The sequence below is a fragment of the Anolis sagrei genome, chromosome 4 (assembly GCF_037176765.1).
Source record: "Anolis sagrei isolate rAnoSag1 chromosome 4, rAnoSag1.mat, whole genome shotgun sequence".
Classification (NCBI taxonomy): Eukaryota; Metazoa; Chordata; class Lepidosauria; order Squamata; family Dactyloidae; genus Anolis; species Anolis sagrei.
The window spans coordinates 43,444,328-43,516,416 of NC_090024.1; positions in this window are offsets into that span (position 1 = coordinate 43,444,328).

The following is a 72,089-nucleotide window of genomic DNA, read 5'->3' on the forward strand; positions in this document are numbered from 1 at the left end:
CCTTGGAGGGGTGGATGTTATTATATATACTCTGGATCTAAGTCATATCATTTCCTTTACCATATTCATTTTTTAAAGGAATGCTTTCTTATTTTCTTATAGCCAGGTTGGAATAAGTTTTACCTGATCCAAAGTTGCAATTGGCACCTCCAAAGATAAGGTTCATGATACAAAACCTCAGAAGCACTACATCTTCTACACTTTTTTGACAGTAAAATACTAAAATATAGAGTTAATATTTTGCCATCACTCTTTTTCATGACACTCAAAACAACTGCCTGAAGAGGCCACCTCCCTTAGAATTTGGATGTTGAGGGCCATCACCACCAGGCAACTGAAAAGTCATGTAAAGTTTACCATACATGCCCACTAAAATTTTGTTTTTATGTATTACATCTTTCCTCCTTATTTTTCATTTCTATCCCATCCATAAGGAGGTTTGTGGATCCAGATAGATTTCTGATGCTTGTTGGGAAGTTTCTTGCTGCCTTGACATACAATCCTGTGGAAGTTCTAGGGGAAATAAAGGTGTATTTTTTTTCTCTGCCTTTGTTAGGCCTGCAAGGAGCTGACCAGCAGATCTGTTTCAAGTGGCCAGAGATCTTTTATACATGAGAAGAAAATCTGCATCATTCAATAGCCCGTTGTGAACAACTTTTCCTACACTTTGTAGATAAAATTCTTGGCACCACTATGATTTGGGCACTCTAATTGGTGCAGATCTAGTGGATATAACTTTTTCTCCTGCTTGGCCACTGATAAGACCCTTGCTCTTCCTGACTTATTAAAAAAAATATAGAAGGGACTGGCTTAGTTTCTGCTTGCCTGAAGGTGGCTGTTATGAAAACATTACTAAAAAAGCCATCCTTGGAGCCCAAAATTCTTAATTTCTGGATGAAATGAATTATCTAGATCAATTTCACTCTGGCTTCAGACCTCATTTAGAATACAGAGGTGGCTTTGGTCTCCTCGGTGGATAACTTATGCCAGGAGCTAGGCAGGGAAAGTGTATCTCCATTAGTTCTGCTAGATCTCTTGGTGGCTTTTGATACCATCAACCATGGTATCCTTCTGGATCACCTTTCTGGGATAGGGATTGAGGGCTGTGTTTTATAGTGGTTCTGTAGCTTTCTGGAGAGGTCAATGTAGACAGTAGTTCTGGGGAACCCCTTTTCAGTTTTGTGGCTATTGGCTTGTGCGTCCCTTGAGGTTTCTCTCTGACTGTTTTTAATATATACAGCAAACTTTTAAGAATGGGCTACCTAGAAGCAAAAAAAAGTATGCATATGGAAAGTATGCGTATGGGGAGGCAGAAAACAGGAATGAGATTTCTGAGGTGTTGCTTCTAAGATCCTAAGAAGGGGAAAATGTTGAAAACAAGAGAAGGTTAGGACATCTTAAGATTTCTTAAGATTTCTATGGCTATAAAACAAGAAGAAAAAAGAGTGTTATTTGAGCCGTTGCTAGGTTTGTTCCTAAGCTAATAAGAAAAGGCGGGAGACAGGGCAAACAAGACTTCCCACATATCTTTCTAAAGATATTAGATATTGGCTTATTCTCCACTTGGTATTCTGCATCTAGTAGTCAATAATATAGTTAATTTGACTGAACAGAAATAATAATTATCATCAACAATCATATTAATTAATTTCAAATCTACTTAAAATTATTTCATCTACATATAAGTCTAATAACTGTCATGTGCAAAAGAGATCATTTTAGGCCATATAAGTTTTAACTTCAAACTCCCCCCCCCCCCCTTTAAACAACATAAGGAAAAAGGATTGATTACCTCAAGTAGTTGGCCATCCTGATAAATAAACCCAGCTTTCTGATAGTTACCCATCCATGGTCTATGTGAAGTCAAGTAGCTATCAGAGTTTGGAAATGCCATATTCTTAAACTATGTGGCCACTGGCCATGTTATTGGAGAATTCTGAAATTCTAGTCCAAAAGGAATATTTTTCCCAGCCATAATTTAATATAAAAATCCAGTGTCAAGAGAAACCTGTCATATTTTCCCTCAGTTGAATGATGGTTCTCTTTTAGATGGTGATTCTGATTCTGATAATAAAGATTATTATAATGGTTAATAATAACATATTTAATATCTTAAAGCCACCTAATTTCCCTTTCACTTATTAGTATGATAGGTAAATTAGAAGATATCCAAGAAGACAAGGCTTTAGATACCAAGAACCACAGAGAATTATGTTTTTGTTGTCAGGATTTCTGGAGCCCTTAACAATTCATTCATGATTACTGTAGCACTCAATTATAAAAGGAAAAATTGGGGCTACAGTGCATTTCTCTTGCAGCATTCCTGAACATTTTCTCATAATTTGTGTTAACCATGGGAAATCACACAAAGTATAAGGATGTTGGTTCTGTATACATTAATATACTATGATGATGACATCAACAACTCAGACCTCTGAAAAAATATTTATGGACTAAAATGCCCAGAATCCAAGCAACTTGGCAGTATAAATTGTTTCATAGGAAATGTTCATATGGAGTGTAACACCAAAAGTAGCAGCACAAAAAATTAAGAAGTTATTTTTGAACAAACTTAATTAGACTGAAATTCAATGTTCAGATTTATCAGGGCAGAAAGACATTGCATCTGTAATGACAGACTTCCAATAGTGACAGAATCAAAAAGGGAATAGATTTGAAAGATACCCAAGATCCAAAGATCTTTGGGGGGTCCTATAGATGTTTGTATCCCATGTATTCCTCCATCAAAACCCTGATATGGTACAGCAACTTTGTTCTGGAGCTGCTGTATATAATTTCCTCTTGGGGCAAAGAGAAGAAAACTTTAAATAGGAAACAAAAGCCTGAGATTTGAAAAGAAGATAAATGCTGCTTATCTCACTCTTTTACATTATCAGCATCTTCTCTTCTGCCTTTGGATTAAATATTTCTTCAACTTTGGATAAAAAACTTTAGAGAATACTATTCATTTTTAAATTTTCTTTCCACAACATCCTTAGGATGGCCTCTTTTTTGATTCAGTGGGGGCTCCAGCTCTATATTCATTAATGACTCTTCAGAAGAGTAAAAACACAGAAATGTATTTTTCCTTCTACAATACATTCAAACAGAAGATTCTTAATTATTTTAAGTTTTTACATTTATTGATCGGTTTTTACCTACATATCGTCTTTATCAGAAGAGAGCAGCCTTTATATAAAAAAGTTCCAGTTTTTCCTTGACTTTGATACAAACAGTGAAAGACAAAACAAGTATTGTTCTCAGGTGAATTTTTAAAAAACTTCCGAAGAGAGCAAAATCTGGGTTTTGGCAACCAAAAATAGCAATGCTTTAGTTCAAATGCAATTATTGTTTCTGGTTACGACCCAAAGAATTAAATACTTCATGAAAGAAAGAAAGAAAGAAAGAAAGAAAGAAAGAAAGAAAGAAAGAAACTTACTCCTTAGTTCTGCATGCCATAACGTCAGCTGAAGATCAGACTTTTTAATAACCTTAAAGCATGCCCTCTTACAATTATTTTATCTTCTCCTTTATACCACAAGAGGGCACATTCCACAACACCTTGCTTTCCCCTGTGTCATGTCTTGCTATATTTAAATGCTTCAATTACAATATGAGTGTTTTTATAGAATGTTTCTTTTCCCTTTGAATCCTCTTCTAAGACAATATAAGTTCTGGTATAAAACACTTTCTTCATCCTAAATGGAAACAAAGCCATAATTTGGGTCCTGCTACTTTATTTGTGATCTTTTCTGTCCAGTTCTAGTTGGAAGCATCTTGATTTTGCAAACCCTATTTGGAAAGTCCAGAGAAGACAAAGGTTTTGCTAAAAATATATCTTTAACTTTGGCATTTCACAAAAATTTGTGAACAAAAGTACTGGTAAGAAAAACACTTAAGGCACAAGAAATGAAAGTCTAGTATGTTTACCTTAGAGTAGAAGGAATAAGGAGGGAAGAAAGAATAAAAGAAGAGTTTGTTGCCTTAAGATTTACATTGCAATTTCTGGCACCACAAATCTGAATTCCAATTCAGAAATGTGCAGTAATTTAATAATAATAATAATAATAATAATAATAATAACAACAACAACAACAACAACAACAATAATAAGAACTTTATTTTTATACCCCAGCACCATCTCCCCACGGAGACTCGGGGCGTCTTAAAAGCCCAAAAATCACAGATATAAACAACAACATTAAAATCAGTCAAATAAAGACATAACACAATCATAACAACAACATCAAAAAAACAACAACAATATCATGGCTCAAAATAGAATCTTTCTTTCTTTGGATTCTGATCCTCAGATAATTAAGGATCATCATCGGGGGTACTTTGAAGGCAATTTTCCTGGTTATTGGCAGGGGATTGGACTGGAAGACCCATGAGGTCTCTTCCAACTCTATGATTCTATGAAAGGGAATTCTATTAAATACTTTTGTCTTATAGTTGCATCATGGGACTTGTTACTATAGAACAGAGCTTTCCAAACATTTCGTGTTGGTGACACACTTTTTAGACATGCACCATATTGTGACACAATATTTCAGTTTTTCTAGCCAATTGGAGGTTAAACCAACAAACCCTGAAAAGAGATGCAGACACATACCTTAATTCTCATAATGACATATTTCATGAAAACCTTTCACATACCATGCGGAGATGTGAGAGAAACCTCCCACAGGATGGTAAAATATCCGGGCGTCCCCTGGGCAACGTTCTTGCAGATAGCCAATTCTCTCACACCAGAAGTGACATGCAGTTTCTCAAGTTGCTCCTGACATGAAAAAAAAGTGTCATGTAAATATTGTCATTAATTCTTGTATTCTTAAAATCCAATTTATTTCATAGATGATTAATAATAATAATAATAATAATCATCATCATCATCATCATCTTTATTTAGACCCCACCACCATCTCCCCAATGGGGACTCGGAACGGCTTACATGAGGCCAAGCCCAAACAACAAATTACAATAAGATAAAACCAAAACACAACCAAAAACGCAAACAATAAAAGCAACATCATAATAAAATAAAACATGTAAATACATAACAATATAAAGTTATAATAAACACAATCACAATGACAGTGGGCAGTCTGCATGTAATGACTAAAAAGGAGGCTAATTAAACTAATTTAAAACTAATTTAAAACTCGGGTGAGATAAAAAGAGACAGATTATTTGCGGAGGAGAACTCAGACAGATTATTTGCGGGAAAAGGAGACCTCAAATTCGGCCTAATTCAGACCGCTTATCCATATTAACAACCCCCAACCGGTCTCCTAAGGTAAATTGGTGTAACCGGGTGAGCGGGCCCTCTGGCTTGAAGGTGGTGTTGTTGAACGCCAGATCTGTCAACGGAAAAACGACCTGGATCCAGGACTTAATCCTGGAAGAGCGGGCAGATCTGGCGTGCATTACGGAGACCTGGTTGGATGAAGCGGGGGGCGTAAACCTCTCCCAGCTTTGTCCTCCAGGTTTCTCCGTGCAACACCAACCAAGAGCCGGAGGACGGGGAGGCGGGGTCGCAGTGGTCTATAGAGATTCCATCCATCTGACCAGGAGTCCCATCCCGCAGACCACAAATTTCGAATGCGTCCACCTGAGGGTGGGTGACCGGGACAGAATAGGGATTCTTGTAGTGTACCGTCCACCCCGCTGCACTACAGTCTCCCTGCCTGAGCTAGCGGGGGTGGTCTCGAGCCTGGTGGTGGAGTCCCAACGGCTTCTTGTGCTGGGGGACTTCAACATCCATGCCGAGGCAACCCTCACAGGAGCGGCTCAGGACTTCATGTCTGCCATGGCAACCATGGGGCTGTCCCAGCAAATAACTGGCCCCACCCACTGTGCTGGACACACATTGGACTTGGTTTTCTGTCAGGGATGGGAGCAGGGTGGCGGTGTGGAGGAGTTGTCTATCTCTCCGTTGCCATGGACCGACCACTTCCTGATCAGATTCAGGCTCACTGCGCCCCCTAACCTCCGCAAGGGTGGAGGACCCATTAAGATGGTCCGCCCCAGGAGGCTTATGGATCCGAACGGATTCCTGACGGCTCTTGGGGATTTTCCCGCCACCTCGGTAGGTGACCATGTCGAGGCCTTGGTCGCTCTCTGGAATGGGGAGATGACCAGGGCAATTGACAGGATCGCTCCGGAACGTCCCCTCTCAAGTAACCGAGCTAAACCAGCTCCTTGGTTCACTGAGGAGCTGGCAGCGATGAAGCGAAGGAAGAGGGAACTAGAGAGCGTGTGGCGCTCGGACCCAAGCGAGCCAAATCGAGCACGGTTTGTGTCCTTTTTAAGGGCATATGCCGCGGCAATAAAAGCCGCAAAGAAAACTTTCTTTGCGGCTACTATTGCGTCTGCAAAAAACCGTCCGGCGGAGTTGTTTCGGATTGTCAGAGGTCTTTTAACTCCCCCTATTTTAGGTGGGAGCCCTGACAACTCGGCCACGCGCTGTGAAGCATTTGCTCGGTTCTTTGCAGACAAAGTCACTTTGATCCGCTCTGGGCTGGACGCCACATTAAATGCAGTCTCTGTGGATGTGACACAAGCACCTGCTTGTCCTATTTTGATGGATTCTTTTCAGTTTGTGAAACCCGAGGATGTGGACAAGATACTTGGAGGAATGAGGCCTACCACGTCCATCCTAGACCCCTGCCCATCCTGGCTTCTGAAAGAGGCCAGAGGGGGATTGGCTGAGTGGGTAACGGTGGTGGTTAATGCCTCCCTTCGGGAAGGCACGATTCCAGCGAGCCTAAAACAGGCTATTATAAAGCCGCTGTTGAAGAAATCATCACTGGACCCCACTAAATTTGACAACTTTCGGCCTGTTTCCAATCTTCCCTTTTTGGGCAAAGTCATGGAAAGCGTGGTGGCCTCACAACTCCAGGTATTCTTGAGAGACACGGATTATCTGGATCCGGCACAGTCTGGCTTCAGACCGGGACATGGTACCGAGACGGTCTTGGTCGCCTTAGTGGATGATCTCCGCCGGGAGCTAGACAGGGGGAGTGTGTCCCTGTTGGTGCTTCTGGACCTCTCAGCGGCCTTCGATACCGTCGACCACGGTATTCTTCTGGGACGCCTTGCAGAGATGGGTCTTGGGGGCACCGCTTTGCGGTGGCTCCAGTCATTTCTGGAGGGTCGTACCCAGAAGGTGTTATTGGGGGACTCCTGTTCAACACCACAGCCTTTGACCTGTGGTGTTCCTCAGGGCTCCATACTGTCCCCCATGCTGTTTAACATCTACATGAAGCCGCTGGGTGAGATCATCCGGAGTTTCGGGGTGCGGTGTCACCTGTACGCAGATGACGTCCAACTCTGTCACTCCTTCCCACCTGCTACTAAGGAGGCTGTCGAAGTCCTGAACCGGTGCCTGGCCGCTGTGACGGTCTGGATGAGGGCGAACAAACTGAAATTAAATCCAGACAAGACAGAGGTACTCCTGGTCAGTCGCAAGGCCGAACAGGGTATAGGGTTACAGCCTGTGCTGGACGGGGTCGCACTCCCCTTGAAGGCGCAGGTTCGCAGCTTGGGTGTGACCCTGGACTCATCGTTGAGCCTGGATCCCCAGGTTTCAGCGGTGACCAGGGGAGCATTTGCACAGCTTCGGCTCGTGCGCCAGCTGCGCCCGTATCTTGGGAAGTCTGACTTGGCCACGGTGGTACATGCTTTGGTCACATCCCGCCTCGACTACTGCAACGCTCTCTACGTGGGGCTGCCCTTGAAGACGGCCCGGAAGCTCCAGCTAGTCCAGCGCGCGGCAGCCATGTTGTTAACCGGAGCGGGACGCAGGGAGCGCACAACGCCCTTGCTGTCCCAGCTCCACTGGCTGCCGATCAGCTACCGGGCCCAATTTAAGGTGCTGGTGCTAACCTACAAAGCCCTAAACGGTTCCGGCCCAAAATACCTTGAGTACCGCATCTCGGCCTACGAGCCCACGAGGACCTTGAGATCGTCCGGGGAGGCCCTTCTCTCGGTCCCGCCTGCCTCACAGGCACGCCTGGCGGGGACTAGAGAACGGGCCTTCTCGGTGGTGGCCCCCCGGCTGTGGAACTCCCTCCCTGCTGCAATCAGACAGGCGCCTTCCCTCATGGCCTTCCGTAGAGACCTGAAGACCTGGCTCTTCGATAAGGCCTTCAATTAAGTGCTCTGTTTTCTTGGAATGACCACCGGAATGGACTATGACTACGAGACTGATTATGATTCAAACAAGACGAAGCGGATTTTTAGCTTAATTAGCTGTGTGTTAGTAAGATGTATGTTATAGTCCTAATCTATTGTAATTGTTGTCTTTATGTTCTATGTTCTGTACACCGCCACGAGTCGCCTTCGGGCTGAGAGTGGCGGTCAACAAATGCAAATAATAAATAAATAAATAATAAATTATAGTGGAGGTTGTGGAATCAAGCTTTCCCACAGCGGGGGATGACATATACTCCAATGACAGAACATTGAGGCTAAGCAGTAGTGTGTGATTGCAATCCTACTCTCCAAAGGTGCAGCGGAAGAGCCAGGTTTTAAGGTCCTTTTTAAAGATTTCTAGGGTAGGGGCTTTCCTAATTTCTCCTGGTAGTGAGTTCCAAAGTCGGGGCCACAGAGGAGAAAGCTCTCTCCCTTGTGCTTACCAGGTGAGCTTGTGAAGCTGGCAGGGGTGAAAGAAGGGCCTCCCCAGATGAACGAAGGGCCCGAGATGGTACATGGAGTGAGATACGGTCATGAAGGTAGGCTGGTCCCAAACCATTTAGGGCTTTGTAGGTGATAACCTGCACCTTGAATTGGGACCGGATTCATTGCTTTTTAAATACTGTGGTGTTTATACCTCATGAAATAAGACTGTAGCTCTAAGAGCAAATTTCGAATACTTGAACAAATTTGATTAGGCACAAAATTTACTGTAATTCACAAACAGGAGAATGTAGGATGCAATGCGACTGTGGCCTTTTAGGATTCCTAATGTCCATCTGAAAAAAAATCTGCTTTTTTCATAGCTCTGTTTGGTAGGCATTAAATTCCTGAGTCAAACAATATCTAATCAGTCTTCTTGTAAAGCATCCAGGTAACAGCTCTACATTGAATTATTAGAATGTTCTTCTCTAAAGTGTGTGCTGATGTGCTGTAAGGATTCATTTGTCAGAAAGTAAATTTCATTTAGCTCACACTACATGGCTTTCAAAGTTTTATATTAAAGAGTTTATTATCTCAGGAAGGGCCAGCCACATGCCACAGAAGGTTTCTCGGCTTCCCAAACAGCAATTCCAGTACAAATCCTTATTGCATACACACACTCACTTTGCCTGCCATGTTAGTGGGGCTAGTTTGGGTTGTTGTCACAAAAGCATCCTTGTTTTGCAGATTTGTAGTACGAAATCCCTGCACATAAATTCTGTCATGTGTGAAGGCTGATGGAAGTCTTTGAGTATTAAACTCTTTCCACAAACACACAGGGTCTGTTGACAGAAATATTGTAAATAGACTGCTATTTTCCCCTATTCACCCATCATATTACTGTGTACACTATTTCAGAGGGTCCCTGTCCCCTTAACATCTGGGGGAGGGGGAGTGCAAGTGGAAGGACTCACAATGATAAAAATACACATATCATGAGAGAAATTTGCCAACTCATGGCTCTTGTGGACACAATATTCTATTGCAAGACATGAAAATATGCTGAGATCTTCAACAAATTGTTAGTTTCAATGTTTATATGTTTATTGTTTATGCTTATTTATCTTATATTGCTCTTCAATCATATTCCCAGGCTAGCATTACCAAAACCATGCAGCAAGTAATCTGTAAACACAGAACCTACATCCCACAAAATACAAAAGCAGCATCAGGCGTTACTGAAATTGCATTAAAAAAACCCAAGTCTTTTAGTTCAATAAAGAATCAATAAAGCAGATACCAGAAAAAATTTTCTGGGGAGGGCATTCTACAGCCAAGAAGTTGCTACAGACTAAACAGAGGCTGGACGGTCATCTATTGAGGGTGTTTTGAATGCAATTTTCCTGTTTCTCGGCAGGGGGTTTGGATTAGATGGCCCCTGAGGTTTCTTTCAACTCTATGATTCTATGATTCTATTACTATCAGCTCCATAGATTCCTAAGGCAGGAGCACCCTCAGGAGCATTCTCCTTGCTAAATTTCATCATTTATGGGTAGCTAAATATGGACACATGTGGTCTTTCATGGGTCCTAAATCCAAACCATGAAAGAACCAAGGGTCAAAACCAGCATTTTAAATTAGATCTGGAAGAGGATTGAGCCCAGTGCCGTTGCCTCCACATAGGGGTGTTGTATAGTTTCCGGGCTGTATGGCCGTGTCCTAGCAGCATTTTCTCCTGATGTTTCGACTCCATCTGTGGCTGGCAACTTCAGAGAATCTGAAGATGCCAGCCACAAATGTAGGGAAAACATCAGGAGAAAATGCTGCTAGGGCATGGCCACACAGTCCAGTAGCCATACAACAGCCCAGTGATTCCGGTTGTGAAAGCTTAGACAATACATACCGCCACATAGATGCAATGTTTTTATAATATCCTGTCACAAGTCCCTAGACTGGTGTAACCTAGGGGGATACTAACATGCCTACTTTATAAGATGTTGTGCAAGGATATCCATTATGTCCTTGGGCAATGAGGCCCCAGCATAATGGCAATTGGAAGCCACGTACCTAAGTGGCTATAGAATCATAGACTCATAGAGTTGGAAGAGACCTCGTGGGCCATCCAGTCCAACCCCCCGCCAAGAAGCAGGAAACCTATAGCTGTATATCAGGGAGAAATGAACAATTGCCTCTCTTCTAAGCTTTGCCCAGTGATTCCTGTCCTTTTTTAAAATTTCCTAGCAGTTACAGCAAGTGGTAATGAAATGAGTCACTACCATCTAAATTTTACTGCTAAAATGAAGAAGCTTGGAGAATCAGGAATAGATTTTTGTATGGAAAATTCCATTCTTTCCAGGTAGTTAAAAACATTTCATGGGTTTAAAATTCTCTTGGCATAGGTGTTTTTTCTTTCTTTCACCAGGCTTCAGTTGGTGAATATTGAGGCTCTAGGGCAATATAACATAGATTCCTTGTGTCTAAAACTTGTGTAGTCTTAGCATATAAGTTATACAAATAGTAAATATGTGTTAAAAAGGACAAGGGAGTACATGTTGGTGTTGAGTATGCTGGTTGAATTTCCCAGTAATTACACCCCTTTAAAAAAACCCTTCTATCTGGAAACAATTGTATAGCCTTTTATTGATAAAATTCAATAGTGGACAAAGCATACTGGAGGCCGCGTTTGAGATCATAGGATCCTAGAAAGCAGAGAAGCTCACTCAGTGGCTGAAATTTATTGGCAATCATAAAGCTATAGCAGTTGTGAAATTCAATCAAGCATTCCTGCAGTACAGATCCAAATAGCAAAAACATGATGAATAAAGCAAAACAAACCACTGAATTGCAAACCAAGGTGCTATTTGTGTAATTTAACAAGGGGCTATATAGAATGGAAACATTAAAATGAATATTTTCCAAAAAATAGTGTTGGCAAGTTTACATAATAGGCTTTGGATACGTTTGTTTAGTCATGTTTGTATAATGTGGGTGGAAAATAGTCAAAACTAGGTTGACTATTCGACAAAACTTTGACAATACATTAAGTCAAAACTAGGTCCCATTCTTCTATGTGTGTGGGTGTATAGTTCGGAAAACTGTAATCTACTTCCAGTCACTAGTTTTCAACTGGAGTCGATCTATTGGGTCACTTGCTGAATGGCAAGTCAAAATTTACATATAGCCCAAATATTAAAAGTATTTATTGTATCTGACATTGCCATTTGGATTTCAGCAGCTATACACATACATACAAAATGTTGCCTTCAACATTGTTAATTGTGTTATTTTAGGCTTTCATGGCTGAAATCATGGGGTAGGTGTGACTTTTCCAGGCTGTATGACCATGTTCCATACAGCCTGGAGAAGACAATGATGCTGGGGAAAATTGAAGGAAAAAGGAAGAGGGTCCAACCAAGGGCAAGACAGATGGATGGTATCCTTGAAGTGACTGGTTTGACTTTGAAGGAACTGGGGGTGGTCATGGCTGACAGGGGGTTCTGGTATGGGCTGGTATATAAGGTCACTAAGAATCAGAAGTGACTGAATGAATAAACAGCAACATGGCCATGTTCCAGAAGCATTCTCTCCTGACATTTTGCCCACATTTATGGCAAGCAACTTCTGAAGTTATCATAATTCACCACCTCTGAGTATGCCTGTCATAGAAGTGGGTGAAACATCAGAAGATAATGCTTCTCGAACATGACCATACAGCCTGGAAAACTCACAGAAACCCATTGTTAATTGTCTTTTTAGATTTGTTCTCCCCCCCCCCCCCCCCAGCAAAAGTTGTGCCATAGAATAACCACATGCAAAATACTGTATGACAATGGAATTGATATAAAGACATTTTTTAAAAAGCTATTTTAGTAGAAATTACTTGATGTGAGTTTATCTTCCTGTGTTAAGGTCTTTTGGGGTCTTTGGTGCTTACTTCTTAATAGACATACTTACAACCAGATTGTAAGGCTTACTGATTTGAGCATCACTTTTCTCTTTCCATTAATGCACCGACTCAAGGAGTGTGATCCTTCCCCTTGCATCTCAAAAGTCTGAATGTTCCAATTTAAAATCTCAGAGGCTTTCCCATGCCAGTGACAATCTTAATAGAGTCCAATTAGTTCCACAAGGCACTTTCTGATGCTCAGGCCTCTGGCTTGATTGCGGTGACTGGTGGGTATTTCCTGTGTTTAAGCCCACATATGGATCGAGTAAAGCAGTGGCAGAGAGACTACTGTTTTTCCTTCACTACATCTTCATTTCTTCTCTTTTTTTCACAAGCTAAGCCTCTCTTGTTTTTCCTGGCTCTGTTGTGAAAATACTGACCAGAGTCTTGGCTTGTGCTACAGGGACGCTTGGCCAAAACAATCCCCTGAAAACCAGTGTGGCAAAATGTATTTTAATCTATACATTCACCACTGAACCATGTGAATAACCACACCCACTGACCCATTTTGTGGTTTTAAAATAACACGGGTTTGCCCCCAGAACGGTTTGATTTATTTGACAAGGTTTTGCGAACTGGGTCTATCAACATTGGAAATGTTCTGAGGCTTGGCTTCTGGCTCTTCGTGTTCAGCTACCATGAGAAGTTAAAACACACTCTAGTCACCCTCTGCCTCGATTAAACTCGACAAGGTGGGTGCATTGTGCCTTCGCGGAGACTTCTTTAAATAAACCATTTCATAAAATAAACAGATGCTACTTTGAAACAGATTCTCTGCAACAAAAAATATAATATTAATGTAGAGAGAGGATATTTGATGATCGCAGCATATTTCGTTAAGCATCCTGGACACAATTATTGAAAGTATCTAGAACTTTAAAACAGCTTTGAATAGAATGCATGTTTATACCAAACTGTACACAGCTTCTGTATGTTAAATGATATGCCTGCCCCAACTCCCAAAACTATAGCTGTTGCTGCAGTTTTACCCGAAGCAATATGTTTAGATCAGTGCAGTTACATTTGTCTAGAAAGTTGAGGATTGAAGATTGTTTAGATGCTTTTTACATAGCTTCCTGAAGTACGCTCCCTTATTGGAAATTGCAGGTCTGGTCATGTGAATATGTACTCAAGCTCATACCTGGACTACTCTTGACATGCACTTGACACAGTATCTTTGAAAAGTGTAAGATGCAAAAACCAGGGACAGTACTGTTCAGAAGCATGTGGGAACTGCACTGACGTTTGACATTCTTCCAAATCCAGTTCAAAGTGGTAAAAAGATGGCCTTTATAACTCTCAACAATTTTTAACCAAGGATGATTCTCCTGTAGAAGCCTGCTCATTCTTCATTCTTTATTTGAAGTCATTTTGCATGTCCACACTCACAGAAATATGTTTGGCTGGGACTGGGGAACAGACCTTCAGGTTCTCAACACTCTTTGACCCTGGAATCATAGAATGATAGAGCTGGAAGGGACCTTGTGAGCCATCCAATCCAACCCCCTGCCAAGAAGCAGGAAAATCACATTCAAGGCACCCCTGACAGATGGCCATCCAGCCTCTGTTTAAAAGCCTCCAAAGAAGGAGCCTTCAAAAGAAACATCCTTTTGAAGATCGTGCTGCTCAATTGAAGTCTTCCTTTTTAAAAAGGTGTGAGAGATGAATGTTTTTCAGAGATTTTAAAGAATTCTGCTGGTTAAAAACTGTTTTAACCAGTTTTCTTGAGTTGCCTCCGTTTTATTCTATTGCTCTTAATTTTTCTCCTTTTTTCCATTCTTATTTTTTAACATGTTTATTCTTACATACAAAAATGCTATCTGATGCTTCCATTCTATGGACTTTTCCATAAAGGAAACAGCTAACCCACAAAGTGCCATTTTTGAGAATTCTTGAGGAAACAAAGGACTGGGTCATAAAGCATGTGGTGCCAGCTACATATAGAAAACTTGTCACTTTTCTTTTAGATTTTGTTTCTCCATTTCCCAAGGTGATTCTTGTCCAGTTATAGGTCTATATCAAGTTGCATGAATATCCCCCTTCCTTTTGAAATGAAAATGTAAACTTTGGTACATATTTTCCAAAGCTATACATCAGTGCACACACTTCCCACATATTTCCCTTAATATGTACCATGGTTTTTTTTTCTCATGGTACATTTATTTTAGTTTAGTTGCACACTTAGTTTTGTATGCCACTTTTTCTTGGAAATGTATAGAGTGCTAGCCTCATCGACATTCAGAACTTGATATTTTTAAAGAGAAATATGATCCCAACTGATTGTTTTTTCACTCCTAATGCCATACATAATTGCTTTAATATGAGGTGTATATATTGTCCAGAAGAACATCAAACAACATGACATCCATAATATATTTCTGCTGTAATGGGCAGATGGTTCTGGTGCAAGCATTTAGGATTGGAACACCAATTAAAATGCATATTATATTATATCTTAAGTGATGCATTGTGATAATATAACTTACACAAATATTTATACTTATGAGTGTAGATATACTCCAGGTTACAAGACAAATGTGTAAAATGTTGCAAGCCATTTTGAGATATAGATTAGGTATACAAAAGATGAATAAATAGGTGAACTAAAATAAATATGTAAGTAAGTGGGGGGAAATTAACAGTAAATTATTACTGATGACTGGAGCCATCCATTTATTTTCTAGATGAAATAGGGAAAATACAGGGAACATGTTTTGATGTCCCCTAAATTTTCACTTTGTTCTGGAACCACTCTCTGATTCTAATTTCAATGATGAATACAGCAAGTGGTGGCAGCCCCAAAGCTTCAGAACTTCAATGGCATCATTGAGGATGCACAGAATTCTGTAATATGTACAGACATCGTGATACTGTGGTTCTCTGTGTAGGCATGACAAGTCTGATGGGTCAAACTGAAATCTTATGAAGTCAGAGCTTCGCCCATACTAATAGCTCTTTGATTTGTTCGGACATGTTACCATCATAAATATTTGGCATTTAAAATTCTGTCAGAAGTGGAATTGCTGCATATCTGGCACTACTTTGCAGCAGATCACTTCATATGGTCAAAGTCCAATATCCTTTTAGTCTGGTCCTATGATCACACTATAAGACAGGCAGGCAGTTATCACAGTCCTATCACTTGCCACCAAGTACCAGGCTAACAGACCAAATTTTAGTTATTTATTCGTACTATTATAGTCTTCATTTTATTTTGTCTCCATACTTGCCATGCTAAGATACCATTGCCCTCCTCCCCCCCACCCCCACTATGTTATCCTAGGGTATCTCATGTCTCCTGTAACTTCACCTCTCTCTTGAAGCTATGAGGTAGGAACCTGTTATATAGTTTCACACATCTAATATATTGGTGTCACCACAGCCACATTTATATTTGAGTCTAGGCCACTAGTGAAGCCAAGAAAATGTGTTTGTGAACAATAACTATTACAAGGACAGTTGGAATACAAGGTATTAAGATTATTTAGTGCACAGAAATATAATGGTTGCAGATGAGTGCTTTTGGTACATGTCACTATAATTCCAATACTCACTGTTTATCTTAGGATCTTTAATTCAAAATCCACCTTCACTAGATAAATAAGAATAAGAATAAGAATAAGAATACTTTATTTATACCCCACCACCAATTCCCCAAAGGGACTCGGGGTAGCTCACAAAAGCACTGTATAGTGCAACAACACACAGATCATAACCAAGATCAAATCCAAGATCTCTAGTCATTAACATATCTGCTTGGTTATTGCTATGGCTTTCTTAACTGATCTCATTCATGTGTAGTGCGGTCTCTTCTTTTCTACTGCCTTCCCAACTTTATCTTTTTGAATGAGCCACACCATCTCATGAAACATCCAAAGTACGACATCCTCAGTTTTGTCATCTTCACTTCTAACAGGAGTCCAACACAACATTTCAACTGAGTTGATTATTTTGTGGCAGCTTTCTTCACTGCCCAGCTTTCACAAACATCAAAGGCAGGCTTATCAGACATTCAGTCCACTTCATCCTTTTCTGTTTTTCCCAAATGTAGACATTTTACAAGATTTATTTTTACTGGATTGTGGCCTGAATCTTATTAGTAGCTAAAACTAAAGTAAAGTCCATTGAATTAAAGTGCAGAATAATGAATCAACATTTATATAAATCATATTGAATTGATGGGTCAACTCTAGCTGGGACTGCAGATACGGTTTAGACTTCTGTTTTTCCATAACTTTCCAATGTTTCTGAAACTTGCACAAAACTGTGGATGAGGTCTCGCTTCAGTGGCATTAGCTTTAGAGGGAAGCCTCTTTTTCTGTAGTAACACCAGATTAGTCTGATGGGACCCAATTTGACGTGGGTTTTGGGTTTAATCTAAGTATTATGAAGAGCTCAATGCTGGAGTTACCTTGTCCACTTACTGAGTGAATTCCCAAAATCCCTCCAATGCATTTGCTGTCTCTTGTCACTCTGTCCCCTACAAAGGCTTTGTAATCACTGTTCTAGACTTGCCATACTAGAAGAAAGAAGCACAAAATAATAAATAGATGCAAATAGTAACAGGTCTCCTACCAATCCTTTGAAGTTAATATATTTTTTCTCAGTTGATGCCATTGACTTTTGATTGGTCTCTATTGAAACTGTAACAGCATGGTCCACTTAAATAGTATTTCATAAATCTAAATATCCCTCTGTTCATATTTTTCCCTAATCCAGTTTGCACTGCAGTGTATTTTTGAATTCAGCCAAATGTCTTCAATTTAGCCAGCATTGACCTTGAATTTGAACGCAAATGTATTTTTGTTTGGAGAAAATAACTGTTTCTGTTATATGCTGCCTAGCTTTCAATAAAATGAACAGACTGTATTATGCTTGGACTGCATTTAAATATCCAACCTGGAATTACCACCCAAACACATAGCATATGCAAAATGGCTTCTGATATTAAATAAACCATAAAGACTTTAGACCAATACAATCTGGCAGCAGATAGTATAAGATAGAAAACTATTTGTAAATATAATATGGATATACCTTTCTGCCTCTATGACACCATTTTCTATAGCTGACTATATTTTCTTATCGTTTAGTGGTTTCATACATAAAGCTTAAATACTTCCCTTATTTCCTTCCTTCAGTTTTCTTATATCAAAACCACTTCTTAGCAAAAATATACAACTTATTTCAGGTGGCATAGACATTCAAGTCTCAAACATCTTTCTTCTGTATCTTAGTTCATGTCAGCACACCAATATTAATGGTATCACAGATATCACAGATAGTGGCAAAAATGTGCATTGCTTAAAAAGGAACTGCATCACTCCTCAAAGGAAAATATATATGTGCATTACTTTGGGATGCATTGATTTGTAAGTGTAGAAGTGAACTGAGAACTGCTTTTAAGACCCCTTCCACATTGTGCTATATCCCAGGATCCAATCCAAAATTATTTGTTTTAAACTGGATTATATGAGTCCCCATTTCCAGATAACCTGGGATAAACAGATAATCTGGGATCAGATTCTGGGATATAGGGGCAGTGTGGAAGGGCCCTAAGTTACGTTAGGGGTAGGATTTGTGTTACCAGAGGTCCACTCTACCGAATAACCATGGTGCAACTGGCCATTTAAAGGCCATAATCCTCCAGGAGTTTATTTTAAAGCTAAAATATCTTTTAATCTAAACTTCCTGGGTTTAAATGAGGGATGGCATACCCCACCTAAGTTTGAAAATAATGGGGCAGGTGTCATTCCAGGAAGCTTGTCACCTTTCCTTCCCTCATTTATGTAGAAATCTGAGCTTGTTTCCATTGTAGGGGGAACCAAGCTGTTGATGACTTCTGAAATGCCACTCAAATGCTCGATTTGCACACAAATCTGTAAGTAGACATACGTGTGTTGCATTCATGGTACCTAACATGGTTCCTCTGGGAGGATGAAAGGGTTACCACTTAGGTGGACAATAAGATGGGCTAAAGGTCAGGCGCACACCCTGACCCGGGCCTCAAACTGCCAACCTTTTGATAGGTGTGATCTATTGCTACTGGTGATTAACCAGCTGTGCTAAAGCCCGGATGAATACAGGGGGGATGTCTCTTAGGAGGAGGTCAGTTTAGAGCTACACAATCCAGTTCAGCAACAGGGATAGTTTTCAGGAGATTTGCAGAACACCTTACAGGAAAGGGACCATGTCAGTCCTCAAAGGAGATGGTTGTTGGTCATAGGCAACCTCCTCCTGAGAAGAACAGAAGTGGTTATTTGCAAACCTGATAGGATGTCTAGAGAAATATGTTGCCTTCCTGGGGCAAAAATCCACCACATGACACAGCAGCTGATAAGGCTTATCAAGCTCACTGACCCTCCACCTTTCATGTTGGTTTGTGGAGGAACCAATGATACTGGAAGGCATAGTCTTCAAAATATCAGAAATTATTTTGAAGCTCTCAGAAAAAATCTAAAAGATCTTAATGTACAGATGGTCTTTTCATCTCTCCTCCCTGTTGTATGACATGGCCCAGGAAAAGCAAGAAAAATAGTAGAGGTGAATAACTGGCTCTGCAGATGGTGTCAAGAAGAACAATTCGGTTTCCTGTACCATAGTCTGCTCTTCCAGGAAAATGGCCTACTGGCACAGGATAGGCTGCATCTCACAGAAGTAGGAAGGAATGTATTTGCTCAGAGACTGGCAATCCTGATCAGGCAGACTTTAAATTAGGTTGTGTGGTGGAGGATGACATTATCCTTAGGAACAGTAGTTTATCAAGGCATGAAGTGAATGGCCAAAATGCTAAAGAGAGGGTTGGACAAACACAACAAGTATCAAGCAGCGAGGGGACAATAATTTCAAACAAACAGCTAAGGGGAATGTCCCACAGGCATAGATGCTAATGGCCATAACATGAGAAATAAACAAGATGAACTGGAACTCTTGGCACAACAAAACAGTTACGATGTAATAGGCATAACTGAAACGTGGTGGGACTAGTCCTATAATTGGAATGTAGCAATTGGGGGAGGGGGGTATAACCAAACAGGAGAGGGGGTGGAGTAGCAGTATATGTCAAAATATTTACATATGTGAAGAGATGCAAGACTTTAATCCTGAAAGCCAGGTTGAGAACATCTGGATAAGAATAAAGGTAACAAGTACTGTAAAAGAGGTAGAAAACACACTTTCATTTGTTTATATATAGCTAAAGTTTTTTGGTGCTTCCAGAATCTAGTGTTAATCTGTTCAGTATTTATAGAAACAAATATGATCCAGTAATGGCATGTCTGCTGTTCATGTCTGTAATTCACATGTACTTTTTTGTTTGTTTCCTAATTCTGTTAATTTTATTTAGGTATAGTCACAGTAGAAGTTGCAGTAGTATTTGTGTTTCTTAAAAAAGCCAGATATTTAAAGGCCTTTAGGTATGCACAAGTATATGTGTGCATGTTTATATTTATCTGTTCATTACTTCACTCTGCCTTGACAATCAAATCCTCCCTTGTTGGAAATAAACTCCAGACATGGTTGTGTGACTCCATTTCTCTATTCTCGTTTCCTAGCACTGGCACCAGGAGGAATAAATATATCCATAGTATCTGTTCCAATTCCGATTCACTTTTGCTTTACAAATTCCTTTTGCAATTAGAAAAAATACAAACTTGTGACAAGTGGCTCATGGTGCCATGTACTCAGGGCTGGAGAATGTCAAACTTTTAACAACAGCCAAAAAAGCTTTCCCCCAAGTGACCCTTGTTCTACTTAACCCTGTTTTCATGTTCAACAAATTGTGATGCTAGTATTACACAGTTTTTAAATAGAAGAAACCATAAACATGGATGGAGCTTTTATGTGTGCGCGCATTGCTGGATTGTTTTTTGTTTTGTTTTATGCAAGTTCTATCATTTCCTCGAACTCTTGAAGCAACTTGGGGAGAAACTCTTTGAATGTATAAATGTAAATAGCTATTTTTTGTCCTCCAGACAGCACGCATAACCTGCTTTACGACTAGTGTTGCGTGTAAAGATTTGTCTTGGAAGTGCTGCCTATAGGGTTACAAAATATTACATTAATTTCATTATGCCATAATGACCATGAAGTCCTGAAATGAAGGGGGTAATACTTTATTTTCATTTAAGGAGTGGTGACAGGTTTAAAAGAGCTACCACTAATCTGTTTATTTACATCTATGAGCATTTGGCTTTAATTAATTTCTAAATAATAAAATGCCTGATTGCTTGTTGTTCTGATCTATTCAATTGATAAATATGGTGAAAATACAGTTAAGATATATAATGGCCACGACTGAAGAATAATTGAGACCTTCTTAATTTGAGTGAAATTAGTGGGTTAAATCAGGCTTAACTCTTTTGCTGAATTGTGGACAGCAAATGAAACTGAAAGATACCAGTGGCCGCATAACATCTGCCAGTCTAGAATATGGGGAAATTTCTTTTTGGATGCCTCAACCAGTGTGACCAGTGGAATTTTAAGTGTTGTAGTGCAACAAGTAACCTTTCCAAGGTCTGTGCCAGTGTGTGCTATATTTGAGTTTAGTTCAGAGACTACAAACAGGCACTAATACATGCATCTGCAAATAATCCACAGCATAACTTGAAAAGACACAGCAAACCAGTGGTTAGTCCAGATGGAAATGGAGAAAAACCTGTTTAAAAAATCTGTTTTAGGAGGCATACAGCTGGCCACATTTTATTTCCTACAAGGGAAAGTATTGTAACTGAATCACTTAACGTTGTTGAGAATATGAAAACATGAAACAAAAGTATTGATCCAAGAATTCACTGAAGAAAAGAATCAAGATATCCACTGCTGTGTCTGATTTTTTTTAAAAAAAATGGACATGAACTGTTTCTCGGGGAAAGGCAAAACGTAATGCTTTGGCCCTGGTGTGCACTGTTCAAGCATACATGAAAGCAAGTGTTATTTGTGTTGTTAATCTTACATTATGCTCACCTTAATTGTATTAGCTGCTAAACAGAGCCAGGAATAATGGCATTTAAAAAAAGAAAATTGCAATAATCTTCAGAAAGCTGCTCCATAATGGAGGAGTGTAATTAATTTAACCATGCAGCCATCCATAATGGCAGCACTTTATCATTTCCACAGATGGAGGCTGAAGGAATTAACAGAGGTTTCCTCCCTCCCTTTCCCTCAATAGTCATCTCTTGTTGTGTTTAGCCAATGAACATTTGCCTTTTAAAGATGCATTGCCTTGCCAATGTAAGCATTTGCAAAGCATGCAAAGAACTGCCTGCTTATACGCTACTCAAAAGAACTGAATGCACCATACTCCTGATTGAAGAATTGTGGAATTCTTCAGACAAAGGGTTAAACTAATGAACTTTCTCGTTTCCTTGAGCCCGATTTTTTTTCTGCCACACATTATATTTCAATCTCTGGCACCAATCTCCCCATCCTAGTAATATTTTTTCTTTTGTGAAAAGCATCAAGGTCATCTTTTCACTTTGCTCACCTTTATTAACCATTTGGTTCTTGTATCTTCTGGAAAACTTTTCGTGGGTGAAGTGACATGTCTCCAATAGATGCATAACCTGCATCAATAGTGTAAGTTTTTTTTTTTGGCTTGGATTTTATGTCTGAACTGGAAAGTTTTGCTATTGTCTTGGAATCAATGCATTGAGTTTTCATTTATTATTGTCTAATACTGTGGAATACACATTCCATAAGATATAAATATTTCTAATAAATAAGTAAAATGTGACAAAATATTATTCAATCTATACATAGCAAGGACTGGGTTGTAGATCAGGACCTTTCCCACAAGCGTTTCCAACCTGAAGCAAAAATGTCACCAACACCCCACAAAAACAGTGAGAAGGCAGAGGGAGGTTGAAAAGGTTTAATGGATGCTTAAATTCTGATTCCATTCCAATTTCTGTCCAGCTGTGAGGTTCTTTGCTATAATCTGAATCACTGAATAGGGCCTAAATTGAATTGTGGAAAAATATAGATAGATTCCTGAACATTCGTGCAGAGGGAGAAATTATTCCCAGTACTATAACATCATGGGTAAGGCTATTGTTGAGTTTTACAACTTGAAGGACCCCAGAGAACCATTTGGGAAAACTGTAGTTTCAGTGTGTCACTCACAGAGGATGCTACTGCTAGTGTGTAGGGAAGAGTAAAAAAAAAAAAAAAGCCAAGCTAATGGGAATTATGTCAGGCTAATGGGAAGCAGCTGGTTTTTGTGAATTAGGTAGTAGGTTAGTATTTGCTTTTCAGCGTAGCCAGATGGAGCAGGGACAATGTCTGTTGCTGGAGCAGCATCTGGGAAATTCCTAAGGAAACAGACATAAGGAAGCCAGACCTCCCCATCTTCCAGTATTTGCCTCCATAGCAGAGATGGCCAGGATCCAAAAGGGATGACAAGCGGCCTTAGCAAAGACTTAAGCCAGCTCTGTCCATCCTTACAGTTAAAGCTTCACTGGGATTCATTTGAGATCAAAATCTTTCCAGGCAAGTTGGCACAGTGACTATGTCCTTCTGCAGCTGTCAGCCACACTCCACTAGATTTCATGCCAGTAAGCATTATTCAATGCAGTGCTGTTAAAGTAGAAACGTTGCCTTTCAAATGGCTGCATCTCAGAATCAATGGCAATGTCATTTTCCAACATGGAAGAATAGAAAAGAAATGCGAGATATTTATATATTTTAAATCCAGTCATTTATGTTAAATTTATAAACTCATTCCTAAAGGAATGAATGTTTGGGATCTCCCATGACAATTAATAGTCATAAAAAAGAAGCCCTTGACAAGTCATAACAACTGATTTTGATCTACTGTATTATGCTCATTATTCACCTAACTAGACCGCCCACTTCCCCCCCATGTCTGACTTTATGTAGTTTATAAAAGCCACAGGCATTTTGGCATCCCCTCTTTTTCTTATTCCAATATATCCATGGATTGGCAAGAGACTGACTGACTCCAGAACTTTTTAAAAGCCTGTTTTGAGGACTTAGCTTTGAAACAAATTTTATAGCATGCCAGATTTGAACATTCAGCTAAATCTACACTTTACTCTTAGGGTGTGTGTATACACACAAAATGCCTTTTAGACTTATTCATAGATATGGATACAAACCCTATTTGTAGTAGTGGAAAACAGTTTTGAGTTTTGGACCTTTGGGGAATATGGGCTCTTCCAGGTTTATGCAGAAACTTTCTAAACTTTCCTGAGAACAGAATGATATGATAGCAACATTTTATTTAAACAAGGAAAGTGTAAGAGTTTATGTAATCTCTAATCATTATCACTACACATAGCAATGGATATGTCATATTCATACTATTGATAGGAGGTAGATGACCCCACCACACCTTATTATTTTACCTGTTAGCTCATGGGTATTGGACTTTGGCTTCCTCTAGCCTTAACCCCTATGATCAATGGTTAGCAATTGGAGGAATTTTAGTCTAACAGTAATTGGGACCCTTTCATACAACAAACATACTGTATAGCACTCCAATACCACTTTAACTGCCATCCCTGTAAGCAATAGAATTCTGAGAGTTGTAGTTTGATGTGGCACTAGAGTTATCTGGCTAAGAATTCTAAATTCTCTCTATACTGCAAATCCCAATATTCCAAAAGATGTTGTCATGGCAACTAAAATGAAATTGAAACATTATAATAATATAGTGTAAAAGGGCCCTAAATTTATTTATTATTTATTTATTACAAGTTCTTATACCCCGCCCTTCTCACCCCGGGGGGGGGGGGGGGGACTCAGGGCGGCTTACAAAAGCGAGGCACCATTTGATGCCCGCGTCACAAAACAATCAATACAAAATTATTACAATTCATAGTTAACAACATTTCATACATAATACCAATAAAATCAATAAAATCAGTAAAAGCCCCATACAAACCCAAATCATCCCCCCACATGGTCAGCGTTCATTAACTCATATATCTCATTCTCCATTCCACTTCTTCAATCCTGCTGGTCTTGTTCATCTGATTTAATTGCCAGATTGCCCGAAAGCCTGATCCCAAAGCCACGTCTTCACCCTCCTCCTAAAGGAGAGGAGGGATGATGATGTCCTGATTTCCCCCGGGAGAGAGTTCCACAGGTGAGGGGCCACCACTGAGAAAGCCCTGCTCCTCGTCCCCACCAGCCTCACTTGTGACAGTGGTGGGGTCGAGAGCAGTGCCTCCCCAGCTGATCTCAAACTCCGGGGTGGGACGTAAAGGGAGATACGTTCGGACAGATACACTGGACCAGAACCGTACAGGGTTTTGTAGGTCAAAACCAGCACCTTGAATTGTGCTCGGAACTGCACCGGCAGCCAGTGTTGCTGCGTCCTCTAAGTCCTCTAACTTAGACGTTGATTTATTTAAACAACAGTTAACATTTCAGATGCATATGGATCATAAAGGAGTTTATAAGAGCTAACCACTTTCTTATTTAGTGATTTCAGTGTGTTGACTTGTAAAGAAACACAAAAGGAGCTGCTATCAGGAAAATACATTTTACAGGAGGGACTGAGCATTTATTTCTTCTGGTTATTTACTAAGCTTCAATAAAAGAAGATATGGGGAGCCCTCTCAGCCCAGTCATAGCTAACTTCTACATGGAACACTTTGAAGAACAAGCCCTGGAGACAGCAACCAAAAAGCCCACGATATGGTTCAGATATGTGGATGACACCTTCACCATTTGGAGCCATGGAGATGAAGAACTCAACAGGTTCCTGGACCATCTTAACAGCATCCACCCAAACATCCAGTTCACCATGGAAAAAGAAAATGAAGGAAGACTGCCTTTTCTAGATGTCCTAGTCATCCGCAAACCAGATCAACAATTGGGTCACACCGTCTACAGAAAACCCACACACACAGATAGATATCTACATAAAAACTCCAACCATCACCCAAGTCAAAAAAGAAGCACCATCAAAGCCTTGGCAGACCGTGCAAAAAGAATCTGCGAACCCCACCTCCTCCAAGATGAACTGAACCACCTCAACTGGGCTCTCCAGGCCAATGGATATTCCATCTCAGACATCAGAAGAGCTGCAAGACCAAGAACAAACCACGAAAGTAAAGATGATGATCCACCCAGAGGAAAAGTGTTCCTGCCATACATCAAGGGAACCACTGACCGCATAGGGAAGCTGATGAGGAAACACAACATACAAACTATCTACAAACCCACCAAGAAAATCCAACAAATGCTACGTTCAGCAAAGGACAAGAGGGATCCTCTCACCTCTGCAGGAGTCTACCGTATACCATGCAGCTGTGGACAAGTCTACATAGGGACCACCAAACGCAGCGCCCAGACACGCATCAAGGAACATGAAAGGCACTGCAGACTACTTCAACCAGAGAAGTCAGCCATAGCAGAGCACCTGATGAACCAGCCTGGACACAGCATATTATTTGAAAACACAGAAATGCTGGACCACACCAACAACCACCATGTCAGACTACACAGAGAAGCCATTGAAATCCACAAGCATGTGGACAATTTCAACAGAAAGGAAGAGACCATGAAAATGAACAAAATCTGGCTCCCAGTATTAAAAAACTCTAAAATTATAACAGCTAAACAACAGAGAGGAAGAAACCAGGCACAGATTAACACCTCCCAGCAAACAGGCTTTCCCAGGTTCAAGCAGGCCTTCAAATGCTAATGAAGGTGATTAGCCAAACACTCACACCTAATTGCAGCAGGGAAGAGCTCCTTGCCCCACCCCAGCCATTCCACAGATATATAAACCCAGTTGTCCTAATTCCAACAGACCTCTGAGGATGCTTGCCATAGATGCAGGCGAAACGTCAGGAGAAATGCCTCTAGAACATGGCCATATAGCCCGAAAAAACCCACAAGAACTGAGTGATTCCGGCCATGAAAGCCTTCGACAATACAAAGAAGATTTGATTCTTCACTATTTGTGTGGTGTGTTTTAAGTCAGAGGGCTTCTTCTGGACCTGGAGTGCAACACCAGGTTGAGATGTGGCCGCTCTGACAGCCCTCCTGGTGTGTAAAAATGATGTGCCAGGAAGCAGGGGGGGGGAGGGAATGCAATTTCCCCTCCCACCTCCTTACACATCATTTTTACTTGCCAGGAGGGGTGCTGGAGCAGCCTCATGGTGATCCAGTAAGTTTTTATTTCATTTTAAGCTTTTTGGGAGGGGGTTTGGAGAGGAGGTGGGCTTTTGGAAGCCCGAAGAACAGAGGTGGGCTGTGGGGATGAACCTCAGGACTGCAGAAGCAATCCTGTGGGTCTGTCCCCTCTGGCTCTATGCTCCATTAGATGAGGGTCCTTCAGGAAGGCCCAGGTCTAATGAAGTATCAAAGTAATTTGGAACAAAGCAAGGTTTATCTGCTTTGTCCTGAATTACTTTGCTTTTACAGGAAGCCTCATTTGGATGCCTCAGGTAAAAGTGCGACAAGTCCCACATTTTGGGGCCTGTCTGGAAGGGCCCAAGGAAGAGCATAGAGGGAACTGGGTTCTCCAATTCTTTATCCAGCCTTACCAAGTAGAATAAAATAGAACAGAACAGAATAAAGTAGGAAAGAGTTGCCATTTTTCAAAGAGTAAAAGGTGGTCTGATGGAAACTTGGTTTTGATCCCTCTTCTTAATGTTCTCCAATGAAACAATTTCTCTCTCTGTTTTTTTTAAAGCAGTGCACAAACCTACACATCCATTTTGATCAATAGTAGATTAGGAGTAGGAAGAGGAAAAGTATAAATCCCATTAAGTCTGAATTATTCACAATTAGTCTGGTAATACCAATATTACACATGCTTTAATTTGTCAGCCAGAACATTGATCTGGACAATTGCCATAAGACATTCATTTATTTATCTACATCCCATCTCTAAATCCTCAGGGCAAATAAGAGCTTATTGTACAGGTAATACTGTGTGGTAATTAAAGATACTGTTGATTCTATATTTTATTCCTATATTAAATCTTTATTTTCAGAGTTTTAAAAACAGCTTTCTGGTGAAAAATAGTAATATGGACCAATTTTATAAAACAAATCAAATGTCTTTATTTTCGAGACTATCTTTCAGAAGCCAGCCAGCCTGCGAGAAAAACTAGCAATATCACAGGGGGAACAAATATATTGTGCTATAAGCTTTTGTTGATCAAAGCCCATTGTATCTGATAAAGTGGACTTTAGTCCAGGAAAGCTAATACCACAATAAACCTGTTAATCTTCAAAGTGCCATGGAATGTTTAGGGCGTGTTTCCTGTAAGAGACTGGGTGAGCTGCCTCTTTGGAATTTTTCATAAACAGATAATTCCCCATTTTATTTTGACTATCAATTAATAGGTATTGTTATCATGAACTACATATCTTTTGTACTGTATAGCATTGCAGGATGTTGTCCATCAAGCCTTATATTAAGAATAGCGATTGATAGCATGCTTTCAAGGTGTCAGGAAGAATTATTTCCTAGTCTTGCCTGGATACCCCTAATATACCTTGGGTTTGTGGTTGCTGCTGTCATTGTTGTTAATTTCCATCCTATCACCAAGAGCCCTGCTCAGCTTTTGTAGACTCTTGCAGAATCTAACCTTCTAAAAGATTGTCTTCCTCTGTACTTAGGACTTAATCAGAAAGGTCAGGCAAAGTGTTCTGCTTCACCTGGCATTGCTGTGAAAAGAGAGGGGCAGCGGGACCAATCTTTCGGCAGCTCCCACAACACAAATGGGAAGAATCACTCTCCTGAAGATGACTCATGTTCACTCCCATGTTGTGATGGAAGCCTCTGGCAATGCTTTCATCCCAGTTGGAGCAGGGCCTCTGCTGGAAGACACATGACGTCATGTGATGTCTGGCATGGGGCTCCATCTCCCAGACAGGGTGGAAGCATCCTAGGATGCTGAATTTACCCTGTCTGATGTGGCCCTTACTGTTTTCTACCTTACCAAAAATTATTACCTTTTCTATTGAGTCAACCCGCTTTTGCACTTTCTTCAATGACTTTCTTCAGCAAAAGTATAGGAAATAAATAAATAAGCATTCCAATCCCCAAGAAAAGAGACACAGACATTTTGGTAACCAATGGACCATGCAAGCAAAGACTTTTACATAGCAGATAGTAAGGGCCTCATTAGACTGGGTAAATTTCTGAGTCACAGAAGAAAATTCTAGAAAAACAAGAAGGAAATAGTAGGTGACTTTTGGTAACTTCCCATTGTTTTAAAAATAGTATCTTCTGGGTCTAAAAGAACCTAGGCAGCATAGAAAGATGGAGAAAATCCACACGTGCATGGGAGCATCCGGGGGGTGTGGGATAGTGAGGCTACCTAGCCTCCCACAGGTGTCCATCCTTCACTGAAAAGTTTCCCATGGGCAGCTGTAGCAATGAAAGGGGTTTTTTTTAACCTGCTGGAAGAATGGCTGTTCTGAATATTTCCATGGGAAATTGTTTGGATTGGATTGGACTTGTTTAGGAAATAATTCAGGCTATTCCCAATTATTCTTTTGACCAAGAATTCAAATGTATTTCAAGTTAATGCAAGGGGAGCAGGGGTGCAATTACCTAAGTCAGTTGATGTTCCTCAAACATTGTGCTCAGCACAACTTATTTCTGGCAGGTAAGTTGTTCTTTAATATCTCTTAAGAGTCTTACGGGGAATCTGGGCTACTTTTCACAGTAGAAAATTTTCTCTCCAGATTAAAGAAAGAAGTTTTCCTCCACTTTTCCCTGCTTTCATGCGATGACGTCCATAGTTTTTAGCTGTTATTGGACTGCAATTCTCCATACCTCAGGAGTATGGGGTGATGGAAGTGATAGTTCAACAATGACAACTGTCCTTAGTTTGTGTCAAGATCTAGTAAGTTGATCATGGACAAGAAGCTTATCATAAGGCATTGGATCAACTGAAAGGCTAAGTCAGCAAAGACATCCTCCCTGCTTGCTCAATCTTTCCATAATTCTCCAACCACAGTGTAAATTTTGTGAAGACGGAATTAGCCAGGGCCTCATGTGCCTCTCACTTTTCCCCTCATAAGCCCAGCTCACTTTTCACTGAAAATCTGCCATCCACATTTGATCTTTACCGTGGCATTCCAGGTTTCCCAGTGATGCTTCCTGAACACCCCTCCCCCCAAATCATTTTAAACACTCTTTGCTTGCCTGGTCTGTAATACTGAACATATGCATTCATTAGTCTTTTCCTCCACCTCCCTCTGCTTTGCCTCCAGTCTGAAAGTATATCTCTAGTAGAAAGACCTAAAGTTGTAGGAAACTGTGGAGGTTGTTGGGTTTACTGGCTCCAAGGACTCTTACAGCATGTTGTCATTTATAACATTGCCAAAGTGTGATTCTATTAAAACACTGACTAGTGCCTGCAAAGACAATTTACATAACTTCAAAGCTTGAGGGTGCTGTTACTGTTGGCAAGAGCTGTATACAAGCCATGGCAATAGCCAGAGGGATCTGATAAATGTTTTTTTGCTCATGTTTGATATGTATTAAGAAAGAGTGAATCATTCTTCAGCTGAGCAGGCATTTTGCACAATTTGATCTTCACAGATCTTTCTGTCCCCTCTTGCAAATAAACCTTACATGATTTATGGCTATATTCATATATTGGTTCAGAGTCAGAGGGAATTGCACGGCTGCTAATCAGTTCAGGAGCTTGAACAGATTGAACATGATATATGGAACATCATAAGCTCTTTTGACATATCATACATCCGAATAAATAATATTTACTGCTGAGCCTGGAATGATTTTTGATAATATTTTCTAATTGAAAGGAATGAATCTACAGGCCAAATCCCTTCTAGTAAAATTTCCTGATATTGTTAAAACGTTGTCATTGTTTGATATGGTGTATGATGGATCTTTTTGAAACTGTAGGATAGAAGGCTAATAACCAAAAAAAGAATGGCAGGGTTGTAAAACTGGCAATGAAAAGAAGACTTTATTAGATGAACCCTGCAAGCTATATGTATTTTAAAAGGTTCTTTCAAACACTATTCTGTAGGCTGCTTTTCTACCCACTCACCATTGTGTGTATGTGTCTGAGATCCAATGTCAATGAATTCATATGGTAATATGTGACTGGAGGCTTACACTGAATGACACAAGCAAGCATTTCTTGATTTAAATAAAGAAGCTGTGGGTGGGGAGCTAGTTGAAGCTTTTGCCAATGGAGCTGCTGGGTTACAGGATGGACAGAACCAGGGTTTCTACCCCTCCCAATACACAGAAACACAACCTGTTGCTTCAGGCTGGCAGCACAGTGTAGGTAGGTACTCCTTGCTTCTGGGAACACACCTGATGTACTGGATGGGATGATACCCAAAAGAATGTAGAATGGGGAATATAATATTGATGGTCACTTGGCCCAGTACATGATGAGGTGCCCAATACTGATTTATTCTTCTTTTCTCTTTTCTCATTAAGAAAAACATGGACAGTGAGAGGCAGGCCTTATATTGGTTAAATGGGCCATTCATCTCCTGCTTTGTGGTATATGGAATCCTGTAATACCACCAGACCTAAACACTGGTTGTGTTCTTGGTGTGTTCCCTCCAATCCCAGCACAGTGGAAAGGCACAATGGATCTGACCTGTATCCCATGTAAACTGAATGTGACCCATTCCTCTCCTGATTGGTTGTACATGGAATCCTGTAATACCACCAGACCTAAACACTGGTTGTGTTCTTGGTGTGTTAGCTCCAATCCCAGCACAATGGATCTGGCTGATATCCCATGTAAAGTGAATGTGTACCATGAATATGTTCCAGAATCCTCTCCAATGTGTATGTTTTCTGTAGCAGACAAATTGATGTGTAAGACACTTGCTAGAAGTAGAAAATTAGAAAATAGTATTAAGAGGAACAGCTGTTATAATGTGTTCCAAAGGTAATTGACATGTTTTAGAATTATGCAACTTACAAATTGTATCTGAGACAATGTTTGTATTAACTACTGAAGAGCAGTTAATTGACTGACTACAAAAAGTACTAAAATATTAACTTTGCTTTCTGTGTAATGTTTACTATTTTTTTTTAAAAAAAGGGGTAAATCACTTTCCATTAACATTCCCAATAGCATGATTAACATTAACCAACCATTACCATGATAATATTTGCCAAGAATTGCATTTGTTTGAATATTTGTGTTAGAAAAAGGACAAGACCTTTGAAATAAGGGGTTTCTGAACAATTAACAGAATATTTACAAAGTTTCTATTGGCTTTTTCCCCTCTCCACTTTGCTCAGTTTACCATATCAAAGCTTGGATTCGTATTCTATACAGAGAAGCAAGAAATTGATATTTTATTCTCTTTTACTAGTTTGCACTGACAGAAAAAATTAGCTATCAACCTCTGTGCTTAATAATCTGCCTGAAGCTTTGAAGATGAAGATGAAAGAATGCTATTAATCCTCATTTGATGGAGTTGGGTATTTGCAGTTACCAAAGCTATGACCAAAAAGGCAGGGAGTTAAGAAAAGAAGATGAGGATTTGCATAGCATCCATGTACATGAAACTTTACTTCACATAAGTACTTTCTTTTTTTGAGGAACTTCATTATAATAAGTAACAATCTTCCTTCCTTCATGCCTGTGCCAATAGGGGAAAATGTTTCTAAAGAATTGCCAGTTTTCCCCCATCCCCTAAGTCTCCAATTCACCAAACAATAAATCCGAGGATTCTATAAGATAAAAGTCCATTATTAGTATCAAACTGTAGTAGTGATGATATTGAAGCTGACCTGAGAAGTAGGAGATGGGAAATGAAGTTTGTGGTACACAAAAGTGTTCTGGTTCACTTTTCCAGCACAAAATCTCATATGTTGCAGAAAATCATCCAAATTTTCTTCAGTATTCATCTTAGCTGTAAACAGCTTGTGATGCATCAACATGCTTTCATCAAAAGAACTCTTGCTGTGGATTTTCTCCAAATGTGCAAGTGTGGCCTTTGCTGTTGATTCATTTTTAAACTATTCAAAAGTTTTCGCAGATAAGGTATTTGCAATCAAGGCCCTCACCCATCTGTTGACTTCTGTCCACACTTCATACTGATCATCATCACCTTGGGGTGGATCTTCCTGATGGAAGGAAACAATTGGATCTTAGCTTCTCTCTAACTCCATAATATCTAAGTTCTGAAACAAGTGGGAAAACCTCCAAACACTACATCTCTTCAAACACAGAGAGTAGAGGGAGGTCTGAGTGCAAAGATGAAAAAAGCAGAAGTCTTAAACAAAGGCATGCAACCTGAAGTATATCCATTCTACATCACCAATCAGGATAGGAGAGAGAGAGAACAAATAAACACATTCCAACTGACATTCAGGAGTCAGAGATTCCTTCAGCCTATTCTAAAGCAGACTTGGGTAGTGTGACTTCCAACACACATAGGGGTAAGTGTGGAGCACGCATGGTGTGTGTAGCTTTCCCCCCATAGACTGGGCAATATGGGAAGCCTGTGTTGCCAAGCCAGCGATGGCACGCCTGTTTCGCCCCTCTGCACCTACAGAGCCAGCACAACATCGTTCCATGAGAGCGGACCAGCTCCATGGGTGACTGGAGCTAGATTGGTGTTTGCTGTCAAATTTTGTCCTTTATGATGAGGTGGAAAAACTCTTTCAAGATCATTTTTGTTCTGTTTAATAAGTCAGAGAGAGTACAGTGCAAAATATGTCGCTGTATACCATGAAATTAATACAGTATATGACACCTGTAACTTCTGAACTGGTATCTCCAATTCAGTTTATCCATGTCTCACAAAATATGCTTTGCACGCGATTGACCTGCTTCTTGGCAGGGGGTTGGACTGGATGGCCCATGAGGTGTCTTCCAACTCTATGATGCTATGTCATCTCGATGCATTAGATCCTTAAGTCCAACTCTACAGTGTTCATCGGCCAGAAGTCCTTCATTTTAATAGGCTTCACTGTTATCCATAGTTTCACATATCCACATGAAGTCCAGGTTGTGCTATATGCAGAATGTTTGCTTTCAGTCATCTTAGAGCTTGGAACGCCACACTTTGTCTAAAAGATCTTTTCTTCAAATGCTTCTGGAAGTGATATGGCAGTGGATATAAGCAAGCCTTGTTCTCCTGCCTGAAAGGAAACTCTCTTTCAATATATGTGAGCAGAATGTACATGTGGGCCTTTGTTAGGTTCCTGCAATCTGTCATTGTCCCAACATGTTGTATTAAAATATCCATTACCTCCAGCCAACATGGGCATTTGATTGAGGATGATGGCTATTGTAGTGCAACATATTTTAAAGGTACCAGATTCCTTTGTGAACTTTGGAGCAAGAGGCTTGTACTGAATCATATGTGAAGCCCCTTTCACTGTGTTAGATGTGGAAAAGGGAGGGGGTGAACACCTGGGAGTCAACTATAATCGGAGACAGCTGCAAATATTTGAGATGTGATTTGCCAAGAACAGTACAGATGTGGACACCTGTGAATTCAGTAAAACCTATTATGAGCAACTCATTGCCCTAATGATGATGATGGAAGCGATGAAAGGGATAAAAATGGAAAGAAAGAACTACATCCTGCTGCTAGCTGAGCCAGGACTCCTGTTAGCTTTCATAGGAACAGCAACAAAGACCCCCATTCCTCAATAGATGATCTTGGAAACAGAATCAGCATGGAACAGTCTCTGAAATAAGCCAAGTGTTACATCTTTTAAGACTCACTTCCTAAATTCACATACGGGAAATGAAGATTCCCTTTACATCTCGTGACTTGCTTGGTGGAGCTGCCAAGACCTGGGAAGGAACTTGTCACAAATAAGAAACTACATGTACAGCAATTCATTATTTCCCCAAAAATGAAGGTATGGCTGAATTCTATTACACATGTACATTCATATCACCCCTTCTGCAATGTAACTGACATCTGCTGTTACTTTTATAGTTACAAGGTGGCCTCATTAATAACCAAGAAGGAATATCACATTGAATGCTGCCTCATTCAGATGTTTTTAAGTAGCTAAAATAAAAATATATATAATTAAGTAGGTAGAATAAAAGCATAACTATTTCTTTTAAAATTGGGGAATTAGTTACTTTATAAAAGTTATTCAGCTAAACAGTAAATAACTACTTGGACCCCTAACTGTAACATTACTTTAAGAAAGTAACTTACCAAGTAATTGTGGTTACCACAACATTTGCCATTTTTTCTGTGAGCAGGGAATGTTTAAAACAAGTTTGTAAATAAATGGCTCTTCAGATGTTGTTCATCCCCAGATGCCATCAAACCTAGCCAGCCTGGCCACAAGGAGTTTGAGTAAATGATCTCACATTCCAGGACTCAAAGTAGCATACAACAAATTAAAAAATGTAACATAAAAATCCACAAGATACAAAGTTTAAATGAGATTAAACAATAAAAACATAGGACCCAAATTTAAACATATGCGACTAAACATGCACACACAACACCAGCTCAACATCATCTATCACATTATTTTGGTACAGGCCTTATATAGTCAATCATCAGACTATACTAGTGAGAGAACTAATGTCATGCTTCCAGGATTTTTTTATAAAAATCTAAATTAAAAAGCCTTTACTTGTCTCAAATAGAAAAGTAGGATGGTGCCCGTGTAACTTCTCTGGGAAGGGAGTTCCAGATTCTGTAGAGCTATGGCTTTTGCACTGCCTGGAGTAATGTCTTTCCTTCATAAAGTTTTGTTTGTTTTCTGTTTACTGAATGTCAGGCTTTTGAAAAGTGTAGGAGCATTGCATGTGAAATTTCAGGGAGAATTGCACTTGGCTGGAAGTTTTTTCATCAGAACCAACAGCTATCAGACACCCACTCAGGAGCTGCATCTCCCTGGGACCTCAGAGGACTGCATCTATGCTCCTGGTCTTACTTCCCTCACTTTTCTCAAAACCAATTGTATATTTTGGGGAGAATTGTTTTTCCTATTGTCCCCCAAACAACCAAATGGTTTTGAGAAAAGTTTTGAGGTCATGGAAATGGGGTGGGATGTTGTGTCCCCTAGAGGGCTTGATTGGCCACTGGGAAATAAAAAATAATATGTAGGTGTTGGGGGCCAGGTTGAAGAAGACTTATTACATTTCTATCTCATTTTGCTTCCAAGAAGCTTCTGGTACAATTATTTGTTTGCTCCCCATTTTAATCCTTGCAACACCTCTGTGTGGTAGGTTAGGTTGAGACACAATGACTGACCCAATATCAGCCAATGAAACTTATAACAAGAAGAAAGCTGACCCTTAGTCTCTTTTGTCATAGTTCAACACGCTAACCATTACAGCACACTGGTGCAAAGATGTCTTAATAAAAGTAGAGCATTGCATTTGGTATTTGAATCAGTCATTGAGCAGGCAGATGTGTAAAGACAGCTCCCCACTGGCTACATATCTGAGGACGCTGGAGAACACTGTGCATTCCAACTGACATCTGGAATAAATTAGGGTGAAGGATCTGGCTGCCTATACTCTCAGTCAGAGGAGAACTTGTTCACTGTGCTAAATCTGAATATTTTAAGCCAAACCATACTTTTTGTTAGGCATGATCTGCTACTCGTAACTGCTGCCAGAAAAACTCAGATCACACTAGCTGCTTTTGGAGAATGGCAGAATATTAGAGCAACAATTACATTTAATTCGTTCAGATTTTCTAATAGGGATGATAGCTGAGAAGGGTGAGGTATCTAGACGAAATATGAACTCTATACACTCAGAAAGTTTCCTATTTAACAAGGACTGAGTACACTTTGGGTGTCAAGGAAAAACATAATTTGCTGCACTTGCTTCCCATAGAATGAGTCTAGGGGTCTTGCTTGACTACCTTCTGTACAAACATGCCCATCTGCTCCACTCAACAAGTTGAAATCCTAATTATCTTAATGATTCTGGAAGTTGTAGTATAAAAAGTACTTTTTCAAAGTTCTGAAATTATGATTCAATGATAGGACCAGATAAGGCATCTGATGTGCAGCGCCCTATTGAATCCCACCTGTCCATAACACTATTCAGATTGCAATAAATACTGAATATGCTGGTCTTGAAGAAAATGCTTAGGGTTATGTAATTTTTTAATCAGAATTGTTTGCCTGTCTTCTTTTGTTCTCATATCTGCTGTATTTTGTTCAAGGAAGGCACCAAATATTTATCCAAATTCAAACTTTATGGATTCAGAGAGAACTCAAAAAGTTGTATTACAGTTATTTCCAATAATTGATATAATAAATATAATGAATATAATAAAAATTACTACAATATCTGTAGATGATGCTCTAGGACCATGGAAGCCTAAAGTTCAAATGGGATATGAGACTGAACTTCCTGGAACATATTTTCTTGAGTACACAAAAGCAGGGTACATGTAAGCAGCGGGGGAGGGGGCAATGATCTAAGGGAATGGGAAGAATGGTGTTGCAATTCCTGCTGCTAAGTAAAAGGAAGAAAAGAGGGAAAGGGAAGTCTTGCTGGGAAGTTGTTTGGGCCTACAAGAATGGCAGGGATGACTTAGAAGATGTGGTAGACAGGTTGGCAACACAAATTGGGAGCATTTTTAGCTTTCCTGTACAGTGTGTTTTTACAGCCAGCTGTTTGTACTTTTGGAGGCATGGCTATGGGAATTGTTGTGATGAGCTTCTTCCTTTCAAAATTACCATTACTTCCACTGCTCCATGAACTAAAAATGCAAAGGTAAGTATCATCCTTAAGTACTTGCTTCATTGACATTCCCTTATTTCAGATGTCTCATTGACAAACAGGTATAACATGGAAGGAAGAACATATAGGTTGGTTTCAGCTTGCTTAAGTCTCATTGATTTCAGGAGATTTACTCTAAATCTGATAAAATCTTGATTCAGCACAGGACTCATTTCTTACACAAAAAGTTGCATCTCTCTTTTTTTTTTTTTTTTTTTGGCCACCAATGAAGTGTAAATAGTTTTTATTTATATCTTCTAGTGGAGCCAGTCTGTACTCAGAAAAAGAGACAGTATCCCGTTGCAGAGACAATGTAAAAAACACATTATCTTAATTCAACCATTCAGAGATTAGTTTTTCTTTGTATGTTTTTCACCTTCCTTCCTTATTCCCTCCATTGAAACATTAGAAAATGGAAATACATTTCCTTAGTTAGGGCTAGGGAAATATTTGCATATGTGTATATTTTATTAGTTTTATTGCTGTTGGTATTCATATTTCTTTGGTGATGGAAACTTGTGAAAAGTGGCATCACTAGGAGGTACAAGAGGTGATGTCATCTGAGTGGGTAATACCCAAATTATTGTCTATACATTTTTTTGCAGTGTATCAGTGGAAATGTATGTTTCGTTTTTTTAAATCCCTTTAATTAGATATAATCACAAAACATTTTTTTCATAAGTCTAGTTTACATGTTAACTTACCTTATGAAAAGCATTATTAATATACCTTTATAAGGCTAAAACTCCAGACAAATTTACTTTGTGAAGTTTTTCGTCATGTGCTCTGGTCAGAGCAGTCATTATCAGCCAATTACAATCTGCTTTGAATTGTGTGGTTTCATCTGCATTCACTACATGTTGTTTTTGTTGCTGCTATTTTGTTACAGTCATTGATTTTTTAAATTTTCTTTTGGTATTTCAGTTACAATATTATGGTATGGTTTGATACAAGATAGTGATGAATTAAGTGACACTAATTCCAACAATGCCATTGCTTGTGAACCAAACAAGATGGGACTCCTTGCACTGAAATGTGGTAGAGTTCCCCCCCCCCTTTCTACTATTCCCATAACCTGGCCATGCTTTTCAATGTTTTGGTTATATATACAGTGTTATTTTCTTGCATTTTTAAAAAAGCTGTTCTATTGTTTTACTTTTAATAAAAAAAACAAACAAAAATGAGATACAAATTCAAGGATCATGGTTGAAAGACAGTATAAAATAAAAAAATAAAAAAATATAAATTCCGGTTGAAGCAATCCACAAGGTAGAAAAATGTAATACAAAGAGAGAGGTTTTTGTACTCTTTTACCTGGAGGGAAAGTCCATTGAACTGAATGGGCCTTACTTCAAAGAAGATAACCATAAGCAGGGGCGGCTCAACCCATTACGCAAAGTAAGCATTTGCAGTATAGTTGATTTTGCCCAGGGGTGCTCTTGAGGCGCTCTTGGGGAAAAATAGACCTTGACATATGCGAGTTGTAGTTACTGGGATGTATAGTTCACCTAGAATCAAAGAGCATTCTGAACTCCACCAATGATGGAATTGAACCAAATATGGCACACAGAACTCCCACGACGAACAGAAAATATTTATCAGTGATTGGTTGAGGGGGGCACCAAAATACTGTTTGCTTACGGTTGAAAATTACCTAGGGCCGCCTCTGTCCATAAGCATCAACTCCCAACATTGCACCAAGAACTACTTCACACATGTACTTAGGGATAAAGGCAAGTTGAAATGATGGGACTTACTGAGGAATAAACACATATGGGATTTGGCTATAAAACACTTCATATTTTCATTGACACTAATTGTTTTGCAAAGATTTGTTCCATTCATACATGTTGCTAACCTCCTTTTCTTGGTCTGAAAGACTTTTCCAAATGAAAAGCTCAATAAAAATACTGTAGATGTTGCTTATGTTTATTACTTAAAGAGTATTCTTAATGGGTTGTTGTAGGTTTTTCGGGCTGTATGGCCATGTTCTAGAAGCATTCTCTCCTGACGTTTTGCCTGCATCTATGGCAGGTATTCTCAGAGGTTGTGAACTCTTACAACTTCTGAGGATGCCTGCCATAGATGCAGGTGAAACATCATGAGAGAATGCTTCTAGAACATAGCCGTACAGCCTGAAAAACCTACAACAACCCAGTGATTCAGGCCATGAAAGCCTTTGACAAAGTATTGTCAATGTTCAGACAAAACAAAACAAACCCTTGTTGTGTAGTGTTTAAAATAAAAATGCCAATGAAACAGAGATTTCATTGTGAACTTCTTTCATTTTCCTTGAAGAATTTGATATTGTAAGGCGTTTGTATTTTGATTGGGAATTTCAGTTGATAATCTTTGTAGTATTATATATATTATGGTAAAATTTTATTTCTATCAGAATCAAATAGAAATGAGGTACACCTAAATGTTTTTTTCCAGAACTTTTCAATTGTGTGTGAACTTGAAATTATGAGCCTTTCAACTTGTTCAGCCAACATCCTGTGGCAAAACACTTCAGCCTAAATTCGACTGTTAGTCCCAACTAAAGCAGACTCAATAAATCAGTGTGAACTTAGTAAGTCAGCACCTATGTAATTTCCATTGAGAAACTATTCTACTCTAATTAGGACTAACAAGTTTAGGCCCTTGTATCTTGATTTATATCACCAGAGCATTACTCAAGTAAAAATGTATTGGAGAGCAAAGGGAATAGACCCTGAATTATCAGAGTAATCTTTTTTCCATACTGTGATAAATGAACAGTATGGAATCCACTACAAATCAAGGCACACTTTTTGTGTCAGGAAAGTGAGGTATGACACTCATTATTTACTGAAAGGTCCCAATAGTCCCAATGTAACCTAAATGGCGTAAGCAACCATCTATGACTTTTTTCTTAATTAAGTATAGTCTGTCTGGGAGAGAAACCAGGGGCTCGTTCAAACTACACAATTATGCTGCCATATCCTACATTAACTACCATGGCAATGTCCTTAGTGTCCCATCAAACTTCAAGTCCCAGGATTCCATGATACCTATAATTAAGTCATAGTGCTAGAACTGTGAATAGTGTGAAAGGGCCCCTGAATAAGGAGAGGGACAAGTAATCTCTTCCTATACTATTCACATAAATGGAGATTGTGTATAGAAAGGGACAACAAGCTCATGCATCAGGCTCTGCCCACAATAACATACACAATGGAGAATGTTTTTCAATTATCAATCTGATCTTGGGAATTCAAGTTAAGACAAAGGATGTCATCACATTGATGAGGTCCCCCTGCTGATTCGTCAGCCTCAGTGGTGAGTCAACCTGCCCGGCTAACAGCTATGCTTCCCCATCACTTTTGGGGAAGTGTTGCAATGCGGCTTCCCTTCACAGAAGACCATTGTTCCTAATGGAACATGGAGAGGCTACTGTGTTGCCAGCACAGCGTCCTAGGATGCTGCCTTCCCAATTGAGCAACATTGCCCCACTGGAAGTGAGGCTACATCATGTGATGGACATCATGAGGCTGAATTGCTCAACTGGGGAAGAAGCGTACTAGGATGCTAAAAAAAAATCCTCATAATCAATTAGTTTGTGGATGTCATAATACTGTACAGGCAGTCCCCAAGTTACAAACATCAGACTTTCAAATACTTAAGAATGGGGGTGAGACAACAGGAAGTGAGAGAAATCTGCCCCTAGGAAGGGAAATTAAATCCTGAAAGAATTATCATGGTGGAAAAGGTGTCTCCACTAAAACTTTATCGCTAATCCTTTTTTCCACAACAAGCTACATTTTTCAAAATGCAATTCTCACAGGAACAGAAAGTAAGGTGAAATCTTCTGAACAGGGACACCCTGATTTGTGGCAAATTAATTTGATAGTGCTTTTTTTCTGGGCCCACTACAGAATACTCCAGTCCAGACAGTATTCCTACAGTTTTCTGGGCTAAATTAGCCCAGAAAACTGTGGGAATACCAACCTCTCTCCCAAAGCCCCCAAAAAGCCTTTTTAAAAAGAAAAGTACTTACCTGGCCTTCATTGGAGAGCTGCTGCAGCTCTCCTCGCACGTAGAAATGATGTGCCAGGAAAAAGGTGGGGAGTAACAATGCTCCTACCCCCCCCCCCCTTTCTCCTGGCACGTCATTTTTATGCACCAGGAGAGCTGTGGCAGCTCTTCAATGCAGTTCAGGTAAATACTTGTCTTTTTAATAGGGTTGTTTAGGGCTTTGTGGAGGGGAGGGGGTTGGAGTGTCGTCCTGGGCCAGTCTTGGAAGGACATCTGGACACCCACTAGAAAGCACACACTTTTTGGGGTGTTTGTGGACAGGTCCCCAGGAACATTTGCGTATTTTTAAATGCAAATACTCCTGGGATAAAAACCCTGTCTGGGAAGTCCCCCAGACAGCAAAACAAACATCACAGGAGTGTTAACCTTTCCCTATGTTTTTCAAAGCTAAAAATACATATATTTGTGGCTGAAGTTACACTTTGAAAATGTATCTGTTCCATCTTACAAACAAATTCAGCTTAAGAACAAACATATAGAACCTATCTTGTTCATAACTTTGGGACTGCATGTAGTTGTAATTTAAACCTTTTAATTGTGAAAAATTGAATCACTTATTAAAAGCAGCACATTTTATAGTATATTTGTCTTCTGATTGTTACCAAAAGTAAAGGTGTAAAATGAAAAGCATACATATGTATATGAGATATATAATAATTTCCTTGGTTTCAAGTAAAGTTCTTCAAGCAAGCTTAGTTCAATCTACAGTCCTATTTCCTCTGTATTTCTTTTTTAAGCATTATGGGAAAATGACACTGAAAAAATAGCAAACAAAAGACAAAGAGGGGTTCCTCTCCTATAATGTCCCATTTTCTGTATGTCCTTGGCCTGAAAAATGGCTTAGAAAAACATTTTGGCTGAGTCTCTGGTCTGTTCAGCAGATGACTTCATTAATGAGCAGTTGCTTCCTCCATTTGGCATGACCAATGAAGCTAGAATATTTATTTGAAAAATCACTCTAATTTGCTGAAGATGAATGCTTCTCCTGACAAGTGTGCACACGTTGGTTCCAAAGAAAGCTGCACCTATAGCAGCCAGCTCTTAATTCCATGCCAACAAATTAATACAGCTGTGCAGTCCTGTATTCTACAGGTGTTACTGATGTTGGGACCATTTGAAGTGCACTGTAGCTTTACAGCCAATATATAATTTGGAAGAAGATATCTTCAATAGAGGACCCTCAGGGGATAAATGAATAGACTGTAAGTAAACAGCATGTCATCCCCGAGGAAGGAATTATTGCCATTAAAGCGGTAATTATTTTTGTCATAACTGAGTGCTTGGAAACTCCTTAAAGCCCTGTCCTACACATAAATGAACTGAAGATATGGATTTATTATAACATGAGAGGTTAAAGGCTACATCAAAGCTGAAAATGTATTCCGTTTTAAGGTTATTGCTTTTTACTTAGTATAAATATCACAGGAACGATCGTGATGTTGCTGTCAATGAGTCAGCTAATATTTTAGCCTTCAATCCTTTTAATTCATTAATTAAGTTTGCTGATCCTTTTATTTTCTTTATTTTGAATTTCTTTGAAATTGTATTACTCCTTACAAAGAAATAATCCACAGAAATACAGATATCAGCATGGCTTGGTGGTCAGGATATTTTGCTAAACTTGGGGAAGCAGGATTTCAGGATTGTTTTGAGGATAAATATTTAGAGGACAACCATGTATGCTTCTTCAAGCTTTTTGGAGGAAAGGTGGGATGTAAATACAAACAACAAAGATGAACAAGTGACAAATTCCACATGAGTGTTCCACAATATATAATTAGCATAAATTGGTATAATATTATTCCACTGCAGCAGTGCAATGGAATCATTGCACTCCAGCGTAGAAGAAAATATTTTTTACTTTATTTGACATTGCCTTGGGAGAACTCAGAGCCCACTCAAATTCATCATGTTCCCCTAGATCCTTGAATTTACTATACACTGAACCATTCAAGTTGTGTAAATATCTTAACAGCCTCACAGTGTCTAATTACCACAGACTCTTCACAAAAGTGAGACTAAATGTATTTCCATCAGAGCTGCTAAATGGCAGACTATCTGGCATCCCCTACTCCCAAAGATTATGCCCATGTGGTGGAAATGAAATCATTGGAGCACATCTTGTTGCAGTGTTGCTATTACTCAGTTTATCGAGGCCAACTCTTACACCCAATCCTGACCCAATTGTCTGACCATTCCCTAGAAGGGAAGGTCAGATATCTTATGGAGGACAAGCACCAAAGTTCATTGCAGTGGCAGCAAGGCTGAGAAAGAGCCTAGTCTCTCATCAGGGTATTACCTGACACTGTGTAGTTTGTGTTTGTATAGCATATTTCCCCGGTTATGAGGGATCTGTAAACTCCTGTATGTTATCTACCAAACAGTCATGGGTCCATGGACTGTAATAAAGTAGTGTTGTTGTTGCATTCATTGTAGTATTTGACTAATATATATTGTTATGTTATAATATAAAATAACAAATATTCAGGGGAAATGTGGACCTTTTTTATCAAACTTTGGGCAGTTATGCTAATTTGTGCTAATTATAACATAAGATAATAAGGGAATCTGAATGTTTATCTTTTTGAAAATGTAGTTGTAATATAAAATAAAGGAAAGGAGTAATGCAGGTCAGATGGAATATCAACAAACAGTAATAGCACTATGGACCACATCACGTTTGCCACCATGGGGGAAGTGTCTTTCACCTGGCTCCTCCCCCCCCACACACACACACACACACACACACACTCATGCACACTTGATCTCCGTGCAATACAGGAAGCCTCCCATGTTGTGCCGTAGCAGTAGCTTACATCGCTTTGGCTTCATGTTTGCCTTGCAGCCCCACCAGAAGTGGATGTACATCATGGGATGGGAGCCAGTAGTCTCTGTTGCAAAACTGAAGAGGAACTGGCATACACTGATGAATTTTAGGCCATCTGATGAAACCATATAACTTCAAGAAAGGATATCATTATTCTGCTGCTATATCTCCAAACTACTATCAGATGTATGAAGACCTTCCTCTCTAACTTCAGTGCATAGGCTGCATGAACCATGAGTGGCAGTATTGTGTACACTGCTGCTGATCTAGCCTGTCATTGGTCCAAAATATTTTGGATCCTTGAGTTAAGGACAAGGTGGTAGTCATCTCTACTCTCTGAGTGAATGATGGACTGAGAAGACCGATGGCTGAATCTTACTTCAATACTGGTAGCATCGTCCTTCTAGAACAGTGATGCACAACCTGTGGCCTCCAGGTGGTTTGTATTGTATTTCAGTTCTAGAATTGCTTACCATTGGACAACCTGGCTAGGCTTCTGAGAATTGGAGTCTCAAATACCTGGAAAACCACTGTTCTAGAACATATGCCAGCCAAGGTGACTAACTCATTCTGCCTAATGTTGAAGTCAGCCTTGGGGATTGCCTCTACCAATTTTGACATACTAACAGTTTAAATCATTGCAGAAACTAAGTTGAGAACTATATATTAATGTTCTCGGGCCTACATGGTTTGAACTAGAAGTAAGCATGCATACACACATACATTAATACCCTCATTATGTATTGCAATGAATCACTATGTATACTTAGGGGAGGTACACATGAGGACGAGGAGTGCAAAGACAAGTAAGATCCTAGGAACATGCATTCTCCTATTTCTTCACATTATGGTTCTATGAATGTTGAAGTCTCAGATGTGAATGGATCAATTTTGAAGTCTAACAAAATTTAAAGGATTTTAGTTATTTTTAAAGTTTTCTCTTTTAATCATAGGATAACATCAATTGCTATTTTAAAATGATATGCTTTTCTGCCATTTTCAAATATTATATTCTAAACTGAGTTTAGGAAAACCATGGGAACTTCAGTTAAACCATTAAGTACCTTTGTTTCAAAAGAGTTATCCTAGTTGATCCTATTTTGTTAGTCATGGGTGAATATGTCATTTTTGTAGTTGTAACATCGTTGTGTCCCAAGTGTAGAATTGTGAACAATTATCAATAATGCAGTGGGTACATTCAATAGGAATAGCTGTTCCATCTCAGAAAAGACCACATCATTCATATCACATATCATATCATATCATATTATTATTATTATTATTATTATTATTATTATTGATAGTGAGGCTGCCAAGAAAAAAGAACTGGCATCATTAATTGAAAACGATAAACTTAGTTGAAGAATATTTAAGTGTATCTGCACTATTCAGTTGTATGGGTTTTATACCATTTTAACTGTCATAACTCCAGTATATGGAACGTTGTGGCTTATTGTTTTATGACGTTCTTAGAATTCTCTATACACAGAAAAAAAGAACTCTATACGAGGCAAAAGCACCTTGCCAAACTACAAATCCCAAGGTGGAGTAATGGCAGTTAAAGTAGCATGGAAGTCTGTAGTGCCCATACATCAGAAGTTCAAACTCTGAGCCTGGAAAGATAAATTTATCATTTCCCTCCATAATTTCAGTCACTTTTCACCAAAATATGAAGATGTTTGTGGATAATCTTTAGGAAAAAAATGAACTCAAACAAAATTTTTACCCATCTCTTTTCTCAGATAAGAGGGGGCAGTAAAGCAGAGGGCAAACATTCCAAATAAACAATGTGTAATTCATGGGGTATAAGTTGACACTTTTATAAAAAGCTCTGTCAACACTGATCAATATAATTTTGCCTTTCTTCTTTACATAAAACAAATAAAGTAGTTACATAAGTTGGAAATTCTAATCTTGAGAGGCATGAAACTCCAGTGAAGTCCAAATTACATGGTGCTTTTAGCTAAATGGACAAAATATAAGGCTATGATTAAAACTTGGTCTGGGGGCAGGGAAGAGATTTGTGTCACATGCTTTTAGATGGAAATATTTGTTTCCAGGTGCGTCTGCACTTAAGATAGCAAATATACATTTGCCTATTCTAAAGTGGATTAAGTTTAGCGAAACAGGATTATACAGTCTGCCATAAACTTTCAAACAGCCATGAGAACACAGGCTGTATGTGAAATCTTTACCTCTTCTGGAAAGTCTGGATAAAGTTGTCGCTTAGCTCTTAACAGTAAAAAACAAACTGCCAGCAAAGTTTATTTTCCTTTTTACTGAGTTTCTGGCCCATTGTTCCGCTTGAGGAGCCATGTTTGTTGGTTTTGGCTCGGAAATCTCTCCTCTTCCTTAAGGATAAACTATCCTTAGGCACTTGTACAACTATGCATTAAATGACTGCATAGCAGTTTATTCACAGCCCCCGAACTCAAGCAGAATTCAACTGTGTGACTTCCTGGCTTAAGCAGGGGTGCATCCGTAATGTAAATACCTCATTGAATTTGTGGAAAGCTAGGACATTTTTGTTTGCTCTTGAAAAAGATTCCTGCTGGACGCTTTGCTTTAAAGTTGGCACGTTGCCTCTTTCGCTGTGACTAGGGTACTGATCTGAGTTTAAGCTTTCACTGACTCTGTATGAAAACATATATATAATTATATATAGGTAATTTTTTAAAAATTCAACATTAGCTTTGCTCACAGGGTATATGGGAGAATAAAATCACATTACAAACATTGTAGTATTAGATTTTATCACCATTTATTTCTTTTAGTCTGCCCAGGGATTTCTGCATGTTCAGTAGAACTAATTTGCAGTCAGACACTGAGGTCTTCTAGAAGGCTAGCAGGCTCCACAAATTAATTTATCCAAATAACCAATCCCTCATAGGCCAACCATAGAAAGACACCAAAATGGCCTAAGCAGGCAAAGCTGTCTTTTGAAGTCTGGAATGTTTTGACTGACTTGAAACAGGCGGCTGGAATGAAAGGATAATTTTCAATGACCCATGGGGATTTTTTTCCTCTCTCTCTCTCTCTCTCTCTCTCTCTCTCTTTCTTTCTTTTTTGGCCATTTTCAAATATTAGGTAAAACAAAGAAAAAATGCTTGGTCTCATTTAGAAAGGTTTAACAACCCAGAAGATAACAAAAATGGAAATTAAGCATTATAGTCTCCACCTCTTCTCAATTTTATTTTAATAAATTATTCAAAACGATTTACTATTCCCTTAGCTTTGATTTATAGTTCAAACTGATATCTCTGAATTTGCAGGTAACAAAGTGAAACTAAATAAAATCTGTCACATGTTACACATACATTATTGTGCAGCCTATTTTCAACAAAATATAGAGATGCTGTAATATTCAGGTTTCTCTCCCCCCCCCCCCTTGCAATTTTGAATTTTGCTGTTTTTCATTTCTTCTTTTTAAGTTATATATGATATATAATATCTGTTATGCAGTGACAAAATGCTCTAAGAGCAAAAGGACAATTTATAAATGCAATTCCATCTAGAAGTTACTATCTGTTATAGTGAATGTGGATAGTTTTTTCATATCAAAAAGTTCTAATTTGGGAACAAATTGCTGCATGGATTGATTTCAAATTACATCTATCAAAAGTGGCCATGGTAGTCCATGCTTTTGTTACATATTGCATAGACCACTGCAACGTGCCCTATATGAAGCTGCTTTTGAAGATGGCCCAAAGTTTCAACTAGTCCAATGGGCGGCAGCCAGATTTCTAACTGGGTTGGCATACAGGGAGCATACTACTCCTCTGCTACATCAGCTCCACTGGTTGCCAGTCTGCTACTGAATCCAATTCAAAGTGCTGGTCTTGGCCTATAAAGACCTATACAGTTCTGGTCCAACTTAGCTGTCTGAATGGATCTCCCTCTATGAGCCTACAAGAGCTTTACGATCAGCTAGGGAGGCCCTAATCTCCGTCCCAACCTCTTGGCAAGTGCGATTGGTTGGGACAAGAGACATGGCCTTCTCAGTGGTGGCTATGGAACCCCCTCCCCAGTGACATCAGGCAGGTCCCATCCCTCCTGGTTTTTAGAAATAAACTTAAGACCTGACTTTTTACATAGGCATTCGGTGAATAGCAAGCTACAGAATGAGACTTCAACAGCTGGAATAATGGACTATGGATTTTGGGAAATGATTCGAACATGAGATCATGACTTGGTGTTTTATATGTGGTTTTAATCTGTATGATAGATTGTTATGTATTTTAATTGCTTATATGCTTAGATTGTTTATATTTTTATGAGATGTGTTTATTGTTTACCTGTACGGCATTGAATTTTTGGTGGATTTGTAAGCCACTTTGAGTCCCCTCCTGGGTCAAGAAAGGCAGGGTAAAAAACAGACATGTAGCCGGGGGGGGGGGGGGCTTGAGGGGCTTCAGCCTCCCCCCCCCCCCAAAATTCTCATGGTGGTTCGCGAAAAGGCCTTACTGGTGCAGTATTTAAACTGTTATGTTTATTCATATCATGATCTGATCACCATACTCAATATATCCCATATGCATGGGGCTATTGGGGTAATGATACAAAAGGTTTGCTAGGGTAGACCCTCTTTCACTCAGATTCAGCCCCCCAGAAACTCAGCCCCCCCCCCGAAACCCCCCCTGAAAAAAACTCAGCCCTCCCCTCCCGAATCGAAATCCTGGCTACGGGCCTGGGTAGAAATGAAGTAAGTAAGTAAAAAATAAATAAATAAATAAACACTATAGTAATGAGGCATTTCACCTCATTTAACTGAATTATAGCTTCAGGCATACTGGGGAATCCTGTCTAATTGTTAAATGCTCATTCTCCCACATCATTCATCTAGTTGGGGTAGTTGCAACAATGCAGATTTGTGTGGTACTGAGTTACAGTAGCACCCTTGGCTTGAAAAAATGGGTTATGTCCATAAGCTAATTCTTAGGACTCAAGTCAGATCCACAGAGTCTTCCAAAAAGTTCTTACTAGATGCTGTGTGAAGCAAATGGCACTTAGATACCTCCCTCTGACTTTTTAATTTGAAAGTAATTTAAATTTGGAAGGTCTGCCAGGTCATTTCCAGCCCCTCTCATCTGAGTCAGGTGAAATACAGGACATGCTCAGTGGTGCTTGTAATCTGCAAAAGGTTTTATTTATCTGTTTAATGAATAAGATCTAACCATTATAGAAAGTTAGGTTTTACCCACACACAGTTCCAAAATCAGGCCATGATGGCACAATGAGTTAAACCACTGAGCTGCTGAACTTGCTGATCAGAAGCTCGGCAGTTTGAATTCACTGGGTGGGGTAAGCTCCTGCTATGAGCCCCAGCTTCTGCCAACCTAGCAGTTTGAAAACATGTAAGTATGAGTAGATCAATAGCTACGTTCCTGGCGGGAAGTTAACGGTGCTCCATGCAATCATGCCGGCCACATGACCTAGGAGAACCCCCCCCCCCAAAGTCAGACAAGACTAGGCTTAATTTCAATGGGAAACCTTTACCTTTACTAGTTCCAAAATCAAACCTACAGCATAATTATAGCTTTGATAGTAACATAAACAAAAAAAATGCTGTATTTTGGAAAGTGCCTATTTATTGCTCTTTTTGCAATTGGTACACTTTTTTACCCATGCCTTTTAACTTAATTGACCCAGCACTGCACCAACAAAATACTCCATGCTATCTTTCAGTGAACCACAAAACAGACAAGCAGTCAATCTTTCCGTCAATCCCATTTGTTCATAGGTTCAGGTTTATGTACATCAATCTTTTGTAAATTGCCTTAAATCCTGTTATTGGAGAAAAGAAAAGATATAAATGAATGTTGATAATCATCAACACATTCTGCACAAATAAAAATCCACATGCATTTTTGGGCATGGACTACACTTTGGAAACTGTACAGTTTTGGATGATTTTCTCACAGTGAGAAGAAAAATGGTTAAATGTGATCCTTACCTGCATGAATAAAATGTATGGATATTTACATGCCTAATTTCATGTTAACAATTACTATTAATTAAGATATAATTTAAGTAAATGAAAATAATATATATTACATCAGCCCTCCCCTCCATCTCTCTATATAATTTTACACCACACCAAAGATTCTTGCGTTCTTTGGTTTCAGCTAGAGGTGGAGTGTCTCTCTTGTCAACTATCTAACTGGTTGTCTGTATCTCTGCATATAGAATTGTGGTGGCTGCTATGCATATTTACAGTAGGACAGAATGCCCAAAAATCTGGAAGTTAGCCAAATATCATCCCACTGAGCCATTCAGAATATGACAAAAAATATTGACTAGAACAAGATAGTCTAGACCTCATAAAGAGATACACCTAAACTAAAATTAACTTCAGCTCCAGTGTGTGCACCAATCCCATGGAAGTAAATGGAGTTTATCTCTAAATAGATATGCATAGGATTGCATTGACAAAGGAAAGAATAATTTTAATGAATCTGAAAATAATGAAATGTATGTACTGCATTCTATGATTGTATTCCATGAAAATTTGAAAACTAGACCTAAATGGCCCCAGATGTTGGGATATGATCCAGAAAAATGTGGAGCACATTTAAATTCTGTGGATTTTAATGATGGAGGCACTCTGAAACTTATAAAACCTCATTTAAAAATAGATGTCAACAACCTATAACGTATAAGGTTTAAGAGCACAGAAAGGTAAATCTTTTTCTCATATCAGAAAACTAATTTTTATTTTTACAATCCTGTTTTCTATTTTTTAATTTTTAATCAAGTAGGTAAAACTTAACATTTAGAGGTTGTTTTTATTTTTTTTAAAAAAAATGAGGGATTTTTCAGACTGAGAAACTAAACTGAACCTTACTCAGTGCGTGATTCAATCTAGTCTAACTTTGTGATGTCCCAGACAACAGTACAAAAAGGAGCAATCAGGCAATGGAATTCTTAAGTACAGTGATAAACATCTTAGAAGTTCTCCAAATCACGGCAGGTGTTGGTCCAATAAAGTTCACAGCTCAGATAAGATCAACATTTTGATGTGGATGGAAACATGTCCCCTGATGCCCAAGATCACTTGTTCATTTCACACATCACTGGAACTGATTGTGTCAACTTGAGGAAACAAAATGAAATGGAATGCCAATGTGCCAATGCTTGCTGCACAAAATGTATATGATCAAGAGGTTAAAATGTTAATTATAAGCTGTTGTCCATGCCTGCTATCTCTTCCATGTGGTTCAAGATTGTACAATATCAGAGAGGTTAAGGAACTGTCTAGAGAACAGGAATCAAAATGTTCTGGATAGCCAAGGAGCTGTCCAACAAGGGAACAAAGTTGGAGAACAAAGGTCCGTGCTTCAACATAGGCCAAGCACAGGTTCAGCAGCTTTACAGCTGATTCATTCTGCTTGGCATGTCATCAAAGCTCTGACCTGGAGAACGTAAGAACTCTGGCTTCCTCATCACTTGCTTGACTCATACATGGTCAACTTCATACTAGTAAATGGGCACTGAGCTTCCAAGGTCTAAAGTACATGTGGCGATCTACTGCATCATTTTTGGAAGAAATGTCTTGGTGCATGCTCAATAGTCAAGTAATCACCTTGAACACCATATATGCTCAGTATAGCAACAAAATCCTCTGCTTCTCCGAAAAACTTTTCTAGTTCTGGTCTGGTAAAGTCATGACAGAACTGAGACAACAAAACATAGCTTTGTAATATTTACCTTTCCACAATTTCTTTTTTCATAGAACTTCATTACCCAAATAATAAAAAATATCAGTAGTGGTTTGTGATGCAATAATAAATTAAATATATTTTAACATATTTTTTTAAAACAATATAAACAAGGGATGTTACTTTATCTAAAAGGCAAATCAAACATTTTCCATTGTTGGGGGAAGGAGGGGACTGAAATATGCAGTGCCTATTAATTTTTTTGCTAAAAAGTTCTTAATGCATGCACAATAGTTTTGGATTTCATCATAATAGTTCAGAATTTAAATGCCAAGTATGTGCAGCAACCACAATTTTAGTGCAAATATGAAATCAAAATTAACCAACCATCAATATTGTTTTGCAAAAATCAGGCACAGGGGTTATGTGCCTTATTTATAGCAGAAAATGTGCAGTCAGATCCCCCATTCTGTCAGTTTTAAACATCAATTAGATACTAAACATCACATGTGATTTTCCCCGAAGACTTTTAAAAAGGTTTAGGAATCAATTAATTATTAAGAGAGTTTCCCTAATAAAGAGATTCACTGTATCTATGTCCCTAGTATGGAGAAGATAACAATTTTGGCCAACTTGACATGATTGTTACAAGGATGTACAAGGTCAACATATACCTTGAGGGTTTTTTCTTTAAATTCTATATAATCACTCTGTGTCTCAATCACCGAGATAAAAGCAGGATGTAAATAATAATAATAATAATAATAATAATAATAATAATAATAATAATTGACTTGGGACATAACTGAGTGGCAATTTTCTCAATGCATTAAGAGCCAGAGATTTGTGTGACACCGCAGACACTGCTGGATTACATACTCCATCATCCCTTCTCATTGGCTATGCTTGCTAGGGTTGCTAGAAGTTATAAGCCAAAAATATATGTAACAGTGTCCACTTCCCTGATTTAGGGTGGAAAAGCTTAAGAATTGACTTACCCAAATCTTTATTGTAGCTGTCTTTTTGTTACCTATACTTTGATCTGGTTGCAGACGCTTATGTGGCTCTAATGCTAATATACACCCACAGCTAGGATTGTTTTCTCCCATTGTTTGTTGATATTCTGCTACTCTTGCCTATTTGATTCTTATTCACCTGAATTTGTTATTGAGAGCCTTGTTCTCTATTCCTCCACCAAAAGAGGTAGATCACCATTATAAAATTTCTATCATACATACTTGTGTTTTGATTGGGCAGTGATAGCATTCTTATTGCGCTTAGATGTTAACAGTTTTCAATGTATGATGAAATGCTTTGGTTCTAGACCTGTTTATGGTAATACCTGTGTTTCAATTATTTTGTTTAGCAGGTTTTTCTTTGATTGTAGTTTCATGTAAACCATTCTGGAGGCCCTTGATAAGATTGAAACATGCTAAAATCATTGAGTAAAATTATATCATAATTTCAGAAATGGGTTTGGGTGCTGCCATTTGTAACTATCCCTTTTTGTGAATGGATAGACAGGAATTCCGTTTTAGCCTCTGCACAAATGCTAATAATCATTTAATACGTGATTGCTTGTTGAGTCAGTTGCATGAACTGATGTGAGTTTAAGATTTTAACTGCCTGCCTCATCCACAGCAGCTGTTTCTTCACTTGTAGTGCAATGACTGGCACGCAAGTTTCAAACAGGAATGTTGGGGAGAATGCAAATAATATATTTAGTTCTTGTCAGCAGACGGCATGAGGCACCAGTGGGTCTCACTCCCAGAGGAGTGGTCGGTTACTTTAACTGCAGTGCTTAGCTCTGCTTAATATAATACGTTATTTAGGGCAAGTTTGTAAAAGAGTGGCCATGTAATTTGTTATGTTATGCCATGCTGTAATGTAAAACAATTTGAATGGGGGAAAGAAAGTAGCTTAGAAATGAACATATATCTGAAAGAACAACTGGGGAAAAAGAGCACTCAGCACATTAATTCCATTTTTATGTTGGTGCCTGTTAATATCTGGAGCCTTTCCCCCCTCATACTGAATAGTGAAATGCAGCTGGAATGGAAGTCAGCATTTCTAGAAGTGAATGAGCCTTACTGATACAAGACTATAGAAGGGAAACATGTCCCAGAGGATAGGGCAAGACTTCAACATATCTGTCGGAAATTGCAGCTGTCAGGTTTTCTTTTATTGTCCTGGCAAAGTGCTGTGTCAGTTGTTATAGAAAATTTCTACCACGATGTAGGAAAAGTGGCTAGTTTCCTTATACTGGGTTTTAAAGCTTATTTAGAATTATGTGGTGCATGTAATTTGTTTCTAATGTTCACTAAGTACACACACATTCATGAAGCTGTCAAAGTTAGATCCTTATACTTTGGCCATGGCTCACCCTCCCCAGCAGTACTTTAATTATTTCCTCAGAAGAAAGCAGGAGAGAAATTTAACTAAAGTGTTTTCATTCTTCATCTTTAATAATTTCCTTGGGAGTCAGAATCTAGTCTTAGATCTTGTTGTTGCTAGTCATTTTAAAAGTTCAATGTAAATATTCTCTCCTAAGAGCAGTTTTGTCTAATTATATGAAACTGCTCCAAAATGAGCATTTTGTGCTACTAAATTATGTTGTCCCATTTAATCTCTGACTGGCTAGAATGAAAAGAGTAACTTCTGATTGGTTGGCAAGGCAGACAATTCCCGATTTTCTTTTTTGTTCTGTGACACTACACAAAAGCCATGATTGCATCCTATGGCAGCTCAAGATTTGTGGTCTGGTGAAGCATTATCATTCTATGGCAGGATCTACTCTACCATATAATGCATTCTGAATTATGCAATATGTTACTTTTGTTAGAGACAATAATTCCACCACTCATTGTAGCAATTCATTTTCAACATGCTGTGGAATTGGAACAATAATCACTAAGTTTTATTTTTCCCTACCAGCATTAAGAATCCTATTTCTCCTGGTATGCGATCCAAGGCTGATGATCCTCAAACCTTTATTCTGTCTGCATCTCTTCTTTATATCATCTGGATCAGTTTCCTCTCTCTCCTGATCAATTTATCTTGTTTCTCTGGTAATTTTTTATCCATGTTTTAGTTTTCCATTACATTGACAAGTTGCTGAAAATTCTGCATTTGTTCTTTGTTTCTCTTTCTATTGTACATCCCTTTATAACTCTTCACTTCTCTGGCTGCCCATACTTCCTGATCTGAACAGTGGAAGGTGCAAGGCCGTGAGAGAGAGAGGAAGAACAGAACAGAAGCTGAAAAAGGGGGAACGCCGAGCGCCGAACAGACACAAAGCAGAAGAGCTACCGCAAAGCAGCAAAACGCTGCAAAACGCCGCAAACAAACCGTAAACAAGACGCCAAACTCCACTGCAGCGCATTATACCCCATTAAAGTGTACAGAACGAGGCAGCAGGAGAGAAGGCTATAAACAATCAATAAGGTAAAGTGCATAGTTAAAATTTTCTCATACCTTTACAGAGAGTAGCCAATTCAAGAGTTCCTCTACCCATATAGAAGAAAAGTTAATGAATTAATATAGGACCAGACCCAGCTGTATTTAACTCCAAACAAAGACGCTTTTACTCTTATATTAATTGATCCTGACATAGAACCGTATTGAACCATCTGGAATTATATCCAATATCTGCAATATTTTAGAATACTGAGACTCATTTTTGTGTAGTAGCGGTACTTAATCAAATTGTCAATTATAATTAATGTTTTTCTAATTTATCGAAACCAGATCGTGTTAGCAGGTAAGCACATATTCTCTTATAAAATTTAGGTTTTATACCTTTGTACTTTTGTACCTTTGTACTTTGTATATGTAATACTTGTAGATTGTATTTTGCCCAGTAGACTATTTAACTTATGTGCTAAATGTGTTGAACTGCATGTAAAATAGTAGTAGCGCTAAATCCAAAGACCAGTGGATACCAAAACACAAGAAACCAAGTGAGGGTGAATTCACACCCAAACTTGTTGAACTTATTGCCAAGCAGCACAACCCTACCAAAGGCAAAGATAAAAGAACCCACATATACAAACCTAGAGACGTATTCCAACTCAGAAGACCGTGTTCTACTACTCAACTAAATTAAAAAAAATGGAGAAAACTAATACAACAAAACTTCTTAAAGGAACAACTATGAGAAGGAACTCCCTCCAGGGGGAGCTCCCACTGAAAGAACCAAAAGAACCAAATGAACCTACAGCCAAAGACATAATGGCAGAACTCACCAAGATACAGGAGGCACAAGTAAAAATGCAAGAAGCCCAGGAGAAAATACAGAAATCTCAAGAAAGATTAGGAAAACTAGAAACCAGCTTACAAAAAATGATAAAAGAAGAAATGGGGAAAGTGAGAGAAGAAATCAAAGAAGAAATCTCAACCATCAAAACAGATATGAACATTATACAAAAGGAGGTCAAGGAGCTGAAAAGAGACAAAGAAACCCTGAAAAAAGCTATGGACAAAACAAACAAGAGAGTAGACCAGATAGTGGAACTAACCTCCAAAATGAAAAGGATGCAAGAGACAGTGGAAATGAGAGAAACGGAATTTAAAATCAGGATCAGGAACGTGGAAGAAAGAGAACAAGAAAATATTAGAAATATAGCCACAGAAATAACAGCCAAAGTGCTGGGAATACCGGGGGAGGAAATGGACAAAAATATTGACCGAGCATATAGGGTCCAGACGATCTATGCCAAAAAGAACGGCACTCCAAGAGACACGGTAGTACACCTGTCTAGAAGACATCTGAGAGACCAAATACTGACTAGAGATGCCAAAGAACCGACAATCTACAGAGGAAGAAGAGTGACCATTCTCAAAGAGGTACCATCATTCGTAATGAGCAAAAGAAAGCCATATTACTTCTTGACGGACGAATTAAAAAAACAACAAATTAAATTCCACTGGGAGAAGTATGAAGGCATCATGGTCTCGTACGATGAAGAAAAATACTGGATAACAACAGTAGATAAAGCTAAAAATTTCTACAGTAAAATTAAGAAAAAAGACCAGGAACAAGACCGAGGCAAGAAGCAGCAAGAAAGAGGAGCTGAATCCAAAGAAACCAATGAAATAGAAGAGGAGGAGATCGAGTCAATGGAAATGTCCAACGGAAGAGGAAAAGGTGAAAAGAGAGCCAGACTTACATCCCCAGAAAACTATTCCAAACAAGTACCCATAAACAAAATGACTAAGGACTTAATTAACTTTATACCTGATGATGAAAATAAAGATTGTAACGAATAATGTGAACGGGCTTAACAGCCCAAATAAAAAGAAATTAATATGCAACCAACTTAAGAGTATGGGATGTGACTTAATTGCATTACAAGAAACTCACATAATGCAAAAACATTCAGCACACCTGGAAAACAAACAACTAGGGAAGTTATATTACTCATGTGCCCCCAAAAAGAAAAAAGGAGTCGCCATGTACATTAGAGACCACCTTAACCCCGAATTAGCCTTCAAAGATGAAGAAGGCAGAATAATCGCCGTTAAAATTAAAGTAGAACATAATAACATCCTTATATGCAATATTTATGCCCCAAACGGAGCGAAAACCACCTTCCTGAGATATCTAAAGAAGAAAATAGCAGAACATACATATGACAATTTACTAATAATAGGAGATTTTAACGGGGTAGTAGACAGTTCAATAGACAAATCCAAAAAAAAAAAAAAACAAGAGGGGGAGACCCAAGAGGGGGGAGGCTCCCACTTAACTTCCTAGAACTTCAGCAAGAATTCCAACTAAAAGATATATGGAGATTGAAAAATCCCGAAACTAAGGATTACACGTTCTTTTCCAACAGACACAATACGTGGTCTAGAATAGACATGTGCTGGGCGACGAACAGCTTAGCAGTCAAAACCACGAAAGCAGAAATCCTACCAAGAACACATACAGACCACTGTCCTCTAAGGATTGATATTCAAATAAGTCAATATCCTAGAAGATGGAGGCTAGATGATTCTTTATTAAGAACAGAAGAAGATATAAAACGCAACAAAACAATACTACAGGAATTCTTCAAAAACAATCTAGACAAGGGCACAAAATTAGAAATGGTCTGGGAAACAAGCAAAGCATTCATGAGAGGGCATTTTATACAGCAGGGAGCCATAAGAAATAAGAAAAGGAGAGAGAAAATGACAAAACTGGAAAAAAAGTTGAAAGAAAAAGAAGATGAGCTGAAAAGAAGACCAGGTAACAAAAAAATAAAATTAGAGATTGAGATAGTTAAAAAAGAGTTCGAATATGCACAAACAGAACAAATAACCAAAAACATGAACTTCTTCAGGGCACAACATTTTGCAAAAGCGAACAAGCCAGGGAAATATCTAGCGAAAGAACTAGCTAAGAGAAAACAACAAAGGTACATAACTCAAATTAAACAAGGAGACAAAAATTACACAAAAGAGAAAGAAATAGGCGAACAATTTAGGAAATTCTATCAAGAACTCTATAAAAAGGATATAACATCGAAAGAGGAGATATTCACCTATCTTTCTAAACAAAAGATTACAAGGATCTCGGATACGGAAAGAGAATACATGAACAAGCCGACTGACGAAGAAGGATTTCTGAAATATTCTCTGAGGTTCTAATAGAAGGAGAGCCCCATTTGCCACAGAGATGAGTGTGTAATCAAGCGTAGGATATTCATATACACTTTAATACACTTGAAAATAAATATAAGAATTATGAATCTTACCTAAGAGAATATTTCCAAAGTTTCTTCCTTTTCTGAAATTATTTTTAACAATATATTTATTTGCTATCAACATGAATGAAAACTGTAGGAAAATGTGGAGAAAATACTCAGAACAGCACTGGTAAGAACATGCAAAAATGGCAGATGAAAAAGAGAGCAGCACTTGCCTATTCATAGTTGCTGATACATTCTACTTTCCATGAATTCGTTCAGAGTCCTATTTTTAAAAAGACATCATGTGGCTACAATAATTTAAACCTCAAAAGTCAACCAAACTGACGTTTTCCCCTTCCCTGGTCAAATAAATCTGTCACGTCTTCAGCCGTATGAAGCTATGAGTTGTCATGAACCAAAACAGAGGTTGAAATTAGAATTCCCCTTTCCTTTCAGGAACATGCTGTTAACTATATTATTATTATTATTATTATTATTATTATTATTATTATTATTATTATATACATTTTTGCCCTAGGGTGTGTGCTTTAGATACTTTGATTACATATTGTCCATTTTTGCATGATGTGTTACTTAGTGCATTCTTTCATATGTCACATGTCAATATAAACCATGTGCCAGCTGTTTCCTTGAAACACACAGCTCTTACTTTTAAAACTGTTTAGTTTATATAATTCTCAACACTTGTAAAATGAGAAAGCTTCAAGAATATGATTATAGAGTAGCAACAGACACAGTATGTAGTATCAAGAATTATATTTCATAAGCAGACCAAAAAAAATGAAACCAATAGACCCAGAATTTTTAGGAAGTCCTCCCCTCCTTCCCTGTTTATATATTCGTACTTCATTTAAATTTTATTCATGTAATTCTGATAGTGGAGGGTGGGGTGTCTTAATCTCTTCCAGAGATGGGGAGGAGACCATAGAGAAGGCCCCTTCTCTTGTTCCCACTAGCTGTGTTTGAGACGGGGATGGGACTGAGAGTAGGGCCTCCTCCGCTGATCGTAGTGCTCAGGCAGGTTTATATGTGGAGATGTGATTTGCCAGATAGTCTGGACCTCAACCATTTAGGGCTTTAAAGGTAATAACCAGCACTTCGTATATAGCCTGGAAGCAGTGAGGCTGCTGTAACATGGGAGGCAGCCCCATGTAGAGAGTGATGCACTAATCCAAACAAAATGTAACTAGGGCATGGACTACCATGGCCAGATCTGGCATCTCAAGGTATGGACACAGCTGGTATAGAAGTTTTAATTGTGAGAAAACACTCCTGGCCACTGCTGACACCTGAGGTTCCAGGATTAGCGATGATCATCCCCAAGCTCTAAACCAGTTTTGGAGCAGGACGGCATCCTTGGCTTTTGGTGGAAAGGACTAATAGAGCTGGCTGTGACCTGCATAAATATGACATCTAACTCCAAAAACTCTGGATGATCTCTCCCAGTGGTTTCATGTAGATGTTAAACAGCATGAGGGACAGGATAGAACCACGAGGGGCCCCACAGGCCACAGGCCAGGGGGTCAAACAGGAGTCCTCCAGCATCACATTCTGGGCCTGACCCTCTAGAAAGGAGGCACTGTAGAACAATGCCTCCTAGCCCCATCCCAGTGAGACAGCCCAGAAGGATATTATGATAGATAGTATCGAATGACACTGAGGGGTCCAGGAGGACCAACAGGGAGTCACTCCCCCTGTCTAGCTTTCTTTGTAGATCATCCACCAAGGCAACCAATGCTGTGTCTGTTCCATAGCCAGGCCTGAAACCAGATTGAAATGGATCCAGATAATAGGTTTCACTCAAGAAGCTTTGGAGCTGAGAGGCCACCACCTTTTCTACGTAGAACTTTGCTCAGGAAGGAGAGATTTGAGACTAGTCAATAGTAATTCAGTTGAGTGGAATCCAGTGCCGGTCTTACTACTGCCTCCTTGAAGCTAGCTGGCATTATGCCTTGTGCCAAAAAGTACATAATATTTGAATAGATGTCATATTGAGCAAGACGGAAGCTTGTTTTCTGCTACTTTGGATGTAGAGCAATGGATTGAAAGGGTAGGAAAAGAAATTCCACTAAAACATCTAGGAAAATATCCAGATAGTAAGAGCTGTTTGGCAGTGGAATACACTGCTACATTCCGGCTAGGAGGTATCTACTATGGATACAAGATTTTACTGTATTAGTTTTCTAGTTGGAATTTTAATGTATTCGTTTGCTGCAATTGTATCTCATTCTTATTGTTTTCTGCCATTTTTTTCTTAACAAGTTTAAATTAATTCTGAATCACTTTGAAGGGGCATTTAAAATGTTACCTGTAAAATGAATAAACATTGTTCTAGAGTAGAAATGAGTAGAAAACATACAATCACCTTAAATAAGTTTTTAGTGGAAAAAACTGAGTACACTTTGTTTATTGTAAAATAACTTGTCAATTGTATTTTTCTTGTAGCTAACTGACCTTTTCCTTCATTAGTAAGAATTACCTTCAAGGCAAACAATCTTCAATCAATGCTGATTTGCATGTAATTTGTCAAGAGGGAAGGACAGCAAAATAACTTTGTTTCAAGATTTCTCTTTAAGTGTCATTAGCAGTTCTGACTAATCAGATTTTTACAATCTCATCAGGCGCTTTTAGAATATATCTATGAACTCATCTGGAAGGATGCATTTATTCCTGAGTGTCCTGTATTGCATTACAGTACAGTAACGAGTCAGACTGCTACAGATGTTTATGTGAAATGCAATTAACACTCCACCAATTTACTTTTTATAGGGACACAATCAATTTTTATTCATTTTAGTACCAGAATGCTTTCTTTTATTGTGTGTGGCCTCTGCTCTGATTATACAGCTAAACAAATTTATTTCTCAGTTTGTTGTAAATGGCAGTGTTTCGTCAGTAGGGTGCCATATTATAAATGGATCACATCAATCAAATGTTGAATATAGGTTTTATAATGATGTGCATATTAAATTTTTTAAAACACAGAGACAAAAAAAATCACAAACCATGAGTGAATGCAGTTTCATTTAATGAGTGGATTAATCTATGTAATGTTTGTGCAGATTGAGGTTAATATCCACAAAGTAGGGAAAAAAACATAATGTTTTGTCTTAGTTTATAGCTGAATTCTATAGTGGATGTAAAAGCATATGGAGTATGTTTTGTAAGTAGGATGGGTGTCACAGGATTACCTAGTTCAGTTGTTTTTTTTAGCAGGACTATTGAAACCCAAAGTTTGAAGGGACTCCAATCCTGTCCAAACCCTATACAAAGAAATCACTCTTGAAAAAAATGCTATTTGAACTAAGTTTAAAGCAGTGGTTCTTAACCTGTGGGCCGTGGACCACCAGTGTGCCACGAGGATGAAAATCTGGTCTGCGAGCCTTCTTCTTCTTTATTTTATTTTATTTTTACTCTCAACTGTCAAGAGATTCAACACCTTGGAGGACTCCATAGAAGAGGATAGATACTTATTTTGCAGACTTGGGTTGGATTCACTATCACACCAACACAGGAGTCCATGTATTACCACTAGCACTAGTGTGGATTGTATGGGTTGTCCATGATTGGGAGCTAACATTTACCTTATTAGTTGGTTTAAATACAAACATAAATTACTATTTCTTCATGCACACATGATTAGCAATGACTAACTACAATTAAAAAATATTGGTCCTTTTAGACCAGTGATTCTTAACCTGTGGACCGTGAACCACCAGTGGGTTGCGAGGATGAAAATCTTGTCTGTGAGCCTTCTTCCTCTTTATTTATTTTTTATTTCCATTCCTTTCACACCACCTGCCACTCCTTCCCTGTTGCTGATCATGGCATATGTCCTGTATCAGAAAGTAGAGCTGATGTGGTCTATCCAATGCAATTTTGTGTATCAGCACCCCAAACCAATTCTAAAGTTGACCAAAAACTGATTTGTAACCCTTTTGGTACTAAGGTTGGAGAGTGTTTCCTGGTCAAAGGGGTCCCTGGTCAAATGATCCCTGGTAAAAAAAAAAGGTTTGGAACCACAGGTTTAAAGACTTCTGAAAATGGACAATCCACTTGTATTTATACTTTGAGGCAGTCCATTCCACCGTCAAACAATTCTTACACGCAAGACATTCTTCCTAATATTTCGGTGGAATATCCTTTCTTGTAATTTGAACCCATTGCTTTATGTTGTAGTCTCTGGAGAAGGTAGGAGGAAAAAGCTTGGTTTTTGATAATGTAGGAAGCTACTCTGGCATGAGTCAGACTGTTGGTTCATCTTCCCCAGAGCTGTGGACTACAGCATCCTGCCAATTTTGCCTGCAGATGCCACGGGCTGAACCTCACCTTCAATGAGGACATATGAGAAGCCTTTCCAGTGGTTGCCCCAAGGCAGTGGAACTTCCTTCCATGGAAGGCTTGGTTGGTTGTCTCTTTGCAATAATTTCACAGTGGGCAGTAATCTTTTTGTTTGTTGGTTGGTTGGTTGGTTGGTTTTAAAAGGTAGTCTTTTGGCTTTTAAAGAGTGCTGAATTTGATTCTCATAATTATGTTCTATATATTTTAAAACATATTTAAATTAGGGCTGTGTTGAGAGAGACATCTTATTTAGTTCTTTTTAACTCATTTCATTATTTAACTCATTTCATATATTTTTTAAAACGTTGTGAGTTGTTTTTACTTCACACTAGGAAAAAAGTGAGATATTAGTTAAATATTTATTTTAACAAATTGAACTAATGAACTATGATTTCCATCTTTACACCACCTTATTTTCACACTTGTATCTTTAAATGGATAAATAACTAGACATGCAAGTAGTTGCCACACGAATGTGGTTCCTTCCCTGATCCAAATTAGGAGAATGTAGCATTTTAGGGAAGATAGACACTTCTGGATCCATCCAACTGCATGTGCAAATACTTCCTAGCTGATTTTTAGGGAAGGGTCATAGCTCAGTGACACAGCATATGCTCTGTTCCTGCAACTCCAATTAAACGTCTTTGACAGCAGTTCTGTGAAAAGCCCTTGCTTGAGATCTTGGACAGCTGCTGCCAATAGTGGTCTAGATAGGCTAATTATTTTATTCAGTATAAGGCTACTCCGTAGGTTCAGCTGCCAGAGCTTTGCATGTATGTAGTCTTGTTGGAGAATCAGCAGTTGAGTTGCTCAGCTGTTTAGAAGGTCAAGTGATAGGGCTGGATTTAGCTTCCCCACCACCACTCCCCTAAAAAGATCCCATTATAAAAATTGCCAACGGTATACAGGGGTTACATACATACAGCTCTTAATGCTACATGCACATATGTTTTGGTTTCAACCATTTATTACAACGACTTATTGCAATTTGTCAGACAAGAATGCCAAGATATCCATCCTGTCAATTAAGGTACCTCAGATGACAGTAAGAAGCAGATATATGGAATTACCAATATGTACAGTGGACTTTCTAATGGTGATATTAGACTTCCTTGAGAAAAGTTTATTTTCCCATGATAGATTTGTCATAGTGCCATCTTGGTGCACAACTAGCAGCCAGCACTGTGCTTACGTAATCTGAATTAGAAACTAGGTTCTGAAATACCATAGTTTCTAATATATGGTAAATAATGATGAGATTTATTAAAAGTAAATCAGTTACATATAATTATTTGTAATTAATCTCCTTTTACAAGATTGAATGTATAACCATATTATGTTAAAATTGCAAATTAATGATATAGTCTCTCATCTTTCAAAATAAGTGCTTTCATGCAGTGATATTTTATGCAAATGTGGTATAATCTAGATAGTGTGGACAAATCCTCTCCATGGAGCTTTTAATCACATAGGATTTCGCCTGGCATTGAAATGAACAGTCAAGTTAATTTGAAGGGTGAGCAATTTAAAAAAGCAAGCTTTGAATGGGTCATTATACATGTATGTCCTAACTGTCTTCACATACACTTTCTGACAATGTCAAAAGTGTCCATCATAAAAGAAAATAGATCAGCATTCAGCGTTAGATTTATTTATTTATTTTGGTAGAACAGTGGGATCCAGTAAACTGGAAAGGAGATGGTCCTGCCTTCCCACTGCATCCCCCCTCCGATATTCCCAGATTGGATTTGCATCCTTCTGAAGTTTTGAGACAGGAGAGCTGAACAGAAAAGGAAGCATGAAGGAGATTCTGTAATGCTGGCCTTGTGGTGCCAGACTAAAGTGAATTTTCTGGACCTGAGTTATAATCCAAAAACAGCTTTGCCTTAACATGGCTTAAGATTTCTTAGAAAAGAAAACATCCCAAGACACCTTCTACAAAAGCTTCCTATACCTAAGGAATGAATATTTATTTTTTCATTATATTATTTACTATAAGGTAAAGTGAAGATCTCTGAGGCAGCCTCTTGCTCACTTCCAGCACAAATCGTGAAGATTATTGTAAATGTGCAAAATCTAAAATTACAGTAATGGCTGTCATGTTCTACAGACCAAGTTCTTACTTAGGGGTTGTATAAGGTAAATCTTACAAGGGGGGGGGATACATATGATTTGTTCTATGCAACCCTTGTATTTAATGGTAATATGTTGTATTTAATGGTAATATTATGCAACAGAATAAAGATGCCAAAGATGCAACTGAATGCACAAGCATGTGCAACTGTGTGCAGTGCTCAATATACATTCATACTCAAGCCATATCCATGAAAAATGGGAACATGCATAATATGCAACACACAGGTATGTGCAACAGAACCACAGAAGCAATTGTATTTTCACAACCTTGATCAGGATGGAGCCATACCACATTGTGAGGAAATGTCAAACTGTTTCCATGTATGTAAGTCACCAGCAGAATTCTGGCCATAGACAGTAAACAGCTAGATACACTGGGAGTACTGTTGGTGTCTTTCTGAACACGAATCATAGAATCATATTGCTGGAAGAGAGCACAAGGACCATCCAGTCTAATCCCCTGCCATGCAGGAATAGTTTGCTGTTCCTGCATGGCAGCGGGTTGGACTGGATGGCCCTTGTGGTTTCTTCCAGCTCTTTGATTCATGCTCAAAGCATTCTTCACAGATGGCCACCCAGCCTCTGCTTAAAAACCTCCAGAGAAGGAAACTCCACCACATCCCAAGATAGCATACTCCATTGCTGAACAGCTCTTAACATTAGGAAGTTATTCTTAATGTTTAGGTGCTATCCCTTTTCTTTTGTTTTGAATCAGTTGTTCCATGTCCTAATCTCTAGAGTGGCAGACATAGAGCAGCTTTTCTGGGTTAGTCCTAGCTTTGGAGATGGAAACATTTTTGCACCAAGCACACAACAGAGGCAGGAATACTTGGCAAAGTGTGTCAGGAGAAGAAATCCTCAGCTTGCTGTTTTGCTATGTTAAAACAGCCTGACTTGACAATGAATTGGCCAAATTTTATGACTGTTGGTTTCAATAAACAATGTGAAATTCAATCTTTTGTGGAAAGGACCATAGATCAGTTACATTTTATAATTTAGTTATCTATATGCTATATGCCTTGCTTGAACAATAACCAAACTGAGTTGTCAAAAATGTGACTAATAGTAATTTCCAAGCAAGCTTACCTAAAAGCAGATTTGAAAACTTCATGTCTAATCCCTAAAAATATTAATATTCAGCACTACTGAATCAAATGTAACTGAGGAAAAATTAGCCTACTCAGGAAGGACAAAAGGAGAGCTACAATAGAAATTACTCTGTAATATGTTAGGAAATATGAGGAGAGTGCATCATAGATTTATTTTATAGTCTCCCTTGAGAAAATGTACCACAATTTGATTGTGCAACCCTACAAACATTTAAACAGAGGTAAATTCCAGCTAATTCTTTGGGATTTACTCCCACATAAGTGAGTATAGGCTTGAGGTTTGATATGCTCAGGTTTCTAAAATATTAAAAGGTTAAGACTTCTGTGAAAAAGAATCATTCCTTCCATTCATATGTGACTTTATTGAAATAGTGGAACAGTGGAACTTAACTAAAATGGAAAACACATGGTTTTTGTTAACTTTAATAGCTAGTTTTTCATTCAGTTTAAAGTAATTTTTATTAGGTCACATAATAAGAACAATATAGGTTATTGTGTAAGAAGAGCTTATGTCCTATATATATATACACACTACAACACTTGTATCTTATTTTGGGTTCAAGGAAAACTGGTCCACTGCACACTCGTGCAAAGAAATAACATTGTTACCTCATCTTTTTGCTTCATATGGGGCCACAACTTTAGGATATAAGAAAGTGCCATCTGCATGTAAAATGTGATGCAATCAGCGAAACTGGAGATGTTAAAGTTTTGAAAAATTCATCCACATCACTCCATTGGATCACACCTTGAAAGCTGAAACCAGTATGCCACTAATCAAAAGATTTCAACTAAAATATGTCTTTAAATGTATTTTAGGCAAAATGACAGGATCCGATTTGTTTGTTTGTGGTTTCATATTCCACCTTTTGGTAAAGTCAATATGCCCAAAGCATTGTTCGGCAATCTGGCAGCATTAATATCAAGGTGATCAAATGCCCAACTGGCTGCCAAATGTGATGTTTCAAAGGACTTGGCAAGTAAAAAGAGTACAAGTAAGAAGAGAGACAATTAGGCCAAGCAGGATACTTTGCTCTATATTTACATCCTTTGCCACAGTTATCTTGCACTACTATTGTTTCTCACATTCATCTCCTTGTCACAAATTATAAAATAAGCACAAAGTTATTACTTGTAAATACAGTATGTTCCAATATACTGACCACACTCAGTGCTTCTAGATCTGCTTCTCTTCAAAATTATTTGTCCTTTCTCATACTAGTAGTACAATCCTGTTCATGACAATAAGTCCTGTTGTGTTCAAAGGGGGTCCCTGTCAGGAAAGTGAGTTGGACTGGTTCCTTGCAATGGAGAAACCCCAGCAGAAGAATGAAGCAGAATAAAATGAAAAATAATTTCATTTGGATTAAGCTCCAAATGGGAGTAAAAATGTCAAAGCAAGGTTGCATTCATACTGATCCTTTCACTGATTTACTTCTGGAACTGCAGCAAAAAGAACTTCCAAGCAGGCATGTAGCCAGGGGGGGGGGGCCTCAGGGGGCTTCAGCCCCCCCCGAAATTCTCATGGTGATTCGCGAAAAGGCCTTACTGGTGCATTATTTAAACTGTTATGTTTATTAATATCATGATTTGATCACCATTCTCAATATATCCCATATGTATGGGGGTATTGGGGTAATGATACAAAAGGTTTGCTAGGCTAGACCCTCTTTCACTCAGACTCAGCCCCCCCCCCGAAACTCAGCCCCCCCTCGAAACCCCCCCTGAAAAATTTTTAGCCCCCCCCCCCCCCCCCCGAAACGAAATCCTGGCTACGGGCCTGCTTCCAAGGATCTATTCTTTCTGAGATTACCACAATTTTGGCCACAGTTCTAAACAACTAAAGAAATGAATGCTGAATGAAAACTATGAAATTCCAAAACCATACCCAGAAATAAAAAGGGAATGCAAAAACTAGGACTGCAAATTAATATCCAAACTGGGTCTATAGTGGTCATAGCATTTGTAAACAGTGCTAGAGAATAATGTTTTTATTGAGTTACTATTGGTAACATTACATTTTTCAGTAAAGAGCTGGAAGAGAGTTGCATATTTGGCTGTAACAGCCATCGATGTGATTAACAATTTTTCTGTGGAATGAGGAGGGTCTTTCTTATTTATTTATTTATTTATTTATTTAGGTTAAGTTTTTATTGTCAGTTATTTTGTATGTTAAGTTTAGAGTTATGTTGCTTTTAAATTGTTCAATATGGTCCTGATGTAATTTTGTTTGAATGCCCCTTTTGACACTGAATGTTTGCCATACATGTTGGAAACTGTCCTGAGTCCCATTGGGGAGATAGGGCAGTTTATAAATAAAGTATTATTATTATTATTATTTGATACACAACAAGATTAGTGCACAGCAAACAAGATCACTTCATGACTGGATCTCTCTCCATGAACCAGCCCGAGCTCTTAGATCCTTAGGGGAGGCTCTCCTTTCGCCCTTGCCATTATCACAGGCTCGTCTTATAAGCACAAGGGAGTGAGCCTTCTCCTCTGTGGCTCCCCGATTCTGGAACTCATTGCCTGGTGAGATTAGGAAGGCCCCCACCTTAGAAACTTTCAAGAGGGATCTCAAAACCTAGCTTTGCCAATGCACTTTTGGAAAGTAGCCATACTATCATACACAGTTGCTCCCCCTCAATGGTTTTTTGTCCCCAGAGTATATTTCCCCACCTGTATGAAGGTCTGTTTTTATGAATGCGTTCCTTTATGAGTTTCTCCCTCGCAAACAATCTGCTCCATCCCTGTCTCATCCTGATTTTAGAATTTTTAGTATTTTAGTTTTTTATCTTGCACATGCGGCCCGCTCATTGTTATTTTATTGTGCATGATTTTGCTTTATCCTTTTTTTTTTGTATTTATATGTTGTATGTATTTTACTGTGTTGTTATTGTGTTTTGGTTTTATTTTATTGTAATATGCTGTTGGGCTTGGCCTCATGTAAGCTGCCCTGAGTCCCCATTGGGGAGATGGTGGCAAGGTATTAAATAAAGATTATTATTATTATTATTATTATTATTATTAATTATTATGCTGGCTTTTGTTTTGAATCATACATTGGACACTTTGGATCACATGTCAGATCACACGTCTAGGACTGTGTGATATATCAATGAATAATGTGTACAGATCCGAGTAGGGTGGCCTTTTGCAGTTGTCAGATGGTAATTTTGTCAGCTGTTATTGTTTTTAAGTGCAGGCCAAGGTCTTTAGGTACTACACCCAATGTGCCAATCACCACTGGGACTACCTTTACTGGCTTGTGCCAGTGTCTTTGTTCGATCTTTAAATCCTCATATCATGTCAGCTTTTCCATTTGCTTCTTGTCAATTCTGCTGGCACCTGGGATTGCAACATCTACAATCCACACCTTGTTTTCTTTCCACAATTATGAGGTCAGGAGTATTGTGCTTCAAAACTCTGTCAGTCTGAATTCGGAAGTCCCAGAGTAGTTTGACATGTTCATTTTCTATTACTTTTTCAGGCTTGTGATCCCACCAGTTCTTTGTCACAGGCAGGTGGTATTTATAACACAAGTTCCAATGATGATGATGATTGTTGTTGTTGTTATTGCAGTTGTGTGGCACCTTTCTCTCAGAGTGAGCCTTTCTACTTATTTTTCACAACTAGATATGAGTATCTGTATATCAACATGAGGGGGAGGAAGGAGGGTGACCTACGTTTGCCAATGCATCACAGATGACACATTCTCTTCTTGATATTAGACATGGACTGGTCATTCTGTAAATACACTGGTGCATTTATAGTGTAGAATTAATGCGGTTTGACACTAGTTTGACTGCTATGGCTTGGTGCTGTGAAATCAGGGCAGCTTTAGTTTTACAAGACCTTCCTCCTTCTTTGCTAGTGCCTCACCAAACTACAACTCTCAAGAGTTAATTCTACAGTGTAAATGCACACATAGACCTACAAATATTTGCAAGCCTTCCCAGTGTTTTTCAGCAAACAATGCAGTTTATTTCTACAAATAATGTAGAGATTTCATGGAAATATTATATATTGTTTTATTATGTTTTATTGTTGTAACACTATACTGGAACCTTTAGATATGCATGGTTCGTGAATACTTACAAATTATGAAGTAATGAACACAGACCAGTCCTGTGGATTTTGATCACACAAATAAAGCAACAGTGAACTGACATCATTTCCCCAAATAATATAAACAGAAGGACATCTACTATGCAAAGCCATTTTTAGTTATAAACAAGAATAAAAGATATTTGTGAATTCTAACCCTTTTCCAGGCAACCTAAGAAGAAACAGTTACAGGTCAGCACTGAGTACTAAAGATACATTTCCAAAAATTCTATTTATAGCTATTCAATATAAAAAGCCATTAACTTATGTCTACCTTTTTGCTCTTTTAGCTTGTGGTTTGTTTCCTAGAACATTTACTTGAAAGACAAAATAACAATAAGATACTTAAATCCTGAATTCTAGTGTTTATAGCTTACACATAATAGTTCTATTATTTCTATTAGCATATTATCTTCATCATTCCTAATAGCATATCATGTATTAGCACTATTTCTATCAGCATAGAAACTTACTGGTAGCATCTGCAATCACACTTATAACAAATTATTTTTTAGCCAGATCATTTTCTTATTTTTATGAGTCTCCCCTTGATCACATCTGTAAACAGAATGTTATTTTTCGTCATATTCAGGCACACACTCTAGTATTCATATTAATTCATAACTGATCACCTGTAAATAAGCTAACTACTTAGCCTGTGTGGATTGAACATCCTTCTGATGCTAAGTGCTTTTGGAGACGAAGCCCCAAACTCTGCCCACTGAAAAAGCTTGTTAATGGGTCCCACATGACAGAGCTATCAATTTTTTAGTATCGTATGTACATGCTGTATCCATTATAACTTTCACTTAGACCTAACTGTCCAGTAGCTTGTAAGGTTTTGCTTTTATTTTCATTCTGACATGGAGGCAAAATTTAATAACATGATAATGCAGCAAAAGTATGCATCTAGGAAAGAAAAATGAGCATGTGCCTGCTGCTGTCTTACCCAATAGCTGCATAGTTGTGCATTTTGCTTTTTTTAAAAAAACGTTTCCAGTTTGTTTAAATGTGCTTTGTAAGCAATGATAACTTGTCATTTTATCATTGATCTGTCCTTTCTTCTATCTCAGAGGGCTTCATTAAATAATGCATGCACCCCAGTGAATTACCCTTCTTCACTCTAGCATCCCCAGACCATTAGCCAAATATAGCAACACCAGCATCTTTCAACCCCTAGAAACCCTTTGGCTTTCATTTAATTAAATTATCCCATTATGAAAACTCTTATAATGAGATTAAATTTAATTATTTATTAGACACTTATTTGCACTAGGGAGCCTATCAATTATGCATGGTTGTGCTAAACATTTTTCAATCCATCACCTTTTCTTTTCATGGGAGGTGCAATTTATTAAGTGCATTTGAAGTAACATGACAGTGGATATATAGCAAAAGGATACAGGCTGTTGGAGTATAATTTAGGCCAAATTACACAAGGAAAAGACGGAAATTGATTTTTATTCCTACTGACAATATTGTCTGATTCAGTTAGAGATAACACAGATTCGGTTATAGATAACTTAGAGGAGAATCTAACTTATTAAAAGTTGTATGGTAATGCTTCTTTTTAGAAAAGACAGGGAACTTGATGGCTCATGCACACACTAAAAATTACTTCATCACACAAGAGATTGAATCCAGTTTAAGTCCTGTTGCTGCTTCCTGCAGAATTCTGGGGTTTGTAGTTTCGGGAAGAACCTTTAACCGCCTCACTAAACTACAAACCCCATAATTCTGCAGGAGGCAGAAACTGAATTTAAAGTGGATTAATTCTCTAGTATGATGAAGCCAATTGGTCCACAAATAAATTAAGCCAATTCTTTCATATGTTTATGTCAAGTTGATTATAAATGTGACCATCGTTACATAGAGTTCTAGGAAAGCTTTATGTGTCACTTTGAAAGGC